We start from the raw sequence: 72089 nt of genomic DNA on the forward strand, positions 1-72089 counted from the left end.
CAGAGGAGCCCACCATCTATTCCCATGAGGGAAGATGGCCCGGGTGGTTGGGATCCAGCCAGACCGGGTTCACCTATGGGGAGGCCTCCCTCCCCTGCCCCAGCGTACAGGTTGTGGCCTCACGGGTCGGGGTCACTGAGGGGAAACACGTGTGCCTGACCTGCAGAGGACAGATTCCCCTGGGAAGGTGGTGGTGGCTCAGAAAGCTGAGCAAGGACATGGGGGACCGTACAGCTGACTGGGAACGAATGGGGACTGACACCCACCAGACAGTCAAAGGGACCCAAGGAGGGACTAGCGTATGCTGGGATAAGTGGTGGGAGTCGGAACAGGGAATTTATGTCTGTATGTGGGGGTCACAAAGGGCCTGCCCCACAGGCATACCCATCACGTTCTCCGCATCATGGCAGGGTAAGGGGAAGGGGGTGGAATGGGATTCCCACCTACACACCTGCATAGTCCCACATTACCCCACCCCAGTCAAAGCTACTGAACTAGTGGCACACGCCCGGAAGCCCCTGCCCATGACTCAGGCAGCAAGGACACACAGAGAGGGATGCCCTGCCACCACCAAAGAGACAGAGCAGCTATACCATGCTCTGTTGAAAGACATGTTTAGGAAATTCTACGAGTTCAATTTTGCCAACGTAGACAAAACCGAACTGTACACCACACAACATGAGTATTTTGGTAATGCGGGGAGACAAAGAAGGGGAGCCTGGAATGATGTTTTTACAACGTTTAACACAGGGTCCTCTGTCACCAACAGTCTGGATGACATAGAATTGCAGACGCAGATAAACGGTTTAAAAACGCAGTTGAGGAAAATCTTGATGGATGAAAACAAGGTAGTAGGCTTCGAGTTACATGAGGACCAGGCCATGATGGTCCATTTAAAAGAAATAATAGCTGAGCTGGAAAGACACGCCAAGACTGTGAATGCCCTCATAAGAGAAGACAGAAATGCTTCAGACCAGGCTGCACAGAACGAGGGGTGCGTGCTGTACGGGGCATGGTTGCTGGGCGAGGGCCGCAGTAACCTGGAGGATTTAAAGTAGGGTTTAGTCCCCTCCTGGATCAGGAACAAGCACCTCGCAGCCCTCCATCCGTTTGAGAATGCATTAAACCCATGTCAACTCCATCTATCTTCTGAGGCCTACCCAGTCCCAGTAGATTGTGGACGTTCCAACCACACCATCATGGGTATAGTAGTAAGAATGCCGATCATGGGTAGGATAGCGCGACCAGTACCGGTATACAGGGTAGAGAACATTGGAGTCATTCAAGGGGGTGCACACATTCGTTTCACTGCGGCCCCACCTTATGTCATAAAGTGGGAGCACATTATGACAGGTACTGACTAACCTCTCGGGGTGCCGGAGCCAGGGAGCACACATAATACTGTGTCCCCAGCACTTGAACGCCTATTCAAAACCACAGTGCGGGTTTAAAACTGCTGGCGCGAAACCTATAAATTGTACCATGGAGGTAATGGCACAAGACCATGTTCCCCCACAGGTAGCATATATAGGAGGTGGGACATATTGTGTCACCACAGGCACGCCTCACTACCAGCATGGACAGCATAGCTGGTGTCCGGTAAGTGACAGCAGTTTCTGCTTTAAACCCGCGGCAGAAGTTCAAGTGGCCCAGGAATGAATTGTCCCCATTCCTGAACCCTCCACTGTTCACCTCACTGTAAAAGAGAATTTCACCAACCTGCAAAAGTATGTAGCGCATTTCGGCTACGAAATCCCCCCTCTCCCAGAATATCTTACCAAAATACTCAAAGCAGTAATAGTCTCACAGAAACATTTCTACACTCTGGAGCAGAAGACAGTAGAGATAGGGGCCAAAATATTGGATATTGTGGTTCCACCCTGGTGGGACATTTTTGAAAACATAGAGGTCCCTTTGTGGATTAGACTGGCTTCCCACATCCTCGTGATTTGCCAGCTGGGAATAGTGTTGTACCTAGTATGCACTCAGTGCAAGGGAAAAGGCCAAATACTAGAATTCTGAAACCAAAGGACCTGGAAGGAACATTATGTTAAGGTGGGGGGAGATACACCTGTTTGAATTTTTTTGTGTGTTTCTGAATAAAGATTGTTTTTTTTCTGTTTTTGTTGTTTTTAATAAAGATTTTTGACGTGTTGTTTTCATAAAGATGTGTGTGTACCAAGTGGTGCAGGGGTGTTGGACCCCTCCATGCTTGGATGTGTGTAAACAACTGTAATTATTCTATGTATGCTTATGTGCACTACATTTTTACAGAATGGGAAATGCATGTGCTGTGGGATCATAGATAAGTAATTACAGGGGAAGATTGACTATGGAGGGTCGGAAATTTTGCTCACCTTGTTAGGATGATACTTAAAGCGAGTTTAGTATCAACAGGGGGGAGTGTCCCCGAGTGTTCCCGACCCGAGTGTCCCCCCGACCCGAGTATCCCTGACCCAAGTGTCCCTGACCCGAGTATTCTTAAAATTCCCACATTCCCCAAAAGTTATGGATAAAGAGACCCTGCATGGACAAGTTATTAAAAAGGGTACCCAAAATGGCTTCTGAAACCTCGTGACCAAGGCTTGCAGGATTTTAAAAGCAAGGCCCTGTAGAAGGCAGGTCCATTCAAATCCTGAAACGAAACCTAACATGCATGGCTCTGTGAAAGACTTTGTCCTTTTCTAAAGCCAGACAGCTAGGTAAACACAGAATATGCATTCTTCACCTTGGAACAGATCAAGTCAGGATGGACCTAATCTTGAGGCCATTAACCTTTTCGCATAAATAATCGGTAACAGCTCACAGGTAGCTGCCAAACCAGGAAAGACGATTACATTTCATAAATAACAAACAGCCAGGATATCGAAGCCATTAAACAAGGAGACAACTGCCTCAGAAGTCGTTAAAGTAAATGGCTGTAATCATTTTAGACGGGCCCGCCAAAAGTTAGACAAAGAACTGACCTGATTTGGCACGCAGATAAGGGGTGAAGAACCGGGTATAATTGTAGGCCCACTAGTAGCTCTCGCTCTCTTGCCTCTTGCCTCTCGCTCTCTTGCCTCATGCCCTTGCCTCTCCAGACACCGAGGACGGCCATTACAACACCGGGGGCCAAACGCGGGGAGAAGCATGGAACCGAATTGAACAAGCACAAGACACACGGGGCCGCAAACAGACGAGATGAGATGAGATGAATGGTAAAACCGATAGGCAGAGAAGGGCAGCAAGAAGAAGTGTTGGGGGACAAACGGCCTAGTTATAAGCTGGCGTTTGAAGCTTGTGTAGTAAAATCATATTAACGGTAAAAACCGCCAACCAAGCCCCAACTGCAACAAAACCGTCGGCGACCAAACCACCACCAGAAGAACAACCATTTCCTGCAAAGTGAAGTACCCAATAAAAGACTTTACTCTAATGAAGAAAAGGAAGGGTACTTCGCACAGACAACTCCATCGCCGCGCCCTGTGACCACGTGACGACGGCAGGCCCGAAAGACAACAAGAGCGAACCCCAAAACCACAACCGGCTTAATCGACAGGTTTCGAACCATAAAAGGAACCTCATTGGTGAGCATGAATTCCTGGCCCCTCGTAGCTTAATCTAGTTAGGTATTGGGGGTGGGATAAGGATAAGGGGATTTTAATGTGTTTGTTCCTTCGATGTGCCGTGTGTTCCCCATTCCCAAATAAGTGTAATTTTATATGCCTGTAATTATTCCAGTAATTCTCAGTATTGTGTTTTATTGTGCCTTTTAATAAAAATTGCAGTTTTCTTGCACCAAACCACTTGTCTACTCGATTTTCTGTATCGCCGCCTGTACCTAAGTCCGGTGTCTAGAACCCAGGGGTGTGGGAGCGATTCGAACCACTCAGAGACAGTTAGGGGCAGAGCTGACTGGTCATACGCCACCCCCTACAACACATTGAAGATATGACTTCAATAGATACACCAAGCAATTACATTGTATTTGTATTGAACTTGGAGCAGTTAGGAGACTCAACATCTGCTAAAAACCAGTTAAGCCAATATTAAGAATTGAATGGAAAACCTTCGGTAAGAATGGCATCAAACAGAAACCATTGCTGTCATATTGTTTTTATGATAGTTTTTGGAACACCTAATTATGCATGCAATAGTTGAATTGACAGTAAGATAGAAAGCATTCAAAAGAATGAATCAAGAAAGACAATTAGCTTACATCAGCAGAGAACTTCAAAGAATAAACCACTGCAAAAAGGGTATAAAAGATAGAACTTTTGAAACAGAAAGTCAGAAGTCGCTGAACGGGCCAAGTGTTTCTCAACTTTACAGGCACCATCTGTAAGTTTTTAACTTTGAGTCTCGGGTAATCAAGATAATTTGATTTTGGTGGATGTTCTGAATTTAGAGATAAATAAGAAATGTAGAAATGTAATGAAGTAAAGATTTGAGAATAAGGATCGCTGAGAAATAAGAAATGTAAGCTATTTGTATTTTGAATTGTTAATGTTGTGACTGACTCAACAGCTGTTAAATGAATGTTGGCTCTTAAATAAAACTATATATTTTTAGAATTGCCTCAAAGAGTATTTCTGTATAAACTCGCAAACCCAATTTCTGTATACTCTTTTCTAAGGAGTTGCAGAATTCTGGGGGGTATTCCGAACCTTCATAATATCCAGAAGGTTACAGTCTAGTTAAACTTATTAAAAGTGCTATCTGGAGGACAGTAACATCTTCAGTCATTCCTTTCCTTTAGGGAGAGATAGCCTGAACCTTTAGACCCATATAAGCGTCTTATAGAATTCGGCTATCTCTAACTTAAGTTGAAGGTGAACATCTGGGGAATATGCCTGATCTGGGGTAGCCCGGGAAGGGCTAGGACTTGTAATTATCCCTTCATGGGACCTCTACAGTACACAATGGGTGGATTGGGATCTCTACAGTACACAATCTGTGGATTAGGATCTCTACAACACACATTGTGTGGATTGGGATCCCTCTAGTACACATTGGGTGGATTGGGATCTCTACAGCACACATTGGGTGGATTGGGATCTCTACAACACACATTGGGTGGATTGGGATCTCTACAACACACATTGTGTGGATTGGGATCCCTCTAGTACACATTGGGTGGATTGGGATCTGTCCAGCACACATTGAGTGGATTGGGATCTCTACAGCACATATTGGGTGGATTGGGATCTCTACAATACACATTGGGTTTCTACAGCATACAGCGAGCAGTGTGGAAGGATTTGTGACAAAAATTGCTGAATTTTATTTATTAGGTGGCGCACTAGCAGAGACACTTTAACTGACATAAGGTTCACAAATGTGACCCTGATAGTTGTAGAAATGGTATTGAAGTACCGTAGGATAAGACATCGATTCACCACAACCCAGTGCATATTCCAGCAACCCTAAGCCAGCAACTGATGCTTGACACTGCAATTCAACAACAACTGTATACCACGGACAGAGTTTCAGGGCATGCTGCCGACTGGGAGAGAAATCCACAGACAGGAGGAATGTGTGGTGTTTTCTGTGTAGACTTTTTTCTTGAATGTTAAGGTTTTGTTTGGAGTCAAATGGCAGGTTATTCAAATGTATGTCTGAACAGGCACCTCCACTGTGGGTCTTCCTTACACTGACAATGACTTGAAACTAATTAATCAGCATAAATATATTGTGGTTTGGAGGTTGTATTTTGGCTGGGTTGCAGTCAAATCTGACCTCCCAATGTGTTGCAACAAAGGCATTTTACTGGAGGGATCTGATTTGATGGCGATGTTGGTGCATTTATCAAATTTCCACACACCATCATTACAAAGCGCACAGCCAGAATTTCACCATTGAGGTGATTGTGTGGTTGGGAGATAATGATGCCAAGTTTGTTCATAGTTACGGCCATACTGGGAGCAGTGTGTCAGCAACGTTGCACTGTGACCAGGATGAAGGAAATAAATTTACCAGGTTCAACTTGATATTAAAAAGCACAAATTTCACAGCAAATAGACATGGAAAATTGATTACATATATGAATAAAGAAGGACAGGGATTCACTGCAGCCTGGATTACATTGACTGTTTCTATGATAGGTTGCAAACTACATAAAAAACATACAATTTAACACAGCAATAGTCTGACAATATTAAAGTGCATTTTGAATGTACTAAACAGAGCACAAATACCAGAAATCTAAATGGTTTTCAAAGTTCCTTGAATTTGCTATTCAAAACCAAGAGGGCTGAGAGAAGAAATTTCAGCGTGTCAGTTTGTGCTATTTCAATGGAGCCACCTCATTATAATATTACTTCTGGGTTTGGCGTCGAATGCGTGACAGCGGGCGTTGTGCGGATCCACATGACGCGATCTCAACTGGAGCATTTAAAGGGCCAATCCAAGGATGGAATTTGGAGGAGTTAGGCATTGCAGCAAAGTGAGGGAGAAGTGCTGTAATGGATTCAGTATGGTCATGGGCTGTGGCAAGATTTAATGGTACATCGCTTGATGCGCTGCTGGGTGCAGTGAGGAGTTGGAGAAAGATGCAGTTCCCCAGAAATAGGAGGAAGAAACCTTTTGCTGCAATGAAGAAGGCATAGCTCGAGGTGGCCCAGGAGGTCAGCAGCAGGGACATTGTGCTGCGCTCCTGGATTCAATGCAGGAAGCGCTTTAATGACCTACCAGGAGTACAGTTGCACAATCACCTACATCCTGTTGTGCACATCACCACCCTCCTCACTCTACTCTATCACATCACTCGTCACACTCGTCACACCCACTTAACTTTCAAGCACACCCATCCTTCTCTTTCTGTGTTCTTCCTCACATCCCCATCTATCCATCCACCACTTCCACTCACCCTGATCCTTATGCAATTTAATGCCTCTCCCTGATAGTCACCCTCACCAAATGCACTGCATCCATTGGGTGAACACATGCCATTACAGTCACTCATAGGTCTGTTCTTTCCCCCATTGCAGAAGAGAGTGCAAATCACAAGGGAGAGGGAGAGGACCAGAGTAGGTCATCCACAGATTGCGCAGTTGACAACTGCAGAGGAGAAAGCACTGGAGATCAGTGGCATTTTGCCATCCCTGACCATCAGAGATGGAGAGATGAGACCTCTCAGCTACCTGGTGACTGAATTAAATATCAGCGACCCACATGTCATACAACATTCAGTCATGTTGACATGATTTCAACAGCGAGTGAAATATGATCATCTTTATAATGTTAAATTGCAACATTCTTACCTTGCCAGTATTAATTCACATCTTTTCTTTCAGCCAGGGCCTTCACACATACAACAGTTGGTAGACCTCCAGACGACGAATCCTCAGAGGAGCTAATTCCTTCTGAGGGAGCACTGTCACAGGATTCATGCTTACTATGTGCCAGCGCAGATACTCGCACTTCGGTGGGCCCAGTTAGGCAGTTAGCTGGATTTGCACATGATGACTCACATGTCACAAGTGAGCACGAGCAGACAGTGGTGGCAGGGACAGCTGTGGAGAGTCCGCGTCAGAGGGCACTGCCCTATCCAAGCTCTGCTCAGCTGGACACAGATGCTGTACCCCAGGGGCCATCGATGAAAAGGATAATCATTGAAGGGCAGCAGAAAATCTGCGCTGTACTGCCAGCCCTTCCATGCACACTGTCCACGATTGCAGAGAGAATGGAGGAGTCCTCCTCAAGTATGAATGGGAGGATATCGTCTTCCATGGATAGATTGGCCAACTCCATTGAACATCAACTGTAGGATAGGGTGTACCTGTAGGTTTTAGTAAACATTATTAAGAACTATAACATGTGAGATTGTATGTTAAAAGCCTAAAAGCCTATATAAAATGGCGAATGGCTGAGAGTAAAGCAGGATGGGAAATTATGCCAACCTGGCCAAAAAACTGCTGAAGTAACGGAATATAGTGCTAAGTTTATGGAGATGAGGAATTCAGCAATATTATGCTTAAAGAGATAAGAACTAGAGAGAGAGATAAGAGTTGGAGACATCCTTCATTGGTACAGCTATAGGATGGACAAACTGTTTAGAAAACATTTTAGGAAATGTTCTGTGAAAAGTGAACATCTAAGATAAGGGTACTTTGTTATGTGTAGAGAAAAACCTACTGGGATCAACAAGGTCATAAGATGGCTAACAAGGGAAGCAAGACTTTTACCAAGTGTCAGAGGGTTAATTACTGCCACGTAGGCAAAACAAGAGGAAAAAACATATAAAGATACAGGTTTTGAACATCGAAAGCAGCGCACCGTGTAACCAGAGATTGATAGTCAACAGAACACAGCAAGATCCCAAGGAAGCGAGCTTCAGTCAACAGAACACAGCAAGATACATCAGGAGACCGCGCCGCAGTCACTCGGAAGGAATGCCAGGGTTCGAACGAACAGACTGCGACTATCTTCTTGTTAATATTACTTCTTTGTGCTGGATGTTTAATGCTTAATAAACCTGTTTTACTGATACACACTATACCTGGACCCAGAGTGGTTTGTGTAGTCACGGACTGTTTTACTGATACACAATATACCTGGACCCAGAGTGGTTTGTGTGGTCATGGACTGTTTTACTGATACACAATATACCTGTACCCAGAGTGGTTTGTGTCGTCACGGACTGTTTTACTGATACACAATATACCTGGACCCAGAGTGGTTTGTGTAGTCACGGACTGTTTTACTGATACACAATATACCTGTACCCAGAGTGGTTTGTGTAGTCACGGACTGTTTTACTGATACACAATATACCTGGACCCAGAGTGGTTTGTGTAGTCATGGGCAAATTATTATAAGAGCTTTTAAAAGCTACACAATCACGGCAATCAAATGAGTCCATGAGGCCTTGACTACAACCGTGCAGACCCTGGATGCCAACATGTCTGCCGCCTTCAATAGGATGACAGACACCTTAACCTTGGCCTTACAGCGCGTAGGAATGAAGTGCGGCTGGGCCATGAGAGGGATAATGGCGAAAGGGGACGTGGAAGCGGGAAATCCACTCAAAGCGCTCCTCTTCTCACCCGTTTCCTCCTACCCCCCTAGCCAGTACCCAACATGCTGCCTCAGGTCCTGATGGCCGAGTCTGCCCCTGCCCAGAGATCATTGGCCAAGAACATCTCAGCATTCAGAGCAGGGATCTGAGCAGCCTGCCTCTATCTCTGCTGAAGCCACAAGGGATGCAACACATACGAATGGTAGGAAAAGGAAGAGTAATGCTTTGTAGTTCAACAAGGGTATGCACATGGGTGTTTGACAAAATGTTATGTTGTTACGTTTCTATTGTTGAGTGGAATCACTGCTCTTCCAAGAGGTGGAAGAAGCTGAGCCTCTACCTGTACATTTTGTTACACGGGTAGTGCCCCCTGCGATCTCGACCTCTCTGCTGGCCCCCTCTCTGTTGCCCACCTGCAGATCTCTCCACAGCAGGCTATTGCTGCTGCTGATGGTCATCTTGCTCCTCATCTGAGGACCAATCTAAGGCAGCCATGGTGCCATCCATCTTGACTTGAGTCTCAATACTATCAAAGTGCACAACTTAGCCTCTCAACACAAGTACCCTCAACAAACCCTTTCCCAGTGGGCAGTAAGAAAGCAGCTATGAGCATTGAGTATTTGTTAATGTCCGTATGCCTGACTTTTAATGAGCCCCATGAATTGCCTGCATTTCAATGGCGTGTTTCAAGAAGCCCAGGAAACCCATACATGTCATGCTAAATTTAAATCACATTGAAAATCTCATTTACATAGCCTCATTTAAATATTATAAGCAGTAACCCGTCTCTCCAGAGAGGGTTACGCACACACATCGAAACGCGCCTGAGTTAAACCTGGAAATCAGCACGTTGGAACTGGCTTCCGGACATGCTGACATTTTCACCGATTTGAACAACCCTCCCGAACCCAAACCCTCACCCTCATTACCATTAAAATTCTTCCCACTATGTCTCACTGAAGTGTAAAAAAAGAAAAGAAAAGAAAGGCTTGCATTTATATAGCACCTTTCACGACTTCAGGACGTCCCAAAGTGCTTTACAACCAATGAAGTACGTTTGAAGTGTAGCCACTGTTGTAATGTGGGAAACAGATCCATTCCAGGCTTCCTTTACCCCTCAGTTCAGCTTTTCTGGCTCCTGGCACACACGTTAAAATACATGCAGAGTACATAAAATAGTTTGATATTGAATGTTGACAAAAATAAATTACAACACAGCACTGCAATAATAGCCTGAAGACTGAGGGAGAGAAAAAGAAATTCCAACAGAAGTGAATAGACACAAAGAAAGCATGAAAGAGAAAGAAAAAAAGTGTCAAGGAATTAGAAAGAACAAGCTGGAGTTGCTGAGAAAAAACTGAAAGACAGCATTTGGACTGGGGTTTTCAATCAGATTCTCCAGTAAGTTCAGTGGCATAACTGCGGAATGTGGAAAGTGAAGGCTAAGTGCTTCCCACAGTGATGGAAGGTCAATCAGTAGGCAATTCACCCTGAGCCATTCTGTCTGACCCCTAGTATGAGTTTGAATAGAATACATCACATGCGTGTCCCCCTGTATACAGTACTGAGGAAGATGCATTCTGACACCCTCAGGTTAAAAAAGTTGTGCTCCATTGCCCTACTGTATCAGTGTGCCACTTAGATTTTTTACACTCACTAAACTCCTGCCCTCTCAAAACAAGACTGCCAAATTAACGTCAATAAATGTTAAGTCTGAGGGACATTTTATGCTCTGAAACATTGCCAGCTCACAGATGGGTTGACAGTACACAGATTAATTGCATCTGTAATTCTGAACAGTCATTAGAAAGTAGAACACTTCATTCCATCTGTCTAAAACCTAGGTCCCAAGGTGAAAGGATGTTGCCAGTGTTATACCCAATCCTTACACTTCAACATGTATTGAAAAGGTTCCAAATGCAATTCACTGAAGCTTAAATGCATCATTTTGATGATTTGAATAATTGGTACAGTCCAATGGTTTTACTCTTACGATAGTGGCTATTTGCTCCATTTATGTATTTATATTGGGCCAGAAATTCCAGAACGGGGCTTGCAGCGCGTGCAAGCCCCGTATTTGCACTTACCCCGCGCTCCTGCCGATCAGCTTCTGGGACGCCTGAACTTGGAGAAATAGAAAGCACATTCCCGGGCAGCGTATGACGTCACGCCGCCCAGGAGTGCAGCCAGCGCGGACCCAGGAGCGTGCAGTGTAAGTGAGACACGCCCCTTGAGGTCTCAGTTTCACTGGACACGCCCCCAATGTTTCTGTCAAGCTGCTTTGCTTTTTTACATGCAAAGCAGCAGTTTAAATAGGTTTTTGGAAGTTTTTTGAAGATTTTGGTAACTTTTATAAACTTTTTAAAATGTTTACATTATTTTGAGTAATCTGAAGTAGTTTTAAAGAGAATTAAAGCAATTTAAAGACTTTTAAAAGCCCTAAAAGAATTTTTTAAATTCCATTTATTTATTTAGCAATGTCGTCGTCATACGTGTCTTCACACTGTTCCCTTTGGGGAACTGTATGAAGTGGTGGAAGGATTTATGGCCGTGATTAACGCTCATTCCGTGACCGTAACCATCTTTGAACCAGCCATTAGGGCGGTTAGTCCTATGGCGGGAGGGTTTTACGGGCTCCCACAAGCTATACAAGGAGGGGGGGCCACCCACACCCACGGACGCAAATATCCCACTGGATGTCAACCCAGAATTTAGAGCCGGAGCTCCGACTCCACTTGCCGGGACTGTCTGGAGCGGGGTTCGAAACCCTACCCTGATCTGGCCCAGCGGCGGGGATCCTACCGCTATGACAAAGGCCCAATCCGATTAGCAACGTGAAATGGCAGCATAGGGCTCCAGTCACGGGGAGGGAAAAGGCGCAGGAAACGTATGGGTGTCACCTTTTGTGCGGAGTGGGCCTTTTGCGTAGCAGTAAGCATCCCCGCCGCTGGGCCAGAAGGAGTAGGGTTTTGAACCCCACTCCAGACAGTCCCGGCAAGTGGAGTCGGAGCTCCAACTTTAAATTCTGGGTGGACATCCAGCGGGATACTTGCGTCCGTGGGTGTTGGTGGCACCCCCCCCCTCAGATGGGTTGTGGGAGCCCGTAAAACCTTCCCGCCATAGGACTAACCACCCTAATGGCTGGTTCAAAGATGGTTACGGTCACGGAATGAGCGTTAATCACGGCCATAAATCCTTCCACCACTTCATACAGTTCCCCAAAGGGAACAGTGTGAGGATACGTACGATGATGACCTCTTGCGCAATGCACCTCCTTGGACCCTCAGTCGCAGATGCGAGGGGGCAAGTCGTGCAAGTGTTAAATTTTTTATTTTATTGACATGTAAAATGTTGGCCCAATAATTCCCTTCCAAATGCGCTAGTACGGTCGGGGTACTTACGCATCTGGCCGGATGAAATGCCGGTTTTCAGCATGCACAGTGCATGTGGGGAAAACCGGCATTTCCTGTCCTCTGAATGAAGGGGTTCAGAGGCAGAACGCGTGCGACTGCACATGCAGCGCGTGCGCAGTATAATTCGCCGCTTTCATTAATGCTTTCAGTGAGGTCCAGTCATTACAACTTACACATGAAAAAAGCATGGGTACAGTTGCTACAGAGGCTGCGGAGGAAGATATTTCTTATCGTGGAGCTTCTGAAAGTATGTATGTCTGTATATATTCCTTTGCGTGTTATGTATATATTCCTTTACTTATGTGTATGAATGTATTATTTAATTATGACTTTCAGAGAAAGTAACTTATTGGAAAATCATAATTAAAAACATACATTCATAGTAAAGGAATATAAAACATACATACATATACGTAAAGGAATATATGTGGACATACATACATAACTCATTCTCACATTCCATTCACACAGCCACAATTGCTCCTTCTACCTACCGTTCTGAAAACCCTTTAAAAAAAAATTTTTAACTTTAAAACTTACTTAAAATTTCTTAAAATAACTTCCCTCCCTTTCCCAAACAAAAATATTGCATTTCAAAAGCTCCACGATAAAATATATCTTCCTCCGCAGCCAATGAACCACTTTACACTTGCTTTTTTTCAGTGTAACTTCTAAGGACTTAACCTCACGGATTTCATGAATGAAATCCACGAAGTTCACTGCGCAAGCGCTGCCTGTGCAGTCGCACGCGCTCGAGGTCTGGAAATGCCGGCGTTCCCAGCATGCGCTGTTCATGCTGAACGCCGGCATTTCCAACGGCCAGAAGCGTGAGTAAGCCGACCGTACTCACGCTTCTGGCCTGGAATTTCTGGCCCAATGTACTATAGGGCAGAATTTTCTGCCCCCTCTCCACTCTGGTGCTAAATAAGAAGAGTGCACTTGAAGTGCTTGGCTCCTACCCAGGTGTAGGAGTGCCAGGATTTCCTGACCCAGTCATTGCCAGGAAGGTGAAGCCCAGCTAACAGCTGCGTGCTGGACTGGGAGACTGGAACCTTCCGATTGCTGATGGAAAGCAGCCAGAAGAGAAATGAAGAGAAACAGTTGCCTGCATCATCTTTGGGCTGCCCCCACCCACCACCCCCGGAATCCCTGCAGACTCTGGCTCCAGTCCATTGGAGTCCTTGTGCTAGCCTCAATTCCTGGTTTCTTCAAATCCCCCTCATATTTGGTAACCTACAGGTCGCCTGAAGTAAAGTGAAGTGGGAGGCTGGTAATGCTACCTCGGGCCTTATTCACGTCCCTGTGATGAGTCTGCACCTACTGCAGGTGCAGGCCCAGCTTTGCTCCACCCTCAGGAAGACATGGAAATCCCAGGTAATGTATAGTGGGCAGAGATGCTGTGAAACAACTCTTAGCCCCTTTTTTTTGCAGACTTGTGCCTGGTAAAAGGTTGTGTACACCAAGGTAAAGATCAGGGAAATTGGCCCCATAATTTTGACAATAATGTGGACATGGCCACATAATTTGAATCTGAAAATACCACAAACTCTCCTATAATACTTTGTAATAAAAGCACAATGTCTATTATTCAAATACCACAAATCAGCGGTCCTGATAATCCTACTGTGGGACCTTATTGTGCACAAATTGGCTGCTGCATTTCCCTCTATTACAACAGTGACTACACTTCAGAAGCACTTCATTGTAGTGAAGCTCTTTGGGGAATTCAAGTTCTTTCTGCTTTCTTTAAACAGTTTTATTGTGAATAATAATAATCACTTGGGGGTGAGGGTTCTACACAAAACTATTTTTGGAAATTACATAAAAATTAAACACCAGCAATTCTCAGTTCAAATGCCTTCAAGGAAATGGGCAGATTCAAATAAAACTCTACTGAAATTTTGATTGAAGTCAGGAGGGAGTATTGCTTTAACATTTAATGCATCAATATGCATATTAATTTTAAATAATTTCTTATAGAATTTCACTTTTTGGAATTTAATGTCAGTAATACAATTACACCATATTATTTCATTGTACTCATTGAGATTCCCTAGCTATCAGCTTTTATTGCCATTATTCAAAGAGGACAGATGTTAATATTCTCTCCAATGATTCTGGGGTTTCTTCATGTTAACCAAAGCCTACATTTGAATAGTAATTTTCTAATTATACAGGAGCTTTTGGCAGTTTCATAATTCTATGGATTTTGAAAATGACTATGTCTATCAAAGCATTATGTGCGGAGGATAGCACTTATGTTCAGTAACACCAGTAGAGCAAGTTTCTCGGTCATCTATAGACAAGGATCATTTAATTTTATCTTCAGAAATCAGGTTTATAATAAGGCCAATACTGCAGCTCTGCTGACCTCACACTGAGCAGCTTGGGAGGGCAGTTATGGGGTACTGAGTTAACCAAATATTGTGGGACTGGAGTCATGTGTAGGCCAGACCAAGTGGAGTGGCAGGTTGCCTTGACTGAAGGACATTAGTGAACTAGTTGGGTTTTATGACCATCCAGCAGTTTTCATGATCATTTGGTTTTTCAGGTGCCGGGCAACAAATTACCAGCTTTATTGAATTTAATTCCAAAACCTGTTATGATGAGATTTGAACTCATCACCTCTGAGTTACTAGTCTAATACCAGAACCACTGCACTACTAGTTTCCAATTTTAAGAAAAGGACAAAAGACAGTTACAGAGGCAGAAGAACATGATTCCAAAATACTGCTTTGGAGGTGCTTCTGCAAGAGGTGTTACAGAGAAGGGTGGATCTTTCTGGTGAGCAGGGACACCCTTCAGTCAAGAGTAGCATCACATCAGCCTGGAAACATAGAAACATAGAAACATAGAAGATAGGAGCAGGAGTAGGCCATTCGGCCCCTCGAGCCTGCTCCGCCATTCAATGCGATCATGGCTGATCATCCAAGTTCAGTACTCGGCCCCTGCTTTCTCCCCAAAGAGTTGGGATAAATGGTTCGTTCTCGGGCTGGCAATCAGTAACTAGTGGTGTTCCGCAGGGGTCAGTGCTGGGACCCCAACTCTTTACAATCTATATTAATGATTTGGAGGATGGGACCGAGTGCAACATATCCAAGTTTGCCGACGATACAAAGATGGGAGGGAAAGCAGTGAGTGAGGAGGACATAAAAAAACCTGCAAAAGGACATAGACAGGCTAAGTGAGTGGGCAGAGATTTGGCAGATGGAATATAATATTGGAAAGTGTGAGGTTATGCACTTTGGCAGAAAAAATCAAAGAGAAAGTTATTATCTAAATGGAGAGAAACTGCAAAGTGCTACAGTACAAAGGGATCTGGGGGTCCTGGTGCATGAAACACAGAAGGTTAGTATGCAGGTACAGCAGGTGATCAGGAAGGCCAATGGAATCTTGGCTTTTATTGCAAGGGGGATGGAGTATAAAAACAGGGAAGTCTTGCTGCAGTTATACAGGGTATTGGTGAGGCCACACCTGGAATACTGCGTGCAGTTTTGGTTTCCATATTTAAGAAAATATATATTTGCTCTCGAGGCGGTTCAGAGACGGTTCACTCGGTTGATTCCGGAGATGAGGGGGTTGACGTATGAGGAAAGGTTGAGTAGGTTGGGCCTCTACTCATTGGAGTTCAGAAGAATGGGAGGCGATCTTATCAAAACATATAAGATTGTGAGGGGGATTGATCGGGTGGATGCGGTGAGGATGTTTCCACTGATGGGTGAGACTAGAACTAGAGGGCATAATCTTAGAATAAGGGGCTGCCCTTTCAAAACTGAGATGAGGAGAAACTTCTTTACTCAGAGGGTAGTAAATCTATGGAATTTGCTACCCCAGAGAGCTGTGGAAGCTGCAACATTAAATAGATTTAAAACGGAGATAGACAGTTTCCTAGCAGATAAGGGAATTAGGGGTTACGGGGAGAGGGCAGGGAGGTGGACGTGAGTCTAGGTTCGGATCAGCCATGATCCTATTGAATGGCGGAGCAGGCCCGAGGGGCCGTATGGCCTACTCCTGCTCCTACTTCTTATGATCTTATGATCCCTATACCCCTTGATCCCTTTAGCCTTAAGAAATATATCCAACTCCTTCTTGAATATATTTAATGAATTGGCCTCTACTGCCTTCTGTGGTAGATAATTCCACAGGTTCACCACTCTCTGGGTGAGGAAATTCCTCCTCATTTCTGTCCTAAAAGGCCTACCCCTTATCCTTAGACTGTGACCCCTGGTTCTGCATTCCCCGACCATCGGGAACATCCTCCCTGCATCTAGTCTGTCCAGTCCTGCCAGAATTTTATAAGTTTCAATGAGATCCCCTCTCATTCTTCTAAACTCCAGCGAGTACAAGCCCAATCGACCCAATCTCTCCTCATACGTCATTCCTGCCATCCCAGATATCAGCCTAGTGAATCTTCGCTGAACTCCTTCCATGGCAAGAATATCCTTCCTCAGATAAGGCGACCAAAACTGCACACAATACTCAAGATGTGGTCTCACCAAGGCCCTGTACAACTGCAGCAAGACATCCTTGTTCCTGTACTCAAACCCTCTCACTATGAAGGCCAACATACCGTTTGCCTTCTTAACCGCCTGCTGCACCTGCATGCTTACCTTCAGCGACTGGTGCACAAGGACACCCAGGTCTCGTTGCAGTTCCTCTTCTCCCAATCTATTGCCATTCAGATAATAATCTGCCTTCCTGTTTTTGACACCAAAGTGGATAACCTCACATTTATCCACGTTATATTGCATCTGCCATGCTTCTGCCCAATCACCCAACCTGTCCAAATCATCCTGTAGTTTCTCGGCATCCTCCTCACAGCACACACGCCCACCCAGCTTTGTGTCATCTGCAAATTTGGAGATATTACATCTAGTTCCCTTGTCTAGATCATTAATATATATTGTGAATAGCTGGGGTCCAAGGACCGATCCCTGCGGTACCCCACTAGTCACTGCCTGCCACTCGGAAAAAGACCCATTTATTCCAACTCTTTGCTTTCTATCTGCCAACCAGTTCTCTATCCAAGTCAATACCTTGCCCCCAATCCCATGTGCCTTAACTTTACATACTAATCTCTTATGTGGGACCTTATCGAAAGCCTTCTGAAAGTCCAAATACACCACATCCACTGGTTCTCCCTTATCTATTTTACTAGCTACATCCTCAAAAAATTCCAGTAGATTAGTCAAGCACGATTTACCTTTTGTAAATCCATGTTGACTTTGTCCGATCCTGTCACTGTTTTCCAAGTGCTCTGCTATTACATCTTTTATAACGGACTTTTTCCCCACTACCGATGTCAGGCTTACCGGTCTGTAATTCCCCGTTTTCTCTCTACCACCTTTTTTGAATAGTGGGGTAACCTTAGCTACCCTCCAATCCATGGGTACTGTTCCAGATTCCATCGAATGTTGGAAGATTATCAGCAATGCATCTACTATTTCTAGGGCCACTTCCTTAAGTACCCTAGGATGTAGATTATCAGGCCCTGGGGATTTATCGGCCTTCAATCCCATCAATTTCCCTAACACCATTTCCCTACAAATATTGATTTCTTTCAGTTCTGTTGTGTATGTACCTTTAAGAGAAGAACTGATTTTATACTGCAGTATCGGCAGTGACCACCCCTGTATAAAAGGCCCTAGCAGGCTTCTGTACGTCAGTTCTCAGCATTGCTGGCTGTGCAGCTGCCTCAGTCAGCAGGAGGAGAAGGAGCAGCCAAACCAGGAGAGTGGAGAGTGGAAAGTGGTGGTCTCCTGACCAGGAAGAGGAGGACAACGATAGGCCACCACCACCACCACCACCACCACCTCCACCATCATCATCACATCAACAGAGGTGCCTGGAGGGAGAGGACAGAGGAGGAGAAGGAGAAAGGAGGCCAGCAACAACATCAACCAGGGGAGAGGCCTTTCCTATCACTGCCTCCCCAAATTGGCCTCCACTTCAGGAGAGGGAGAGAGGGGAGAGAAACCACCATCAACAGAAAACAACCAACTGTTTGGAAGGAGGGAAGGAGAACATCTTTCTGAACATCTACAGGTGGGTGTTATTTGGGGCACTCTCCCAAAGAATTTGTATTTTAGGTTGGGGGAGAAAAGAAGAAACAAGGCCGGATCATCAAGGGGTGTTTGTGTGTGTGTGTGGCTCTTGTTAAAAACTAGGCCACGCACACCACTAATAAGCACCCCTTCTATTGCCTGACCTGGGACAGCTGGTGTTGCCGAGGTGAAGTCCAATTTCATTTATTACATCGTTAAGACCTGGTGTGGGACTGAGCCTGGGGCATCTCCAGCTTTCCCAGGTGAAGACATCTTCTCCCCCTGCCAGAAGACCACCACCATCAAAGACATTAAATTTTCCATCGGAGAGTGCACCCCTGCCAACACCCACCCACCCACCATCCTGAGTGGCAACCCTGTCCTTGCGGCCTCCCTCCTTCCCACCACCCCCCCCTCTCTCTCCCTCTTTGTCTCTCTCTGCCTCTTTCTCAAGGCACTTCAATTTCATTTCATCTTTATTGATTAATTGCCTATTGAGCAGAGGGGAGAAGGCCCCTCTCCCAATTTCAATCAATAAGGGGAGAGGTGTGCCTTCATTTTAAACAGCTCGTTCTGCTCAATAGAGGACCAAAAAATACCTGAGGCCATTAACACCTTCAGGCCTGTGACTTGGGGTGAGTGTAGCCCTTATAAAAACACCCCATAATGGCGAATGCATCTTTGCCCGCGGCGGGGCCAGCCAGGACTTATGCGGGAGTGGCAGCCACAGCCACAGCTGCTCCCGCTGCTTCTGCTGCCCCGTCACCTTTTAAACTGATAACCAAAAAGCTTGGGGTGAAGAGCTACACTCACCCCACTATGACGATTGAGGCCTGCGTAAAAGCCATGGCTGGGGTTGTCGGCCCCTCAGCCATTGTAGCGGCCTCAAAAATGTACAGGAAGGCTGTGCTCTTCCTGGGGTCGGGGCGGGCGGTGTCCCTGGCCGTCGCCAAGGGGCTCACCGTGGGCGGGACCTTCCTGCCGGTGGACCCCCTCGAGGCCACCGCGCACAGGGTGGTTATTTCCAACGTCCCGCCCTTTGTTCCTGGTGAGCTCCTCCTCCCCCACTTACGCCAACTCAGGGAGGTGAGGTCGGGGATTACACCCATCCCACTCGGCTTCCGGGAGGCCAGCCTTCGCCACGTCTTCTCCTTCCGGCGCCAGCTGTTTATCCAGCTGGCGCGGGAGGAGGACACCGACGGGGCGTTCGTCGTACTCCACGAGGGGACCGCCTATCGCGTCTTTTGGATGTCGGACGGTGTGCGGTGCTACGCCTGCAAGGAGGTGGGGCACATCAGGAAAAACTGCCCCGCCGCCAAGGCCACCGGATCATCTCGTGCGGCCGAGGCTGGCGCCGCCGCCGCTCCTCCCCCCGGATCTGCCCGCGCATCGGGAACATCTGATGCGCGGTCAACGTCGGGGGCCGATGCCACCAAGGCCTCTGGCGGGGGGGAGAGAGCGCGTCCGGCCGGAAAGAAGGCGCGGAAAAAACTAAACAGCTTGGGGCGGGACCCCCCGCGGAGGGCCAGCCCTTTCCCCTTGCGCCCCTTACACCCGCGCTCCTCGCGGAGTTGATCAGGGCAGACGCGAGTGGGAGGGGCCTAGTGCCCAAGCCTGTGGCCGCAGCTGCCGTAGCGGTAATGCCAATACCTGCGGCCGGGCTCGGGCCCAAGGAACCCGACAAACCTGCTCCGCCGGAGGGAGCAGAGGAGGAGGCCTCTGCAGACATGGAGGTCCCCCTCACTCCCCCCGTGCTAAAAAGAAGGCGCGACCCCCTGGAAGAGGAGGAGGAGGAGGAAGGTCCCTCCGAGCAGGGGGAGTCGTCGCCCACCGTGGGTACTGCGCCCCCCGCCCCCGCTGTCATCATCACCAGCAATCAGCAGGGGTCGCCTGTCCCTCGGGAGGCTGAGGCAGATGTGTCTGTCCGGCACGTGCCTCCCGGGGATGGGGATGAGACCCTGCCCGTGGGGGGGGTCGCGGATCAACCCGCGGAAATTGACATTTTATCTGTGCCGTTAAACCTCGCCGGGTCGGGCGACCTGGGGTCCGGGTCGGGCGAGTTTGAAGAAAATGAGCTCGCCCAATGCGACCCGGACATCTGGTCGAGGTTTTAATTCAAGACACCCCACCCGCTGGGTCGGAGGTTGGTGGCGGGGAGGAGGATGGCCCCCTGGCTGCGTCTCTGGTGCCGGACGGACTGGAGGAGCTGGGAATTGTTCTCTCCCCAGTTTCTCCGGTCGCTCCGGCGTCTGGGGCGGAGGGGAGCTCTGAACCGCCACCGTCTTCTGGCCCGGCGCCCCTAGAGGAGCCCAGGGAGGAATCCTCTGCCACCGATCCTGGGGGTGGGATCCGGGCGGAGGCGGGGCTGGCTGGTGCGGCCGAGCCGTTCGCTGCGTACAGCGCGACGGACAGGTCGGCCGCTGGTGACGACCCCCTGGAGGAGGATGGGGACTTGGTGATGGGCACGGAGGACGATTTGGACTCCAGCACCGACGAGGCGATGGATGACCTCGTGCCCCTCGCCAAGTCGCCCCTCATTCCCGTAAGGGAACTCCGGGACTTTATGGCCACGTGCCTGGGTCGGCACAATAAGATTCGGCTGGCCCTCGACAGTTGGTCGGAGCTGGCGCTGCTCATCGTGTCCGTCCGCGCCGCCGTTAAGATCATGGGCGCGGACGAGGGCGTGAACCCGCTCGAGCTGCGTCAGCTCAGACCGTTTCTCACTGGGCTGCTGAGGAAGTGGCGGCTGACCAGCGGCTGCGCTCCCTCCCCCCATTAGGTGTAGGTAGAGGTTGCACCATGCTTCTGACATGAAGATAACCATAGCCAGCCTCAACATCAACAGCAGCAGGGAGGTGCGCCGCAGATTCAATAACTTCTCGGTCCTTCGGGACAGGAAGTATGTGGTGTGCTTCCTGCAAGAAACCCACACCGTTCCGGGAGACGAAGCCACGTGGCTCCTGGAGTGGCAAGGAGGGGTCAGCATGAGTCACCTCTCCAACAATTCCAGCGGGGTGGCTATCTTGCTGGCCCCGCATTTTCAGCCGGAGATCTTGGGGGTCAAGGAGCACGTGCCGGCCAGCTTGCTCCAGGTCACTGTTCACCTGGGGGGCGCACCGCTCCATCTAGTGAACGTGTACGCCCCTCAGACCGGTGCGCAGCAAGTGCGCTTCTTCGAAGAAGTGTCTGCTCTTTTGGGCTCCGTCGACGTGGGCGAGTGCGTCATCCTCGGGGGGGATTTTAACTGCACCCTCGAGGCGAGGGACCGTTCGGGTCCCCCCCCGAAGCCCGGCGGCGATGCAGAAGTTGAGGGATCTGGTCGGGTCCTTCGACTTGGTGGACGTCTGACGAAATCTCCACCCCGACTCCAGCGCCTTCACTAGCGTGAGGTCTGGGGGAGGAAGGTCCAGAATCGACCGCCCCTACATTTCCCGGGCGTACGTCTCCTGCGTTCCGGCGGCTTCCATGCGGCCGGTGCCGTGCACGGACCACCACCTGGTGTGGGCGGAGCTCGCTCCGCTGCGCGCGTGGGGGGGGTTCCGCATACTGGCATTTTAACAACCTGCTGCTGGAGGACGCGCGGTTCCGGGATTCGTTTCGTCGGTTCTGGGCCGACTGGAGAAGGAAGCCGGGGGGCTTCCCCTCCTTGAGGCTATGGTGGGACGTGGGCAAGGCTCACGTCCGTCTCTTCTGTCAGGTGTACGCGAAGGGGTCGAAAAGAGGAGGGAGGCCCGGGTCGGGCGGTTGGAGAAGGAGGTGCTCGACCTGGAGTCCCGTCTCGGTCAGGTCGTCGAGGACCCGGTCCTGCGGAAGGTGTACGAAGAGAAGAAGGGCGCGCTGAAGGACCTGCAGCTCGTCGGGTCCCGAGGCGCGTACGTGAGGTCGCGGATCCAGCTCCTGCGGGACCTGGACCGCGGCTCCCCCTTCTTCTACTCGCTGGATAAAAGACGGGGGGTCCGTAAGCAGCTCTTAGGGCTGCTGGCCGACGACGGATCTCCGGTCTCGGATCCGGAGGGAATCAGCGTGGAGACCCGCGCCTATTACGGGGCTCTGTTCTCTCCGGATCCGTCCAGCGAGGATGCGCGCAGAGTTTTGTGAGAGGACCTGCCGAAGGTCAGCCCGGAGGGTGCCGAAAAATTGGATGCTCCGCTAAGCCTGGCGGAGCTGACCGGCGCCCTCCGCCAGCTCTCCAGGGGAAAGTCCCCGGGGCTGGACGGGCTGACCGTGGAGTTCCACAGGGCATTCTGGGACGTCTTGGGGGGCGACTACGCGCGGGTCCTGGGGGAAAGTTTGGTGACCGGGCAGATGCCCCTCTCTTGGCGCAGGGCGGTCATTGTCCTGCTGCCTAAGAAGGGCGATCTCCGCCTCCTTAAGAACTGGCGCCCGGTCTCCCTCCTCTGCACGGACTATAAAATCTTTGCCAGGGCCATGTCTGCTCGCCTTGGCACCGTGCTGGCCCACATGATCCACCCCAACCAGTCTTACACGGTCCCGGGCCGGACCATCCACGATAACATCCATCTGGTCCGGGACCTGGTCCACCACTCCCAGAGGGCTGGTCTGTCGGTCGCCTTCCTTTCCCTGGATCAGGAGAAGGCGTTCGACAGGGTGGATCACGAGTATCTCTTCGGGACTCTGCGCGCATTCGGGTTCGGGACGCATTTCGTCGCCCGTATCCGACTTCTGTACGCCGCCGCGGAGTGTCTGATTAAAGTTAACGGGTCCTTGACGGCGCCCCTTCGCTTCGGGAGGGGGGTGCATCAGGGATGCCCCATGTCCGGTCAGTTATACGCCGTTTGCGTGGAGCCTTTCCTGCGCCTCTTGCGGAAGAGGTTGACGGGACTGGCTCTGCAAGGGCCAGGCGTGGAGGTGGTCCTCTCAGCTTATGCCGATGACGTGCTCCTCACGGTCACGGATCCCGCTGACTTGCGGAGGATGCGGGAATGCCAGCAGATTTACTCGGACGCATCCTCCGCCAAGATCAACTGGGAGAAATGTTCCGGACTCCTGGTGGGTCAGTGGCGGGTGGACTCCCTGCCGGAGGAGTTCAGGCCTTTCGCCTGGAGCATCACGCACCTCCTCTATTTGGGAGTCTACCTTAGCCCTGCCGAGGACGCCTGGCCGGCGAACTGGCAAGACCTGGAGTCCAAAGTCACCGCTCGCCTAGGACGCTGGACAGGACTGCTCCGAGTGTTGTCCTACAGGGGTCCAGCGCTGGTCATAAACCAGCTGGTGGCCGCCATGTTGTGGTACCGGTTGGTCACTTTGATCCCTCCCCCTGCGTTTGTCGCCAAGATGCAGAAGAAGCTCATCGACTTCTTCTGGGACAAAAGGAAGCACTGGGTCTCTGCCGCGGTTCTGAGTCTCCCGCTTAGGGAGGGCGGTCAGGCGCTGGTGTGCCTTCGCACCCAGGCTGCGACTTTCCGTCTTCAGATGCTGCAGAGATACCTGTATGTCGAGAATCCTCCGAGATGGTGGGCGCTGGCGACGTATTTCTTCCGCCAGCTGCACGGCCTCAATTACAACACGCAGCTCCTGTTTGTGAAAGTGGGCGGTAGGCGTGCCGACCTGCAGGAGTTGCCTCTCTTCTACCAGGAACTGCTATGGGTTTGGAACTACGTCGCTTCCAGGCGGAGCTCTCCCCCGTCAGGAGCGGTGGCTCTCCTTCGGGAGCCGCTGCTCAGGAATCCGCACCTCCACAACCACGGGTTCGGGCGGCTGGCGGAGGGCAGGGCTGTGCCTGGCAAGGTGGCCAGAGTCAGGGACCTGCTCAATGGCGGAGGAGTGGGCTGAATGGCGCCGGAGGAGCTGGCGCGGCGCCTGTCCTGGGCTAACGTCCGGCTCGCGGTCGAAGCCATCGAGTCGGTGAGAGTGGCAATGGGCCCCGACTCCACTAGGTGTATCGAGGCGGCTCAAGCACGTGGGGCGATCCCGTCCAAGCTTAACCCCGTTCGGATGGAATTCCTCATCGGCGCACGGACCCGAAACTCCCCTCGGGAACCGGCGCCTCACAACTTGAGCCATCTCGAGGAAATACCCTCCGTGCCTTTTCATTCCGCGCGGAGGGGTTTCCTGTACGGGCTGCTCCTGCACACTCTCCACTTTGCCATCTTTGTCTGCCGTCCGGACATGCCTTGGCGTGGCGTCTTGCCAACCGGCGGAGGTGGAGGTCCCCAATTGAGGGCTCTCTACGCGGGAGACCTCCCTTGTTCCATCGGGGACTTGGCCTGGAGGGTATTGCACGGAGCGGTCCCGTGCAATATGGTTTTAAGTAGGTTCACAGACTCCCAGGCCGCCTGCATTTTTTGCGGCCTGGAGGAGTCCGTGTTTCACGTTTACGTCGTGTGTGAGAGGTTGCAGCCCCTCTTTCACTACTTGAAGGGGCTGCTCCTCGATTTTTGGTTGCACTTCAGTCCCATGCTCTTGATCTACGGTCACCCGGTGCGGAGGGGAGTGGGCAGGTTGGAGGACCTCCTTGTAGGCCTGCTCCTGGGCCTGGCTAAAAGAGCCATCAATTGGTCCAGGCAGCGGGCGGTCGAGGGGGTCGTCCGGCCGGATTGCCTGCCTCTCTTCCGTGGCCATGTTCGCGCCCGGGTGGCCCTGGAGATGGAGCACGCGGTGTCCGCCGGCACGCTTGAGTATTTCCGCGACCGGTGGGCGCTGCGGGGACTGGAGTGCATCATCAACCCGGAAAACCGAATTTTAAGTTGATTTGTTAAGTTTTAGTTGAACTTTTGTTAATTTACAGTCCAATTTGTTTTGGGGTTTTTTTGGGTCCAAACAAAAGAGTACCCTCTGTTCAGTAAAATACCTGTTTAATTGTTCTCCCGAAGTCCGTGTATTATTGAGGCGCGGACTTTACAGTGGCGACTAGCAGGTTCGAACTCACCTGCGGTACTGCATCACCTCACCCTGAGAAGAAGTTTCTTGGAGGTCGAAGTCTGAGCAACGGGTGTCGACCGCGGGCAACCGCCCAAGGATCCATTGGTGTTCGGAGAATTGCGGGAGAGGCTGTGGAGAGCTGAGCTTGGCTCCCCAGTTAAGGTGTTCCAACAAATCGTGCTGGTAGCAGGTAGTGCGCTGACACTTCCGGACTGCGGCAGGCTCGAGCTCGATCGAGCGGCTATGCAAAAGGGGCCGCGCAGCGTCGCCGGGAGGAAAGAGAGAGAGAGAGGGTGGAGCGCACAGGGCGCCGTCGGTGCTCAAGAACCGGGCAGCGGAGAGAAAATAAACGAGGGGAAGGAAAAGTGAGATGCGCCGAAGCCGCGGGTCGCTGCTATTACCCTGTAGAACGCTTGGAGCAGCGTGGCAGCAAAGGGAAGAAGGAAAAGCGCGGGAGGCACCATTTTATTCCATTGGGGAAGAAGGAAAAGTGCGGGAGGCGCCATTTTATTCCATTGGGGGAAGAAGAAAAAGTGCGGGAGGCGCCATTTTAAATCACCCAAGATGCCGAAAAGTGGCAGTATCACTGCTTTCGACAACGAGGTAGAAGACTGGACCACGTATCTGGAAAGAATTGAAGTGTACTGCAAGGCAAATGAGGTGGCCGATGGAAAGAAGGCGTCGGTATTATTAAATTTGATGGGCGCGAGAACGTACGGCCTATTGCGGAATTTAATTACCCCAGCTAAACCAATGGAGAAAAGTTTTGAGGAGATTGTTAATATCTTACAGGAACACCTAAACCCTACACTGCTGCTGATAGCAGAAAGATTCAAGTTCCATAAAAGAAACCAGCACAAAGATGAGAGCAATGCTGACTATCTTACGGAACTACGCAAGTTATCGAAGCACTGCCAGTTCGGAGCAGGACTGGCAGACACCTTACGGGATAAGTTTGTCTGCGGGCTCCAGAGTGAAGGAACCCAGAAACGACTACTTTCGGAAAAGGACTTGACGCTAGTACAGGCTTTCAGCGTGGCAGTATCCTATGAAGCAGCAGCACGGGGAGCTGCGGAAATACAACAGAAACCACAAGAATACAGCGCTAACGAAATGGCGTATGGAGCAGAAAAGTGCTATCGCTGCGGCAGAACAACCCATGATCAGAAGGACTGCTGGTTTAAGGACAAAGTATGCAGGCAATGCGGGAAAATGGGACATATAGCAAGAGTCTGCAGGTCGGGAAAGAAAACCAACACTACAAGAACTACTAAGGAAAAGTACAAGAAAGTAAAAAAAATGACAGACAGTAGTTCGGAAGATCAGGAGAGTGATAACGACTCCGGGAGCAGGAGACTAAGTTGTCTAAAGTTACACAACGTGATCGCAAAGGAGGATCACCGAACCATTTGGGTCACCCTCATGATAGCAGGGTCCCAAGTAAAGATGGAATTGGATACAGGATCAGCCCTAACTGTCATGAATCGACGAGACTATGAGCGGCTATTCTCACACATACACTTAAAGGACACGTCCATTGTATTGAAGACATACACGGGGCAAAAAGTCTACCCCAGAGAAAAAATAAGGGTGCCAGTTAAATATAACAGCAAGGAAACACAGAAACTGTATCTATATATACTACAAGATGGAGGACCACCATTATTGGGACGTGAATGGATCCAAAACATACAATTGGATTGGCATTCCATTCAGGCGCTAACTGTGACTGACAAAAAGGATGATGACGTCGCACCTGGACGTCTGTCACAAATTCTAACTGATGCGAAAGAGGTGTTCCAACAAGGACTTGGGACTCTAAAAGGAGTAAAGGCAACGATAAAAATCGAAGATAACGCAAACCCAAAATTTTTTACGGCCAGACCGGTGCTGTACGCGATCCGCCCAGCTGTTGAAGCAGAGCTGGAGAGTCTGGAGCATTCGGGTGTGCTGTCCAAGGTGGACTGGAGCGAGTGGGCCACACCCATCGTTCCTGTAATGAAGAAATCATTGAGCAGCACACCTGGGGAGCCGAAGAAGGTTCGCATCTGTGGGGACTTCAAGGTAACTGTGAACCCAGTCCTGCACACAGTACAATATCCACTTCCACGGATAGAAGATATTTTCGCCTCACTATCTGGAGGGAAACGTTTTACGAAGATTGATCTGGCCCAAGCGTATCTACAAATGGAGGTGGAAGAAGCATCTAGGAAATACCTCACGATAAACACTCACAAAGGCCTTTACCAGTACAATCGACTGGTATTCGGGGTAGCATCAGTCCCGGCTATTTGGCAGAGGGCAATGGAACAAGTCCTGCAAGGGATCCCAGGGACCCAGTGTTATTTGGATGACATCCTGGTGACGGGTGAAAATGACAGTGAACACCTTGCCAACCTGAAGCAGGTGCTCACTAGATTGCAGGAATATGGGCTACGAGCCAACCGTCCCAAATGCGAGTTCTTCAGGAGACAAATCTCGGATTGTGGCCACATGATTGATGAGGAAGGGTTGCATAAGTCGCCAGACAAGATTGAGGTTGTAGTCAAGGCTCCAGCACCGGAAAATGTGTCGCAACTGAGGTCGTTTCTTGGGCTGGTGAACTACTACCATAAGTTCTTGCCAAATTTATCTACAATTCTGCACCCACTGCATGCCCTGCTGCAAACTGGAGTAACATGGAAATGGAGTGATGAGTGTAAGCGTGCCTTTCAGAAATGTAAATGCCTAATCACTTCAAAGGAAGTATTGGCCCACTACAACCCAACACTACCGATTCGGTTGGCATGTGATGCGTCTCCCTACGGCATTGGAGCGGTGCTGCCACACAAATTCCTTGACGGTTCAGAGAAGCAAACAGCCTTTGCGTCGCGCTCCTTAACCTCAGCTGAGCGTAATTACGCCCAGATTGACAGGGAGGCCCTCAGCCTGGTGTGGGGGGTGAAGAAGTTCAATCACTATCTGCACGGGCAGAAATTCACCCTACTGACTGATCATCAGCCCCTGGTCTCCATTTTTAACCCAAAGAAGGGCGTTCCGGCTATGACGGCGCAACGGCTGCAAAGATGGTCCCTTTTTCTAGGGGCACATCAGTACGACATAGAATACAAGGGTACGAAGCAGCATGGAAACGCTGATAGGCTGTCGCGCCTACCATTGCCTACGGTAGAGGAAGCACCTGCAGTGGACCCTGTTGAGATATTCCATGCGACCATAGTCGAATGTCTACCTGTTACAAACTCAAGTATAGAGAAGGAAACCCGAAATGACCCAACACTCTCTCGGGTCTATGATTTGACGGTGAAGGGATGGCCAGCACATGGCGACTCACTGTTGCCAGCATTCGCGCCAAGGAGAGAACAGCTGTCAGTGTGCCGGGGGACCTTGATGTGTGGATCCCGAGTGGTAATTCCACCCAAGTTGAGAGGCAGAGTGCTCAATGAGCTTCATGAAGGTCATCTGGGAGGGGTAAAAATGAAAAGCCTAGCCAGGGCTTATGTGTGGTGGCCAGGAATCGATAAACAAATCGAGGACCTGACCAAGAGCTGCTCAGGATGCCAGAAAGTCCAAAATGCACCACCACAGGCCCCTCTACACCCATGGGAGTGGCCCACATCTCCATGGCAACGGGTACACATTGATTTTGCTGGTCCATTTATGGACTCAATGTTTCTAATCGCCGTGGACGCCCATTTGAAATGGCCAGAGGTCATCAAAATGTCCTCCACCACCACGGAGAAAACTATTGCAGTCCTACGGACCATCTTCGCCAGGAATGGCTTGCCAGAACAGATTTGCTCCGACAATGGGCCACAGTTTGTGTCCGAGGATTTCCGGAGGTTTCTGAGGAATAATGGGGTGAAACATTACACATCTGCCCCATATCATCCAGCCACAAATGGATTGGCTGAAAGGTTTGTTCAGACCTTTAAAAAGGCAATAAAGGCGATGTATAACGACGACATACCACTACAACACAAGGTAGATAATTTCTTGTTTGCTTACCGGAATGCGACACATGCAGTCACCGACCAAGCTTCAGCCATAATGTTCTTCAACCGAAGGCTAAGATGTCGCCTGGATTTGCTCAAACCAAACATAAGACAAGATGTTGAGGATAAGCAATTCCAGCACATCAACGAGAAGCCAACCAGGAGCTTCAAGATAGGACAACCAGTCTTGGCCCGCGACTACCGAACAGAAAAATGGCAGCCAGGAACGATATGCACACAGCAAGGACCACTAATGTACACAGTGGATGTTGGAGAGAGCATCGTGAGACGCCATGCTGACCAGATTCTAGAGTCACAGGAACAACCCAAACCTATACCACGAGCATATGCACCTGGTAATGAGCCCGAAGTACAGATTGCGTCTACCTCAGAAGCAGTGGTATTGGAAGCTGACGAACCAACCAATGACAATGAGCCAGAATCGACTCCACCGCAAGAACAGGATACTCAAGAAAAGCACTATCCAGTCAGGATTAGGAAGCCTCCTCAAAGACTGAACTTATAGATGATTATTTCAGTTGATGTATATAGTACCGAGAAAATTGTAATTGCAATTAGTTATTATTTAGTTGTTAAATGAATGTTATGTACTGTTTAGCTAAAAGGGGAGGAATTGTTGTGTATGTACCTTTAAGAGAAGAACTGACTTTATACTGCAGTACCGGCAGTGACCACCCCTGTATAAAAGGCCCTAGCAGGCTTCTGTACTTCAATCTGACGTTACCCTCTGTTTCAGCATTTCTGGCTGTGCAGCTGCCTCAGTCAGCAGGAGGAGAAGGAGCAGCCAAACCAGGAGAGTGGAGAGTGGAAAGTGGTGGTCTCCTGACCAGGAAGAGGAGGAGAACGAAAGACCACCACCACCACCACCTCCACCATCATCACAGCAACTGGGGTGCCTGGAGAGAGAGGACAGAGGAGGAGAAGGAGAAAGGAGGCCAGCAACAACACCAGCCAGGGGAGAGGCCTTTCCTATCACTGCCTCCCCAAATTGGCCTCCACTTCAGGAGAGGGAGAGAGGGGAGAGAAACCACCTTCACCATCAACCACCAACCATTTGGAAGGAGGGAAGGAGAACATCTTTCAGATCATCTACAGGTGGGTGTTATTTGGGGCACCCTCCCAAAGAATTTGTTTTGCAGGTGGGGGGAGAAAAGAAGAAACAAGGCCGGAACATCAAGGGGTGTCTGTGTGTGTGTGTGGCTCTCGTTAAAAACTAGGCCACACACACCACTAATAAGCAACCCTTCTATTGCCTGACCTGGGACAGCTGGAGCTGCCTAGGTGAAGTCCAATTTCATTAACTACATCGTTAAGACCTGGTGTGGGACTGAGCCTGTGGGATCTCCAGCTTTCCCAAGTGAAGACATCTTCTCCCCCTGCCAGAAGACCACCACCATCAAAGACTTTTAATTTTCCAACGGAGAGTGCACCCCTGCTAACACCCACCCACCCACCATCCTGAGTGGCAACCCTGCCCTTGCGGCCTCCCTCCTTCCCACCACTCCTCTCTCCCTCTCTTTGTCTCTCTCTGCCTCTTTCTCTAGGCACTTCAATTTCATTTCATCTTTATTGATTAATTGCCTATTGAGCAGAGGGGAGAAGGCCCCTCTCCCAATTTCAATCAATAAGGGGAGAGGAGTGCCTTCATTTTAAACAGCTCCCTCTGCTCAATAGAGGACCAAAAAAAATACCTGAGGCCATTAATACCTTCAGGCCTGTGACTTGGGGTGAGTGTAGCCCTTATAAAAACACCCCATAATGGCGACTGCATCTTCGCCGGTGGCGGGGTCAGCCAGGACTTATGCGGGAGTGGCAGCCACAGCCACAGCTGCTCCCGCTGCTTCTGCTGCCCCGTCACCTTTTAAACTGATAACCAAAAAGCTTGGGGTGAAGAGCTACACTCACCCCACTATGACCATTGAGGCCTGCGTTAAAGCCATGGCTGGGGTTGTTGGCCCCTCAGCCATCGTCGTGGCCTCAAAAATGTATGGGAAGGCTGTGTTCTTCCTGGGGTCAGAGCGGGCGGTGTCCCTGGCTGTCGCCAAGGGGCTCACCATGGGCGGGACCTTCCTGCCGGTGGATCCTCTCGAGGCCACCGCGCAGAGGATCGTCATTTCTAACGTCCCGCCCTATGTTCCTGGTGAGCTCCTCCTCCCCCATTTACGCCAACTTGGGGAGGTGAGGTCGGGGATCACACCCATCCTGCTCGGCTTCCGGGAGGCCAGCATTCGCCACGTCTTATCCTTCCGGCGCCAGCTGTTTATCCAGCTGGCGCGGGAGGAGGACACCGACGGGGCGTTCGTCGTCCTCCACGAGGGGACCGCCTATCGCGCCTTCTGGACGTCGGACGGTGTGCGGTGCCACGCCTGCAAGGAGGTGGGGCACATCAGGAAAAACTGCCCTGCCTCCAAGGCCACCAGATCGTCTAGTGCGGCCGAGGCTGGCGCCGCCGCCGCTCCTCCCCCCAGGTCTGCCCGCGCATCCCGAGTAACCGATGCGCGGTCGACGCCGGAGGCCGATGCCACCAAGGTCTCTGGCGGGGGGGAGGGAGCGCGTCCGGCCGGAAAGAAGGCGCGGAATAAAACTAAACACCTTGGGGCGGGTCCCCCCGTGGAGGGCCACCCCTTGCCCCTTGCGCACCTTACACCCGCGCTCCTCGCGGAGTTGATCGGGGCAGACGTGAGTGGGAGGGGCCTCGTGCCCGAGCCTGTGGCCGCAACCGCTGTAGCGGTAACGCCAATACCTGCGGCCGGGCTCGGGCCCGAGGAACCCGACAAACCTGCTCCGCCGGAGGGAGCAGAGGAGGAGGCCTCTGCAGACATGGAGGTCTCTCTCGCTCCCTCCGTGCTAAAAAGAAGGTGCGACCCCCTGGAAGAAGAGGAAGGTCCCTCCGAGCAGGGGGCGTCGTCGCCCGCCGCGGGTACTGCGCCCCCCCCCCCCGCTGTCATCATCACCAGCGATCGGCAGGGGTCGCCTGTCTCTCGGGAGGCTGAGGCAGATGGGTCTGTCCAGCACGTGCCTCCCGGGGATGGGGATGAGACCCTGCCCGTGGGGGGGGTCGCGGATCAACCCGCGGAAATTGACATTTTATATGTACCGTTACCCCTCGCCGGGTCGGGCGGCCTGGGGTCCGGATCGGGCGAGCTCTAGGAAAATGAGCTCGCCCAATGCAACCCGGACATCTCCCAGGGGCTGCTCGTCCCGGTCGAGGTTTTAATTCAAGACACCCCACCCGCGGGGTCGGAGGTTGGTGGCGGGGAGGAGGATGGCTCCCTGGCTGCGTCTCTGGTGCCGGACGTACTGGAGGAGCTGGGAATTGTTCTCTCCCCGGTTTCTCCGGTCGTTCTGGCGTCTGGGGCGGGGGGGCACTCCGAACCACCGCCGTCTTCTGGCCCGGCGCCCCTAGAGGAGCCCAGCGAGGAATCCTCTGCCGCCGATCCTGGGGGTGGGATCCGGGCGGAGGCGGGGCCGGCTGGTGCAGCCGAGCCGTTCGCTGTGCACTGCGCGATGGATGGGTCGGCCGCTGGTGACGACACCCTGGAGGAGGATGGGGACTCGGTGATGGGCACGGAGGTCGATTTGGACTCCACCGTCAATGAAGCGCTGGATGACCTCGTGCCCCTCGCCGAGTCTCTCCTCATTCCCGTAAGGGAACTCCGGGACTTTATGGCCACGTGCCAGGGTCGGCACAATAAGATCCGGCTGGCCCTTGACAGGTGGTCGGAGCTGGCGCTGCTCATCGTGTCCGTCCGCGCCGCCGTTAAAATCATGGGCGCGGACGAGGGCGTGGACCCGCTCGAGCTACGTCGGCTCAGAACGTTTCTCACTGGGCTGCTGAGGAAGTGGTGGCTGACCAGCGGCTGCGCTCCCTCCCCCCGTTAGATGTAGTTAGAGGTTGCACTATGCTTCCGACATGAAGATAACCATAGCCAGCCTCAACATCAACGGCAGCAGGGAGGCGCGCCGCAGATTCAATAACTTCTCGGTCCTTCGGGATGGGAAGTATGCGGTGTGCTTCCTGCAAGAAACCCACACCGTTCCGGGAGACGAGGCCACGTGGCTCCTGGAGTGGCAAGGAGGGGTCAGCATGTGTCACCTCTCCAACAATTCCAGCGGGGTGGCTATCTTGCTGGCCCGCATTTTCAGCCGGAGATCTTGGGGGTCAAGGCGCACGTGCCGGGCCGCTTGCTCCAGGTCACTGTTCGCCTGGGGGGCGTGCCGCTCCATCTAGTGAACATGTACACTCCTCAGACCGGTGCGCAGCAAGTGCGCTTCTTCGAAGAAGTGTCCGCTCTTTTGGGCTCCGTCGACGCGGGCGAGTGCATCATCCTCGGGGGGGGATTTTAACTGCACCCTCGAGGCGAGGGACCGTTCGGGTCCCCCGCGAAGCCCGGCGGCGATGGAGAAGTTGAGGGACCTGGTCGGGTCCTTCGACTTGGTGGATGTCTGGCGAAATCTCCACCCCGACTCCAGCGCCTTCACTAGTGTGAGGTCTGGGGGAGGAAGGTCCAGAATCGACCGCCTCTACATTTCCCGGGCGTACGTCTCCTGCATTCCGGCGGCTTCCATGCGGCTGGTGCCATGCACGGACCACCACCTGGTGTGGGCGGAGCTCGCTCCACTGCGCGCGCGGGGGGTCCGCGTACTGGCAATTTAACAACCTGCTGCTGGAGGACGCGCGGTTCCGGGATTCGTTTCCTTGGTTCTGGGCCGACTGGAGAAGGAAGCGGGGGGGCTTCCCCTCCTTGAGGCTATGGTGGGACGTGGGCAAGGCTCACGTCCGTCTCTTCTGTCAGGAGTACGTGAAGGGGTCGACCAAGAGGCGGGAGGCCCGGATCGGGCGGTTGGAGAAGGAGGTGCTCGACCTGGAGTCCCGTCTCGGTCAGGTCGTCGAGGGCCCGGCCCTGCGGAAGGTGTACGAAGAGAAGAAGGGCGCGCTGAAGGACCTGCAGCTCGTCGGGTCCCGAGGCGCGTACGTGAGGTCGCGGATCCAGCTCCTGCGGGACCTGGACCGCGGCTCCCCCTTCTTCTACTCGCTGGAAAAAAGACGGGGGTCCGTAAGCAGCTCTTGGGGCTGCTGGCCGACGACGGATATCTGGTCTCGGATCTGGAGGGAATCAGCGCGGAGACCCACGCCTATTACGAGGCTCTGTTCTCTCCGGATCCGTCCAGCGAGGATGCGCGCAGAGTTTTTGGGAGGACCTGCCGAAGGTCAGCCCGGAGGACGCCGAAAAATTGGACGATCCACTAAGCCTGGCGGAGCTGACAGGCGCCCTCCACCAGCTCTCCAAGAGAAAGACCCCGGGGCTGGACGGGCTGACCGTGGAGTTCCAGAGGGCGTTCTGGGACGTCTTGGGGGGCGACTACACGCGGGTCCTGGGGGAAAGTTTGGCGACCGGGGAGATGCCCCTCTCTTGGCGCAGGGCAGTCATTGTCCTGCTGCCTACGAAGGGCGCTCTCCGTCTCCTTAAGAACTGGCGCCCGGTCTCCCTCCTCAGCACAGACTATAAAATCTTTGCCAGGGCCATGTCTGCTCGCCTTGGCACCGTGCTGGCCCACATGATCCACCCCGACCAATCCTACACGGTCCCGGGCCGGACCATCCACGATAACATCCATCTGGTCCGGGACCTGGTCCACCACTCCCAGAGGGCTGGTCTGTCGGTCGCCTTCCTTTCCCTGGATCAGGAGAAGGCGTTCGACAGGGTGGATCACGAGTATCTCTTCGGGACTCTGCGCGCATTCGGGTTCGGGACGCATTTCGTCACCCGGATCCAACTTCTGTACGCCGCCGCGGAGTGTCTGATTAAAGTTAACGGGTCCTTGACGGCGCCCCTTCGCTTCGGGAGTGGGGTGCGTCAGGGATGCCCCATGTCCGGTCAGTTATACACCATTTGCGTGGAGCCTTTCCTGCGCCTCTTGCGGAAGAGGTTGACGGGACTGGCTCTGCAAGGGCCGGGCGTGGAGGTGGTCCTCTCGGCTTATGCCGATGACGTGCTCCTCACGGTCACAGATCCCGCTGACTTGCGGAGGATGTGGGAATGCCAGCAGGTTTATTCGGACGCATCCTCCGCCAAGATCAACTGGGAGAAATGTTCCGGACTCCTGGTGGGTCAGTGGCGGGTGGACTCCCTGCCGGAGGAGTTCAGGCCTTTCGCCTGGAGCACCACGCACCTCCTCTATTTGGGAGTCTACCTTAGCCCTGCCGAGGATGCCTGGCCGGCGAACTGGCAAGAGCTGGAGGCCAAGGTCACCGCTCGCCTAGGATGCTGGACAGGACTGCTCCGAGTGTTGTCCTACAGGGGTTGAGCGCTGGTCATAAACCAGCTGGTGGCCGCCATGTTGTGGTACCGGTTGGTCACTTTGACCCCTCCCCCTGCGTTTGTCGCCAAGATGCAGAAGAAGCTCATCGACTTCTTCTGGGACAAAAGGAAGCACTGGGTCTCTGCCGCAGTTCTGAGTCTCCCGCTTAGGGAGGGTGGTCAGGCGCTGGTGTGCCTTCGCACCCAGGCTGCGACTTTCCGTCTTCAGATGCTGCAGAGATACCTGTACGTCGAGAATCCTCCGAGATGGTGTGCGCTGGCGATGTTTTTCTTCCGCCAGCTGCACGGCCTCAATTACGACATGCAGCTCCTGTTTGTGAAAGTGGGCTGCAGGCGTGCCGGCCTGCGGGAGCTGCCTGTCTTCTACCAGGAACTGCTATGGGTTTAGAACTACGTCGCTTCCAGGCGGAGCTCTCCCCCGTCAGGAGCGGCGGCTCTCCTTCGGGAGCCGCTGCTCAGGAGTCCGCACCTCCACGACCGCGGGTTTGGGCGGCTGGCGGAGGGCAGGGCTGTGCCTGGCAAGGTGACCAGAGTCGGGGACCTGCTCGATGGCAGAGGAGCGGGCTGGATGGCGCCAGAGGAGCTGGCGCGGCGCCTGTCCTGGGCTAACATCCGGCTCGCGGTTGAAGCCATCGAGTCGGTGAAAGTGGCACTGGGCCCCGACTCCACTAGGTGTATCGAGGTGGCTCAAGCACGTGGGGCAATCCCGTCCGAGCTTACCCCCATTCGGACAGAATTCCTCATCGGCGCCCGGCCCCGAAACTCCCCTCGGGAACCGGCGCCTCACAACTTGAGCCGTCTCGAGGAAATACCCTCCGTGCCTTTTCATTCCGCGCGGAGGGGTTTCCTGTACGGGCTGCTCCTGCACACTCTCCACTTTGCCATCTTCGTCTGCCGTCCGGACACGCCTTGGCGTGGCGCCTTGCCGACCGGTGGAGGCGGAGGTCCCCAATGGAGGGCTCTCTATGCGGGAGTCCTCCCTTGTTCCATCGGGGACTTCGCCTGGAGGGTGTTGCACGGAGCGGTCCCGTGCAATATGGTTTTAAGTAGGTTCACGGACTCCCAGGCCGCTTGCATTTTTTGCGGCCTGGAGGAGTCCGTGTTTCACGTTTCCGTCGAGTGTGAGAGGTTGCAGCCCCTCTTTCACTACTTGAAGGGGCTGCTCCTCGATTTTTGGTTGCACTTCAGTCCCACGCTCTTGATCTACGGTCACCCGGTGTGGAGGGGAGTGGGCAGGTTGGAGGACCTCCTTGTAGGCCTGCTCCTGGGCCTGGCTAAAAGAGCCATCAATTGGTCCAGGCAGCGGGCGGTCGAGGGGGTCGTCCGGCCGGATTGCCTGCCTCTCTTCCGCGGCCATGTTCGCGCCCGGGTGGCCCTGGAGATGGAGCACGCGGTGTCCGCCGGCACGCTTGAGTATTTCCGCGACCGGTGGGTGCCGCGGGGACTGGAGTGCATCATCAACCCGGAAAACCAAATTTTTATTTGATTTGTTAAGTTTTAGTTGAACTTTTGTTAATTTACAGTCCAATTTGTTTTGGGGTTTTTTTTTTGGGTCCAAACAAAAGAGTACCCTCTGTTCAGTAAAATACCTGTTTAATTGTTCTCCCGAAGCCCGTGTATTATTGAGGCGCGGACTTTACAAGTTCCTCCCTTTTATCAGACCCTATGTTCCTAGGAGGTGGCAGAGAGAGGTAATGTTATCACGCCTGAGGATGGAACTTGGGAACAGGCAAGGAACATTTCTTTTGAGCAATGCAAGGTTGCCAAGATAAATGTGCCCACATTTCACATTGTTAAATTATGTATTGTCATAGTATTGCAATATAAGCTTTCTACAGCATACAGAACGAGAATGCACAGCATTGCGGTTTATCTACTTTCCAAATACACAACAGCCCATGTTTTCTCAGGACACTTGCATTGCTGTAATCACAATGTGGCTGTCCTGAGGTCCATGAACATCAAGAACATTGCCCCTACAAGGTACCTACATGCTGTATGTCTGCATGCCCACGTAAGGTGGCTGCTGGTCTAGCTACTTGGGTGATGCGATTTCTTTCATATTTGTTATTCCAACAAGGGGCAGGAGAGAGGACTCATCCAAGTTGTGACCATTGACTCCTCAAGGAGAGAGCACCCCGGAGACCCTGGGAATGGGGGCAATAGAGAGAGTGGGGATGGGGGAGGTTGGAGGCCTCCTCCAAGCTCAAGCTGATTATAATCCTTTTCTTTTCATTCTTTATCTCATTCCCTGCCTCACACACAGGTATAGGCTACAGGGCTCAGCAGAACACACATTGCGTGTGAAATTTGGTCTTCAGTGATAGCGTGAAACAGGGGACAGCGAATCGACAGTCCTTGTTACACCACACCCAATTTCTTCTACATCGAAATCTATGGAAATAAAAATTGGGCTGCGTTGATACCGGGTGACTGATTTGCAATATCAGTTTTTCACCCGAGTGCCAAGTTCAAAATCTACCACATACAATCTCCAGGTCAACCCAACAGTTTTATTCTCCAGTCTGAAAAAAGGGTTGGTGAATTCTCTCAAACATCTAATTAGTAAAGAAAATCGTCAGACTTTCCCCCACCCCCTGTTTCTTTCTCCCACATAGAGTTGCTATCACAGCAAATGCTGATCCAGGAGGTTTAGCTTTTATCGTAGCTCTGCAGCAGGCTGCCCTTCATATTGTATATCTCACTGTGTCATCCCCCATAGCATCAGACTCCAAAAATATCTTACAGTTTTTCCACTGACCTTTCCTGGCCAAACAGATTTCAAACAGTCTTTTGCTGAACTATTTCTCTTACACAAGGGGTGTTCTGGCATTAGGATCTGGGTCTACGACTGGTGTGATGGATTCGTTAGATTGACAATGTCCACAATCACTAAACTGATGTTGTAAAGGCTAAATAACATTCTGAGCTATCATTTGAATTTCTCTTTGCTTTAGAAAACTGCCCAACATCTTTGTGCAGCATTATGACATTTTTGAGGGTATGTATGCTCTGTATTATCATCTTCTCTGCAGTTTTTTCTCTTTCCTTGTTCTTCCCAGACCATGTACTTTCTGTGACATAGAGGGCAGTGACCACAGGTCACTACTAAGGTTGCTGTTTGCCTGTAAGCTGGAGAGAGTTGAGAATGACACAGAACCACCTCTCCTTGGCACATTCCTTCCCCTGCAAGGTTGTGATCAGAAACAATGGAGTGACTGGATTGATTCTTTATCCCAGCTTTCTGAAAGGAGGGGACCAAACACAGGCCTAGAAATTGGAACCTTTAGTGTCGGCCGTTAAGGCCAGTTTTGAAGAAAAAGTGGCGGCCACCTCTCTTCCACCTGCTTCCGGCTGCCACTTTGAGCAGGTCGGTAGCGCTGCCATTGCCTGCGCCCGCTTCAAATATTTTAATGATCAAGAGCGCGATGTCAATTGGCGCACAATGCCGAATTGGCGCATGCTGAGCGATTTGGCGTCACCGCTTCTTTTACCACCCATCCAAAGCACACCCGTGCATGCAGCTGCTGCCAGCGCGTAACCCAGGAGAAAGCGGCGGAGATCTATAGATCTCTGAGAAGTCTTCTATGCAGAGTATGTGCTGCCCCACCAAACCCAGGCTCTGTGACAGGTTTTGCATTCCTCACTGATCACTATTTCAAATAATTTTGACATTGTTTGCACTAGATGGTGTAATCAGGAATTTGATGACACATGTAGCATGTGTTTTCATAACTTCAAACTGCTAGAATGATTCCACCCAAACTGCAGTCATTTAATAAGTTAATGATTACTTTTTTGATTAATAATTGTACTTGACAAATTAACCGGCTAAATATTTGAGAGTGTCAGCAGTTGAATTAAACATAGATTTCAGCTAAACTGCAGCTGGCATTCTTTAAAATCTGACAGGTTAGTGTATTTTTAGGCTTTGATTTATCTTGCATACCCTTTCTGTCAATCTACAAAACACCAGAAACATAACCGGAATTTTGAACTTCACTTTCATAATTCGGAATTTCCTGATAATGCCGCACAGATACTTTAGACGCAACCTTCGGCCTCCTGCTGATCTTACCGCCTGAAAGAGCGCGTTGCACGGGAGGTCCTGCGCTGCACTCATTTAAATCGCTCGTTTTAGGGGCTGGTGTCAACCTTGGCCCACGGTGGCACCTCCCCTTTTCGGGCTTTACTGAATTTCTAAGTCACAGTGTTACTGTCACAATATCTGTGTTTGGAGACTCCTGGCTATTTGGTAATTGAATCGGCATGGCATCCAAACTGACCAGATGTGTGCCTAAAGTAGCTTAAGCTTCATGGATTGATCTCTCTGTCTTTCAGAACTCTGTAGTGCTTTGATACATTGTGCCAGCACAACTCGACCCATGCTGAGACATTTTAATTTTGGACGAGCCTTTCCTGTAGTATCTCCGAATAACAGAATGAGAATTTATCTTTTTTAATAATCACTTACAATTTACATTTTTGATTTACAGTGACATCTTGATGCATGAAGTGTGATGTCACTCCATCTGTCAAAGTCAAGCATTTGTGAGTGCATCAAGGAAAATACTGACAAATGTTGGATTCCTTAAACAATGCTTTAAGGAATAATTAGTTTTATTGGCTACTAGATTTTCAAAAAAGGAATAAGATAATTATAAAGACAAATGATTTTGAATTACACATGCATGACTGTTCACATGCTGTGTAATTATTTATTTCAAAATCAAAATGTTTCTCAATGATATTCCTTTACAGTCAAACAAAGCACAAAATCATAATAATAAGAGGCCAGCAATCAACTGTCATTGATGAATTCTCCTGTGCTGACTGATTGCCAGCTATTGGGAATGCTTCATAAATGATTAAGATTGTCAAGGTGTTTTACCATTGGACTAAAGCAAATCGAATACTGGAACAGAATTACATCACAAATAGCACAAGGAATCAACTGGCTGCAACACTTACATTCCTACTTTTAATCACTGACTACAAGTTGACCAAAGCCAACTCACAAATCTCAAATAATAACAGAAAATGCTGGAAACTCTCAGCAGGTCAGGCAGCATCCGTGAAGAGAGAAACAGAGTTAACGTTTCAGGTCTGTGACCCGTCGTCAGAACTGGAAAAAGTTAGAGATGTAACAGATTTTAAGCAGGTGCAGAGGCAGGGAAAGGGGGGAGGGGAGGAAAGAACAAAAGGGACGGTCTGTGATAGGGTGGGAGGCAGGAGTGATTAAATGCTGCAAATGGGGATAGTAGAATCATCAACAGCTGCCGCCTGAAAAAATAGGGGCAGAGGCTATGGTCTGAAATTGTTGAACTCAATATTGAGTCCAGAAGGCTGTAAAGTGCCTAATAGAAAGATGAGGTGCTGTCCCTCGAGCTTACGTTGAGCTTCATTGGAACAGTGTAAGAGGCCGAGGATGGAGAGGTCAGTGTGGGAGTGGAGCGGAGAATTAAAGTGACAAGTTCGGGGTCACCCTTATGGACTGAACAGAGGTGTTCCACAGAGCGGTCACCCAATCTGCGTTTGGTCTCCCCAATATAGAGGAGACCGCATCGTGAGCAGCGAATACAGTATACTAATTTGCAAGAAGTACAAGTAAATCGTTGTTTCACCTGGAAGGAGTGTTTGGGGCCCTGGATAGTGGGAAGGGAGGAGGTAAAAGGGCAGGTGTTGCATCTCCTGCGCTTGCACGGGAAGGTGCTGTGGGGAGGGGTGGGCTGTTGGGGGTGATTTAGGAGTGGACCAGGGTGTTACAGAGGGAGTGGTCCCTTCAGAAACCTGAAAGGGGAGGGAAGGGGAAGATGTGTTTGGTGGTGGGATCACGCTGGAGGTGGCGGAAATGGCGGAGGATGATCTGTTGAATGTGGAGGCTGGTGGGGTGAAAGGTGAGGACAAAGGGGTACCCTATCGTGGTTCTGGGAGGGAGGGGAAGGGGTGCGAGCAGATCACAAATCTCATGCATTTTAATTTTCTATTTCACTATTGTAAGAAGCTTTTGATCTAGATTTTTCTCCTATTTCAGAAGGAATATGTTTATGATTTAATTCTCTGATTAAATGAGAATTTAAATTCCAGAAATGCCATTTCATTTCAATGATTTAATTTTAGCTATCTCAAGGTGTATGTGTTTTATAAAACATAGTCAGAAATGTGACTTAAATGAAACATTTACAATCATTATTTAAATAAAATGATCCTTTATTTTGGGTTTGCTTCCATTATGTGCTTGGATGTGTTGAAGTTTTCGGTATGTTCCAGGAATTATTTGTGTTCTGGACCGATGGACATTATGTGACATTCTGGACATTTTACATGCAATAGCACCCTCTAGTGGTGGTTATTGTGTTAACAGTTTGTATGCTGGAAAGGTCATCTGTTCCTTTCTTCCTGTGTGAGGTCATTTGACCTTTGTTCCTTTCTTCCTGTGAGAGGTAATTTGACCTTCCTACCTTTCTTCCTGTTGACCCCAGGAAGCAGTTTTGCCAGGAAGAACCTGACTTGAGTAATGGAGAATTTGCTGTGAGAGGTTCCATTACAATCCAGTGTAATCTGACTTCATATGTTAGGCCAAGCGCAATATCTGTGAGTATCTTTAGTTCTTAGCATAATAGCAATGTTGTCAGAGTAATATTTTGATAATACTATGTTTATAAAAGGTTAATATTTAATAGTTACAGAAGTTAGTTCAAATGTTAGTTAGTTATACAATTAGTCTATTCTACTGTTGTAAATATGTTTATATCTTGTGTAATATCGAATGTGTAGTACTCAGTTTATGTACAAAACATACTTTGTCTTTGTTTACAGTTTCACAAATTTGTTCAAGTAAAGCTTCAAAACAGCAACCGCTTCAGGAAGAATTATTTTGAATGAGTGTTTAACTTGCTGGATAGCTAGATAGGAGCACGTCTAGCGCGGCCAGTACAATTTGTGTAATGGCCCCGAAGGCAATAATTTTGTCTTCTTTATGTTTTTAGTGCTTATTTTGAAATGATTGGATTTATTGACTTTGGAGACTAAATCCAAAACACATTCCTAGAAATTGGGTTGAGGCGCCAAAGTGGCGCCAAGTTCACCTGGGCGCTGATTTTTGCGCAGCGTTCGGAGCATTAACGAACGTCAGAAATTCAGTTTCAGCGCCCCTAGAGGGAGACGGGACGAGGCTCGAGGCGCTCCACGTCCCTCTTAGGGCGCTGAAACTGAATATCGCAGCGCAATGTGCCGCAGCGCCACACGCTGCGGCATGGCATGCTGCGGTACTGCAGGCCTTCCTGCCATTGTTAAGGGGGAGGGGCCTGCAACACCACGATCCCCGATCGCGAGTACCGGCAAAAGAGCCCGGCACCGAGGAGAAGTGCCAGGCTCTTGGGGAAACAGCTGGCAATGCCACGGGGGGGGGGCGGTCAGGAGGCCGGGGACGGAGGTGCTGGCATGCAGCCACCGAAAAAGGCGGCCGCCCCACACCTCCACCTTAACTTGCGTCACTGCCGGCACAGCAAGGCCCCGTGAACTGGGCACGGGTAGCGAACGGCGCTACAGCGGCGATCGCTACCAAATATCGTGATCGGGGCGCTAATGGGGCGCTGCGCACACCGATGACGTCATCGGTGGCGGTGCAGCACAACAGGCTAATGCCACCATTAGCGCCCCCACTGAATATCGCGGGAGGCGCGGCCAGTGGCGCTACAGCCACTGACTGCCCTCTTTAGGCGCTAATAGGTGGCGCTACATATCCAATTTCTCCCCCATTGATTACTATTTTGAAATGAATTATTTAGGCAATGTGTTTTTGTATTTTTCCACCATGAATTTTGAGTCTTATGAACAACAGGCATAAACTAGTAATCTCCACCACATGTTGATAATCGGTTCTGAACATCCCTGACCTTTATTCTGATAGCTTTGATTAGTGGAGTAATGTGGTGATTATTCTTTATGTTTAGTAAGAAGTATTGTGATTGGTTGTTTGTTTCCTGCCTTGGGATATATGCTGTAATCTCATTGGTAGTTGATGTCATGTGATTTGTGGTGGCCATCTTAAATTCAGTTCTTTCCAGCCTTTAGTTGGGACTGGGTGTTGAAGATGTGCTACAGGATTTTTAAGTTAATAAAGCCTAGATTAGAAAGGCAAATCTATTCTTCATTTCAATTTATTAACTTAAAAATCCTGCAGCACATCTTCAACACCAATTGCTACCAAGTCAAGAAGGTATAGCAGTCAGGATAGAGAATTTATTAATTTTGAAGTTCAACGTCTCTTATTGGAAGGAATCATTGAACCTAGTTGTTCGCCTTGGCGGGCACAGGTAGTTGTCACGACTAACGAGAGACATAAGAAACGAATGGTGATAGACTATTCCCAAACTATTAATAGGTATACTCAATTAGATGCGTACCCTTTGCCTAAGATTGATGAGCTTATCAATAAAGTATCTCAGTATAAGGTTTTTAGCACTATTGACCTAAAGAGTGCTTATCATCAGATTCCTATTGTTAAGAAGGATCAACCATATACGGCCTTTGAGGCTGGTGGAAAGCTGTATCAGTTTTGCCGAATACTATTTGGTGTTACTAATGGTGTTGCTTGTTTTCAACGGGCAATGGATGCTTTTATAAGTGATAACTCTCTCTCTGACACCTTTTCATACTTAGATGACATCACGGTGTGTGGCAAATCAAGGGTGGAGCATGATTCTAATTTAGAAAGATTCCTTCAAGCTGCGGAAAAAGTTGGTTTAACTTTCAATAAAGAGAAGTGTACCTTTTTGACCACTGAGGTAAATCTACTGGGTACATTATCTCGGGAAACAAGGTTAAACCAGACCCAGAAAGTCTGCGACCATTGATTGATTTACCTTGTCCTACTAATTCTAAGGCTTTGCAACGAGTTGTTGGACTGTTTTCTTACTATTCTAATTGGATTGCAAATTTTTCACAGAAGATCCGCCTCTTATTCGGGTTACGACATATCCTCTATCATGGGAGGCCAGGACGTGTTTTGATAATTTTAAAAAGGATATCCTTGGAGCAGTTGTGCATTCTATCGATGAGCAGGTTCCTTTTGTGATTGAGACGGACGCTTCTGATTTTGCAATTGGGGCTACTCTGAACCAAAATGGAAGACCTGTGGCCTTTTTCTCACGTACCTTGAACAATAGTGAAAAAAGGCATTCTTCAATAGAGAAAGAGGCGTATGCAATAGTAGAAGCACTGCGTAAATGGAGACATTATTTATCGGGGCGACATTTTACGTTGGTAACTGATCAAAAGTCTGTGTCCTTTATGTTTGATGTCAAACATTTTGGAAAGATTAAGAATGATAAAATAATGAGGTGGAGGATTGAGTTGGCATGTTACCATTTTGATATAGTTTATTGTCCGGGGAAGGATAATGTTGCTGCTGATGCGCTTTCGAGGGCTTATTGTTCTGTGATTCACGGAGATACGCTTATTAATCTTCACAATGCCTTATGCCATCCTGGGGTTACGAGGATGATACACTTCGTACGCAGTAAGAATTTGCCCTTTTCAGTTGAAGACGTCAAGCGGATGACTTCATCATGTTCTATCTGTGCTCGGTGTAAACCGAATTTCTTTAAGCCTCAATGAGCTCATCTTATAAAGGCTACTTCTCCTTTTGAACGTTTGAGCGTCGATTTTAAGGGGCCTCTTCCTTCAACTACTCAAAACCGATATATATTTACTGTTGTGGATGAGTTTTCAAGGTTCCCTTTTGCTTTTCCTTGCGCAGATGTATCAGCTGCTACAGTTATCAAATGTCTGACTCAACTTTTTGTCATCTTTGGGATGCCTGTGTATATCCATTCGGATCAGGGAAGTTCTTTTATGTCTTCCCAGTTGAAGGAATACCTTCAGAGTCGGGGAATTTCTACTAGCAGAACTACCCCGTATAATCCCCAGGGTAATGGACAGTGCGAACGATACAATGGGGTGATCTGGAAGGCAGTTATGTTGGCTTTGACATCCCGGAACCTTAAGAATACACAGTGGGAAATGGTACTGCCTGATGCCCTGCATTCCATTAGATCATTGCTTTCAACGGCTACTAATGTGACCCCCCATGAAAGGCTCTTTAACTATCCGCGGAGATCTACTACGGGATATTCGGTACCTTCATGGCTTACTATGCAGGGACCTGTGCTGCTTCGACGCCATGTTAGATTGTCAAAATATGATCCTTTAGTGGAGGAGGTGGAGCTGTTGGAGGCAAATTCCCAATATGCTCATATTCGATTCCAAGATGGGAAAGAAAGTACCGTTTCAATTAAAGACTTGGCTCCTTGTGGTGGCCAGCCCTCTTCTGAGGATATTAACAATAGTCATGATTCAGATAATGTGGATGCTGTTACAGATACTACGAGTATTTCCACTCCGACTGCAGATAATTATACTTCTATTAGTCAGCCCTCGATGGATGTTCATGACCGTCCCAGTTTACCTCCTCATGGGGTTTCTAATCCGGAAACCGTTGAAAATCGGGATATGGATAGCCTTCCTGCAAAAGATACTTCTGTGTCTCCTGGTGTGGGAGGGCAAGGAATTTCACCAAGGTTAAGAAGGTCGACACGAACAAGATATCCGGTCGACCGATTGAAAATGGACTTTTAAATTGATAGTAATGTTTTAAAATTGTTGAAATATTATATTATATTGTTTTAGTTGAGAGATACTTAATACTTATGTGCAATGTTACTATTTGTTGTTGCTCACTTAGTATTGTGTCATGTTGAATAGTTTTATTTTGTCTGTGCATAGTTTTAGTTGTAAATAATTAATTATAAATTGTAAAGGTTATTTAGGTTGGAGTATATTTTAAAAGGAGGGGTGAATGTGGTGATTATTCTTAATGTTTAGTAAGAAGTATTGTGATTGGTTGTTTGTTTCCTGCCTTGGGATATATGCTGTAATCTCATTGGTAGTTGATGTCATGTGATTTGTGGTGGCCATCTTAAATTCAGTTCTTGCCAGCCTTTAGTTGGGACTGGGTGTTGAAGATGTGCTACAGGATTTTTAAGTTAATAAAGCCTAGATTAGAAAGGCAAATCTATTCTTCATTTCAAGTAACAATGCCAATAATGTTATGTGCTTTACATTACTTAGCTCTGGTTTGGAATTCTATGATCACCCATCACTCCAACCTGTCAGCTATGATGTGTGCGGTCACTTTTCAATTGAGTCAGTCGTTCAGGATCACTAGCCTCCAGCTTTACTGTATTATGCGATATATACTATTTTATACAACTCACATTTTATGTTGGTTATTTTGCCACAAGTGTGATCCCTCCTTTTTTTAAATGTTATTTTATTTTAAATGGGTTAGCAACTTTATTAAATTAACAACAGAGGAACTTCACCTGGATGTATTAATCAATTCATTAAAATAGCACACTGAAAAATGTCTATGCTTAAATGTGTTAAACATGTAAATCATTGCAAATCTTAGTTCATTTTGAATTTCCCCCTTTTGGGGTGAATTTTACACTCATCAAGGCGAGGGATATTTACGTTAGGAAATGGAACACTCATCCAGTTTGGACACAGTATGAGCATCGGGGACACTCAGATCAACTGTAGCATGGTTTGATGCAAAGTATTGGTCTTGCTCATCTGCCACACGATATGCCTCAGCCTCGACTTCAAACAAGCACCTGCTGCTGCACCAGGTAACATTTCTTGAACTGTCATCTTTCAGTCTCTCTGAAATTTAAAGATGAATTTCATACCTCAGACTTCAATACAATGTGCCTCCAGATTTCTTGAGCTCACTTTGATTCAGCCAAGACATACTTGGTGAAGATTGTCACTCTTTGACAACTAGTAAGTGAAAGGAATTCTGAAATTCTCAACGCTGTTCCCACTGGACACAGGGCTTCTATATGAACTGGCTTCGAATTTGACTCTCATTATCTCATTCAAGAAAGAAAATAATGGTTATGACTGCAAAAAATGACTCTCTCCTCTGAATTCACCAGCCTCCTGTCCTTCCTAAACCTCTGTCCATTTAAACTCTCTTACCGGTATACATGTCCACTCCTTCAGCCTAGCCATCTCCTGTCGTCTGACATAGCCTATGTTCTTGATCACCAACAGGCCAGCTCCAACCACTTCCTTGCATTCCTCACCACCCACATTCCCCTACCCACTTCCAAATTCACTTCCTTCTGCATCAATCTTGGGAAAAAATTCTCCCTGAGATGTCACGGTTGTGAGCAGTCTCATTCAGCTTGAGACAGTCACCAGGGAGGGGGATGGAATTGGTTGCAAGGATGTGAAGTTTTGGCTTCACATCAACACTAAACTTGTGGAGTATGAATGCACTGTGAAATGCTTCAACTGAGCACAGGCATGTTGTACTGGTTGCTATACACTGTACTGTTTGCCATCTTTTAAATAGTATTTAGCTTGTGACTTAATTTATAGTTATGTCTCATGGCTCTACACAAAATACCTCTCTGCAACTATGAAATGAAATCCATGATTTTAAAAATTTGAGCCCTGCAACCCCAAGGCCTAGAAATTCAGTTGTTTGCGCCAGCCGCTAGCACCTTAGGAGGAGGAGAAGTGGGGCACTAAGCGGCTTGCGCCCGGGTGCAGCGCGATCTGCGCCTCTCGCGAACTTCAGTTAAGATTTAGCAGCGGCGCAAAACCTTTGCACGCGCTCAGCTGCGCGCACAGATCCTGACGTCATTTCATGGTGCAACGCCTTGTGCGCCCCGAACCGGAAATTCAGTGGCGCCGGCCTATTGTGCGCCTGGCGCCCCTAGCGACTGGTAGAGGGGAACGGTTCCCAGTCGCTGCGGGGCGCGGGGGGCGTTAATTAAAGGGGACTCCTCCTGCAGTATAAATGGCAGCCATTTTGCACCACTCCTTCTTTGTGAGAGACGGATCTTTGGAGAGAGACAAAGGTAGAGAGCTTTCTGGTTTGGCTCAACACTCGCACAGGTACTTGTGGCTTCAGGCCACAGCTTTGCACTTGTTTTTAACTTCAGTGTCATAGCATTGATTGGAAACATATAATGGGGGCTGCAATGGGTGGAAACGTTGGGCTTCTCCATTGCATTCAAAGGGCTCAGAGACGCCGTGAGAGAGTGCCAGTCATGGCCAGACAGAGAAGGGCCAACAGGTGTCGGCAAAGGAGGCCTTATCCACCCAGGGTATACCGCCAGCAGTTCTCATATCTGAACATGTCTGAGGAGCAGTGTGTTCGGAGGCTGCGATTCAGAAGGGTGGTGGTCACTGAGATCTGCCACCTGCTTCGCGGAGATCTGCAGCCACAGCTGAGGAGCAGAACGTCTCTGTCGGTGGCAGTAAAGGTGACGGTGGCTCTCAACTTCTATGCCACCGGCTCCGTCCAATCCGCTACTGGGGACATTTTCAACATCTCCCAGCTTGCGGTACATTGCTGCATCCGCCAGGTGACCAATGCCCTTTTCAGAAGGAGACGTCAGTTCATCTCCTTCCCCATGACCGTTGACAAGCAGCAAGAGCGTGCAATGGGCTTTGCAGCATTAGCGGGCTTCCCAATGGTGCAGGGCGCCATTGACTGCACGCATGTGGCTTTGCGGGTTTTGTGTCGGTACCTTTCTACCTAGACACAATTTAAGACTCAGAACTCAGAGATTCAAACATGAAGTGCTTTATTGGAAGGAAAGGAAGTTCTGGCAAGTTCCGAACAAAGAGAGCTAAACTTAACCAAGAGAATACCCAACCATTTATCTCCTGTGACAGCGCCACCACAGGTGGGAGGAGAACACATAATAGAACACACAATACATAACATTTCCTCCCCTCTTAAATGGAAGGTCCACATTATTCCTCAATAGGTAAGTTACTTTCAATACACTCAACTAACCTAGGGTAGAGGTAGACTGCCTCAAACCCTGACTTTACCCTGGGGTTTATTCTGCCCCAGTCTTGTGGGTAAGTCACTAAGCCTACAGATCCAAGCGTCTTGGAGGCTGCCGCTCTCTGACAGGATACCGGCGGTCATCACTGGCTTCCACAGCAGTAGGCATTGACACAGGCCTGGATGGAGAAGGTGCCTGTGTCAGTTGAAAGTCAGGAGTTTGCACAGGTGGAACAGTCTCTTTGACTTCCTGTGTTGGAGAAGAGCACTGTGGCAAAGGATGCTGGTTTGTGGTATCATTCGGAAACAGTTCAGGCCAACCAGCTGTTGGAGCCTCTGTGGCTGTCTCTGCTCCTAGCAACAGTTGATCTGTGTGTCTTCTCCAGACGACATCCTCAGCAGTCTCAACCGTGTAAGACACAGGGCCCGTCTGCGCAATCACCGTAGCAGGAACCCATTTCGGTCCAGTGTTGTAGTTTCGAGCTAGGACGTGCTCTCCCGGATGAAACCGTCTCTCCTTGGCTCTTTTCTCTCTCTTTTCAACTTGAGCTTGTTGTTGATGATGGACAACCTGCTCTGCCCTTGGAGGTTTGAGTAAGTCAAAACTTGTCCGCAACTGCCTCTTCATCATGAGCGAAGCGGGGGAAGTTTTGGTTGTGGCATGCGGCTCGTTTCTGTAGGACAACAGGAAGCTGTTCAGACGTTGGTGGATTGAGCCCTGACCTTGCGATGCCTTCAAGGCGTGCTTCAAAGTTTGCACGAACCTTTCTGCCTGGCCGTTAGTAGAGGGATGATAGGGCGCAGACCTGATGTGTTGGACACCATTCACATGCAGGAAGGTTGCAAACTCCTGTGATACAAATTGTGGACCATTGTCACTTACAAGTTGTTCCGGTGAGCCATAACGGCTGAACATCTCACCAAGTTTCTCAATTGTTTTCTCTGCCATGGTAGGCCTCATCACAGCGACCTCCGGCCACTTGCTACGAGCGTCCACAACCACCATAAACATCTTCCCTTCGAAAGGACCGGCGAAATCCACATGTACTCGCTGCCACACTTCTGCAGGCCAATCCCAGGGGTGTAGGGTTGCCAGCTGTGGAACATTCCGGACCCTTTGACATGAGGAACATGTTTTGGCTTTCTCCTCAATATTCCCATCAAGACCTGGCCACCAGAAGTAGCTTCTTGCCATTTCCTTCATCCGAACCATCCCACTGTGGCCTGTATGAAGTTGTTGCAGTATAGGTTCCCTCAGAGGTGGCAGAATGATGACACGGCGTCCCCAAAGAAGACAACCTGCCTGGACGGAGAGCTCATTTCTTTTTGAAATGTAAGGTTTCAAACTAGGAGAATCTCCTATCGCTCTCCCTCGAATGACATCGTCCATTACCTCAGACAGGACTGGATCATTGCGGGTGCACCTTCGCACCTGAACTGCAATGATAGGTGCTCCCTCCACTTGTCTAAAGTAGAAGATGTCTATCTGACGAGGCTCTGGGGGAGTAACAGGCAAGGGTAGCCTCGAGAGACTGTCTGCGTTGCCGTGCAAGTCTGATTTGCGATATTTGATGTCGTATGTGTGTCCTGACAACAGTAAAGCCCACCTTTGCATCCTGCTTGCAGTGAGAGACGGAATTCCGGTGTGGGGCCCGAAGATTGAAGTCAGTGGACGGTGGTCTGTCAGGAGTGTGAACCTTCTCCCAAACAGGTACTGATGAAATTTTCGAATTTCAAAAACGATTCCCAAGGCCTCGTGCTCGATCTGCGCATAGTTACTCTCGGCCTTGTTCAAGGTGCGTGATGTGAAGGCGATAGGTTTCTCTTCACCCGAAGGCATGATGTGGGATATGATTGCTCCCACACCATATGGTGATGCATCACATGCTAGCTGCACGGGTAGCTTTGGGTTGAAGTGTGTCAGGACCTCCGAATTCAGCAATGCTTTCTTTGCTTGGGCGAAAGCTTCGTTGCACATTTCAGTCCATTTCCATGTTTTGCCTTGACATAGCAACTGATGTAACGGCTTCAGCAATGCTGCTAAGTCTGGAATAAACTTCCCATAGTAGTTAAGTAGCCCCAGAAATGAACGTAACTGGCTCACATTCTGGGGTGCTGGGGCCTCCACGATCGCCTTGACCTTTGGCGGCGTCTTATGCAGGCCAGTAGCGTCAATCACATGCCCCAGGTACTCAACTGAAGACTGAAAGAATTCACATTTGTCTTTACGAACTCTGAGTCCGTACTCTTTCAGTCGTTGTAGTGTCGCATCCAAGTTCAGAAGATGAGCCTCCTCATTTGTCCCAGTGACAAGGATGTTGTCCAGGTAGCACTGGACTCCTGGCAGTCCACTCAAAATCTGATCCATTGCCCTTTGGAATAGAGCAGGGGCCGACGTAATTCCAAACGGAAGGCGGCAGTATCTGTATAGCCCCTTGTGTGTCACAATTGTCAGCAGCTCCTTTGATTTGTCATCGACATGCATTTGTAGATAAGCCTGGCATAAGTCTATTTTGCTGAACTTTTGCCCTCCGGCCAGGCCCGTAAAAAGATCATCAATGAGGGGAAGAGGGTACTGTTCCACAGACAGCACCGGGTTAATAGTCACTTTAAAATCCCCGCAGATTCGAACAGATCCATCCTTTTTCAGGACAGGAACAATGGGTGTGGCCCATTTGCTCACGCTCACAGGCTCCGGGAGTCCATTCTCGACTAAGGCCTCCAAGTTAGCCTCAACTTTTGGTCTAATTGCATAGGGTACAGGTCGGGCTTTGTGAAACTTCGGCTTGCTGTCAGGTTTAATGTCCAGTCTCACGCTGATCTTTTTCATGCTCCCAAGTTCCCCATTGAAGAGTTCTGCATGTTTGTTTAACACTGCAGTCAGACCTGACTCCCCTTTTGACATCATGCGGACTGCAGGCCATTCCAGCATGATTTTCTCTAGCCACGCACGTCCCAGTAGCGATGGGTAATTTCCCTTTACCACATATAGTGGCAGTTTTGCAGTCTGTCCGTTCAATTTAACTGTCACCTCAATGGCGCCTCTCATGGCCACAGGTTCGCCGGTATACATCTTTAGCACAATGTTTGTTGGCTGACGGGTAAGATGCTTTAGCATTTTGTTGTAGACAGTGTCTGAAACAAGGAGCACAGCCGCGCCTGTGTCCACCTCCATCCGCACTGATTATCCCTCCACCAGTGGTGACACCCAGTAGCCATTTGAACCACCTGCAACCGTCAGTATATGCACCTCTTCCTCCTCAGAGGTGTCGCTCCCCTCTGTTTTGCTTGTTCCATCATACTGCACTGAATGAACACTCTTTTTCCTCTCTTGTCCAAATACAGACATTTTGCTTCCATGCTTCCCAGCTCTGTCTGTTCTTTTTTTACCTCTACAGGCGCGTTCAATGTGACCCTTTTTGCCACAATTTCGGCATTCCAGCTCCGTACACCAGCAGTCATTAGCGTGATGGCCCGTTTTCCCACAACGGTTACATGTGCCGTTCCGCGCACCTTTAGGCTCAGACGACACCTTGTGAACTCTCCCTGTTGAACTCAACTGGTGAGCCTCCTTTTCCGCCATCTCCATGGAGACACTAACTTCAATGGCCTTTTCAAGAGTAAGGTTGTCCTCAGTAAGAAGGCGCTTCAGTGTGGCTGCATTTTGCAGACCACACACAAGTCTGTCTCTAATGGTGTCATTCAGCACCTCCTTGAACTGGCAGTGTTCCGACAACCTTTTTAAAGCAGCAATAAACATCGTCAGTGATTCCCCCTCCTCTTGATTCCATTTGTGAAATCTAAATCTCTCAGCAATAACCAGAGGTTTTGGTGAAAAATGTGCTCCAAGAATTTCCACTAGTTGCTTATATGTTTTAGTTCCTGGCTTATCTGGCTGCATGAGGCTGTGAAGTAAATTGAAAGTCTTCAGCCCGATTACACTCAAAAAGGTAGGCACGACCTTTTCATTTGCCACCGCATTCGCCAATACAAAATAGTCAAAACGTTCCATATATGCGCTCCATTGCTCCACATTTTCATCAAAATCACCGATGTTTCCTAATATAGTAGCCATCTCACGTTTCAAATTAAATTTTCTGTTTACTCACTGCACCCGTAACATACGCAGATTCATCCGCTCCTCGTCGCCACTTGTTGTGTCGGTACCTTTCTACCTAGACACAATTTAGGACTCAGAACTCAGAGATTCAAACATGAAGTACTTTATTGGAAGGAAAGGAAGTTCTGGCAAGTTCCGAACAAAGAGAGCTAAACTTAACCGAGAGAATACCCAACCATTTATCTCCTGTGACAGCGCCACCACAGGTGGGAGGAGAACACATAATAGAACACACAATACATAACAGCGGGCACCTCTAGAGAATGCCGAGGATTACTGCAACCGGAAGGGCTACCATTCGCTCAACGTGCAGTTGGTGTGTGACCACAGGCAGCTCATCCTAGCTGTCAATGCCCGCTTTCCAGGCAGCAGCCATGATGCCTTCATCCTGCGCCAGACTTCTGTGGCAGACATGTTCGAGGCCCAGCCTCACCCACGAGGATGGCTTCTCGGGGACAAAGGCTATCCTTTGTGCACCTGGCTGATGACCCCGCTCCGTGCGCCCAGCACCCCTGTTGAAGAGGGATACAATGACAGTCATCAAGCAACCAGGAACATCATTGAGCAAACAATCGGCGTGCTGAAGCAACGGTTCCGCTGTCTGGATCGTTCCAGGGAAGCCCTACAGTACTCGCCTGAGCGAGTCTCCCATTTCATTGTCGTGTGCTGCACGCTGCACAACCTGGCTATCCGCAGGACTCAGCCACTGCCAGCAGACATTGGAGGACCACCAGAGGAGGAGGAGGAGGAGGAGGACCAGCACAGGAGGGAGGCAGAAAGTGCAAGGGCTGCCCGTCGGCGGCTTATTGCAAGTCGGTTCTAGGCCCCCTCTCAGGGAATGGCTTGTGCCAATGGCAGACGATGAATGTAGCCGCTCCACAAGCCCTCAGCCGAGCAGGGCAACCAGGACTTCCAAAAGAAAGCATGGACAGTGCGATTTAAGAACATTTTTTACTGTGATACCTCTGTGCCCTTCCCACATGACAAACTAATGGAGAGAAACCCCCCCCAAAAACACAAATACACCAGTCTCGGCCTTTACAAGTAAAACAAATATACCAGTCTCGGCCTTTAAATATGAAACAAATACAGCAGTCTCGGCCTTTAAATATGAAACAAATACACCAGTCTCAGCCTTTATATATAAAACAAATACACCAGTCTCGGCCTTTATAAGTAAAACAAATATACCAGTCTTGGCCTTTAAATATGAAACAAATACACCAGTCTCGGCCTTTATATATAAAACAAAACATTTGGCCACACCTTCTACTTTTTCCCCTGCGAGGGTGATCCGTTTTGCTTCCGTGACTGGCCCCTACCCGCCCTGCAGCTCCTCCTCAGTGGGACCCCAGTGGCTGCAGCAAGGCTGGGGGAAGGATGCTGAGGGTCAGATGGTGAGACGGCAGATGCCCTTGGGGGTCGGCCTGGACCAGCTCTGGGCCTGGAGAGACCGGCTGCTGACTGCTCCAACTCTGCTTGGGCAGCAGCAGTCTGTCCAACAGCTGGTGGCAGCTGCAATGGAGGAGTGACAGTGTTGGCTGCAGGAATGCTGCCAACCTGACAGATCACAGGCACTCCCTGGTCAGCTGATACATTGGCACGCACACGGGCCAGCACTGCAGCACGCGCAGCAATCTGCTGAGGCACAGACTGCTGGGCTGCTGCGGCACGGCGAGTGCCCCGGCGATGCCTGGCCGATCCAGCAAGTGTGGCAGCAGTTAGTGCCCGTGTGGCCCTGGTCTGTGTCTGCATGATAGCAGCCAGTGAATGCACGGCACGACTGAGCACTTGGTTAGAAGCCGCCTGTGAAGCAGCGAAGTCCTGCTGACTCCTAGCCTGTGCTGCCGCGACGTCATGCAGACTCCTGGCCTGTGCTGCACTGAATTGTTGCAGACTCCTGGCCTGTGCTGCATTGAATTGTTGCAGACTCCTGGCCTGTGCTGCTGCGACGTCCTGCAGACTCCTGGCCTGTGCTGCCCCAAATTCCTGCACACTCCTTGCCAGTGACTCTATGGAGTCAGGCATCCTTGTCACTGCAGCCATGAGCTCAGTGTGCCTGCGTTCAGCCTGGGCGCCCATTTCCGCTAGGAGCCGCACCTCCTCTGCGCTCACCGTAGCAGGACTGGAGGCCGCACTCACCCTCCGGGGAGAAGGCCGCCGAGCTTCCCCACCCCTCCCGCGTTGCTGCAGCCCGCTGGTCCCCGGAGCTTCACTATCCCCCGACCCTTCCCCCCTGCTCCCCTCCAGGGAAGACGTGTCACCATCATGGCCATGGGCTGCCTCGGCTGAGGGTGTCCCTGATGGGCTGGCTTCCTCTTCCTCCTCCTCTATGTCTGACTCGGACACAGTGCCAGCTTCAGGGGCCGCCTCCTCACCTGGCAAGTCACCATCTGAAAGCAGGGAGGCACAAGAGTTGCTTTAGAGTGAGGACAGGGCAGCAGCGAAGGAGGCATGAGTGCTGCTGTGCACTGCATTGGTTCGATAGTGGCAAAGGATGCTGGTGTGAGGCGCAAGTGGAAAGGGAGAGGTCAAAAAGGTGATGACCTTACCATTGGTGCCCAGACAGGGTCAGCATCTCCAGTGGCGACGGGGCCACTCAGCCGGCCTGCCATGATCCGCTCCACTCACTGCTCGAGGTCGCTCAGCTGTTTCAGGTCAGGACGGCCTCCCCCAGTCTGTCGCTGCTGTCTTCTGTTATGCGCCAGCTTGGCCTGCAAGAGAAAGGACCGCCTCTAAGTACAGTGTCAAGCCCTGATCTTGCCCGCACTGCCTCCCATGGTCGAATAGCCCTGACAGTATCTAAAGTCCTGAATGCGCAAGTGCTTTTCATGACAGTCCCATAGCTGCTGGATGAGGGCTGGCCATTAGGGCTTTCAGACCCGTTTGGCCATAAAGTGAGGTGCACATGCAGGGATGAGGAGGATACGGGAAAGGGTACTCACCCTGACAACCTGAGTGAGGTCGTTGAATTTTTTCCGGCACTGGGTTGGTGTCCTGCCAACCACGCTGTTGGATGTGACCCTGTTTGCCACATCGCTCCATGCTTTCCGATATTCGGCGGGCAGCGGCCTCCTTCCACCCTCAGGGAAGAGGATATGGCGCCTGCGGTCCACTGCGCCAACCAGCAGCCTCAGGTCACCCTCGCCGAAGCGCTGCGCTCTCTCCCAGGCCTTCTCCATTCTCCTGGGCGTGGAGCTGTTCCAGAAGCAGTGTTCAGGCCTTGCCTTAGGGCTGCAGTGTGCAGGGCGTGGCAGCCAAGCAATTCCACCCTCCCCCTTTAAGTGCTGACCAGCGCCTGACTGTCTGCCCTCAATGAGCAACTCGCCGCACCTGCGCTGCGCCCGCCTTCGGTGTTTGCGCCCTGGATCGCTGGCTTAGCGCCTAATGATAGTCGTGCATCGCCTGCTTTAGCACAGCAGCAACCTCTTGGGGCGATGCAACTGAATATCGGCGAAGGTGGCGCTAAGTTGCACCGGGCGCAAAAGTTAGCGAACGCCATGCTGTAGTGCCCCAAATGTGGCTATACTGAATTTCATCTCCCCAGTTTTTGTTCCCCACTAGCAGAACAGATTGAACTTCCTTCACTTCCTTGCATAACCCAGTGTCCTTAAACCTGGGATGAATTTTGGTACACTGCCTATTTGTAAATATTTTGGCTAAATTTTCATCTTCATCACTCTCCTGTTGTAGAACCTGCCCGGTTTTCATTGCACAATGGAATGACAATCGGGCAGGTTCTCCAATGGGTGGATGATCCACTCCGCCAGATGACTACCCAGGGGGTGAAGATGAAAATTTAGCCTATGGTGTCTAAAATTAGTCTCATCAAAACTTTAGAGAGAGTCCTAAGATTTATATTCTACTAGCCGATGTTCCATGATATTGTTCACAATTAGTCACAGGTTTTAGAATAACAAGGTGGTTATGGCAAGTATTATCAGGACACTGATATATCAGCATTGGGGACAGCCCTGGGACTTGGGAGCAAATGGAAAGGGTAGCAGCCTCTGGCAGAACAGGCATAGGGTCTTAAGAGTCCAGCAGTATATTGAGGGGATCTGAAGGGGGATGGGGTTACCAGGTATTGGAAGCACTGTGGAGAAGCGTCCTGGTATCTGGGAGCACTGGGAGGGCAGTCTACGGGTTGTGTGCATGGTGTAAGTGGACGTGATGTGGAAATAGAGGGGACATTTTATTGATGGGATTTAGGGAGAGGGATCTGGGAACATTGGGACTGGTTACTGGTGGCATTGGGGGCTTGCCTGGATCTGGAAGTACTGGGAGGCACAGTGTAGCAGCCTTGTGGGGATAGATCCCAGGAGAATAGATTCCGAATTTCTCTTTGCCCCTTTCTCACCATCAGGTGCATTCCTGTCTCAAAACCTATTCCCCCAACTCATCTGTGACCTCTTTTGGGAAATGAGGCAATCTTTCCCCACTATTTTCCTTGCTGTCAGCTGGTTCATGCCTTTGTGTTACTGCCATAAAGCACTAAAAACTGTTTCTCAGAAGAAAAAGGCTTTTTGACTAAATACGGAGCCAAAGTGAAGGGGGGAGGAGCTTGATATGATTAACATGGACACCAGCAGTAAATTCAGAGGAAGCTAATAATTCTAATTAATTTTCAGCTAGATTGAAATCACTTGGAAATTGGAAGAACAAACTGAAATAGTCTTCAAATTTCTATTGAGTAATGGCAATCCATATTCAATTAGGAATCTGTCTTCCTTTCTAAATTTCAATACCCGTGTTTAACATCAATTATGGCTGATTTGTTACTTAACTGTTAGCAGCTCATAATAGAGCAGTGGTTAATATTTTAAATAAGAAACTTGCCTGAAATAAAGCTTTGAGAATTCAATATCCAGCTTGTTTGGAAGTCTATTATAACCCTGTCCCTCAATGTTCCATGGGACCTTTTGTGTCCTTCTGGAGAAGCAGATGGGGCCTTGGTTTAACATGGATAGGATGAACATAACATAAGAAATAGGAGCAGGAGTAGGCCATTTGGCCCTTCGAGCCTGCTCCGCCATTCAATAAGATCATGGCTGATCTTCACACAGAAACCCCACAGTGCAGATAGAGGCCATTTCGGCCCATCGAGCCTGCACCGACACATATCCCACCCGATCCCCGTAACCCCATGTATTTAATCCCCCTAACACTAAGGGTCAATTTATCATAGCCAATCAACCTAACCTGCACATCTTTGGACTGTGGGAGGAAACCGGAGCACCCGGAGGAAACCCACGCAAACACGGGGAGAATGTGCAAACTCCACACAGTCACCCGAGGCCGGATTCGAACCCGGATCCCTGGCGCTGTGAGGCAACAGTGCTAACCACTATGCCACCGTGCTGCTCTACCTCATCTCCACTTTCCCACACTATCCCTATATCCCTTGATTCCTTTAATATTCAAAAATCTATTGATCTCTATCTTGAATATACTCAACGACTGAGCCTCCACAGCCCTCTGGTGGTAGAGAATTCCAAAGATTCACCACCCTCTGAGTGAAGAAATTTCTCCTTATCTCAGTCCTAAATGGTCGACCCCTTATTCTGAGACTGTGACCCCTGGTTGTAGACTCCACAGCCAGGGGAATCATCCTACCTGCACCTACCCTGTCAAGCCCTGTAAGAATTTTGTATGTTTGAATGAGATCACCTCTCATTCTTCTAAACTCTAGAGAATATAGGCCTAGTCTACTCAATCTCTCCTCGTAGGACAATCCCCCCATCCCAGGAACCAGTCTGGTGAACCTTCATTGCACTCCCTCTATGAGATGAAGAAGGGTGTGAGGAGGCTCGTGTGGAACATAAACACTGGCATAGACCAGTTGGGCTAAATGGCCTGTTTCTGTGCTGTAGACTCTATGTAAGAGCAAAGAAACTCACAGGATGAAGGGATACACCCTTCTTCTTCAACTGATACATGTTGCTAAATTCTTCAAACTGCACCTGCTCTGAATGAAAGATTGCATGCTGGGACATTCTGCAAACTACACATGCTCAGAGTCAACAGAGCTACCTGGTAATTCCATTCAGCTGTTCTGGGGGAAAAGTTATTAATTCAAAGCCTTGGCTTTTGAGACAGACAGAGACCTTGAAATAAGAAAGTTAATGATGGCATTGTAAGACACAAAATACAATTCAATGGGTAAGTTTAGCAATGTTATTGTTAACAATGTAATTTTTTAATGTTTTTATTTTAAGATTTTATTTTAGACATTAAAAATGTCAATCACTGCGGAAAAATGGTGAATTAACTTTTTATTTTCAAAAGCACTTTGAATGATTTGATTGGTTCACCTTTTTTGTTGTCATTTTTTGGATTGTTGCGACTGGCCATTCATGATTGGTTGTTTTTATAAGTTCTTAGTCAGTTTTGATTGGTAGTTTTCTAGCTGCTCTCCTTTTGATTCATAAATTCCATCCCTCTTTAATTCAGAATTCCTGCTGGTTATTTTTGATGGGGTGGGGGGACTCACTCGCTCATCAGTGTAATATATCGATCGATAGATTTACTCACACCTTAACATTCTAGTCACCTTAGGAACTGCTGAGATGCACCATGATGATACTGACTTTGCCACTGATTTGTTTTATGACCACAATTCTCACCCCATAATTGGCCAAAAATATTTGTTTTGATCACTATATTGGATGGACAGGATGCAATTGTGGCCTTATGCCAAGATCATATTTTCTTGTCTTGTATTGAACGCACTTGTTAGTTTTGCAGTTCAGCGCAGAAAGTATAGCATGTTAGACCCATCATGTTGGACACATACAGCAATGCAATGAGAGACACATCGCACCTTTGCGGATGCATGAGTAATCCTCTTGAAGAAAAAGCTTTATTCGGCTTGGGGCAGTCAGATGTGCACAGAGATATAGCAGAATAAAACTAACACACAAAGGAGCCTTATTTATGTTTGTGTGCAGATAATAAATTTGAAGACAATGTGTACATTATAAAAGCCTGGCACCAGATACATCATTTTATTTTTGCCGGTAAGGATGTTTAACTGAGGTGAACGTCTGGCTTTATTGATCAGAGATTTTATTTGTGTTTGTTCATCTGTTTTAAGCAAGGATGGTGCATGATTTTAAAACCAGGTTTTATGCAGCAAGGAAAGGCACATCTACTAAACAATCACACTTTCCTAAATGTAAATACAGTGAGTCATTTAGATTTGCATCTCAGATCAAATAGCTCTGTATAGACTTTTAATAAAGGGCAGAGGAAATCACCAAAATTATCTCTCAAAATTGAAATCTGAAACTGTACAACCCAGTGATGTTTTCACACAATCCTACCCTGCTTCTTAATCTTTTTTAATGTTTGGATTGTAAGTAGCCAGTTTCCAATTTAATGCAGGAAAGCCCCTTATACTTAAGGTGATTTGAGAAATTTCTTCACGGCACTCATAAACTCTACCTTCTGGTTCTGATCTGAGAGTTTAGTTCTCATGGGGCTAAATGCTGCCCCCATTGGCACCAATGACAATGATCCATAGATTATAACTGGGTGTGTGTAGGGTTGCTACTGCATATCTCAAAATGGTAAACCCAAAGTGGAAGAATTACCACATAAGAGGTGTTCCACAAACTTCAAGCCAGGCCATATAGAGCTAGTTGCCAGGGTGATTTCGGCCAAAGGGATTGCTTTCAGCACAATTGCTCCAAAGAATGATATGCCATTTTACTAAAATCTCTGCTGAGTATTGAAGTGTCAACCTTTGGCATAGTGGCAGCTGAGTTAAAACATTGTGGGTTCAAGCTCCACTTCGAAGACTTGAGCACATAATCTAGGCTGATACTTTAGTGCAGTACTGAGGGAGTACTGCAATGTCGGAGGTGCCATCTTTCAAATAAGATGTAAGGCCCTGTCTGCCCTCTCAGATGCATGTATAAGATCGCATGGCACCAACTGAAGAACAGGGGAATTCTCCTGGTGTACTGGCCAACATTTATCCCTCAACCAATATCACTAAAACAGACTATGTGATTACTTATCTCATTGTTGTTTGTGGGATCTTGCTGCGTGCAATTTGGCTGCTGCATTTCCCTTGGCAGAGGCAAAAAGTAAAAATTGCGCGTTGATACATTCTACTCACAAAGGGGAATTGCTTGGATATAGAAAAGAGGCCCTCTTAGTTGACATCACCTCAGGACACTTATTTACCTGAGATGGAGATTTGCAGGGCTGCAGAGGAAAGTGTGGCCAAGACTAAATTCTAGCTTTATATTTTTAACTGAAATGGAAGAACTGTACTGATTAGTACTTATCTGTCTTAACACTTACCTGTTGAACCATCTTCCACTTCAATCAAACCAGTTATAAATAATAGAGTACACAATGTACTGGTGCTCAATCAAAGATAACGGGAACAGTGAGATATTACTGAACAGTATGATGTTTTGTTGTTTTGAAATGAGTCTTGGATAGATTATAGGCACATGGAAGAAATTGATTTACAGAGAAAGTCTGTGCATTAAAATTACATCTAAATAATGCTATTACATTGGGACCATTTTCTATTAGATGAAGTAATTCACTTGTAAGCTTTACTGGCATAGGCAAATTTAATTCATATATATATATATGATAGGCATATCCAAACTTTGGGAGCTGTGAGCCGTTTATATGTGTCTAAGCCAGTGAGTGGGCTGTGCATGGTTATGCAAGCCCCCAGATACATAAAAAGCAAGATCCTGTAGCCACGCAATAAAATAAAATGTGTGAGCCCTATATAGAAAAAAGAGAGACCCTTATAAAAAAAAACAAGATCCCCAAAACACACAAAAACTGAGGCCCCTCTATACACTAAAATGTGATCCCCACCCCATATTCTCTCCAAATTCTAAAAAGTTGGAAGCTTTAGTTCTTTAACATTTCCAGAGCTGGAGGCATGATAAAGGCTACACCCCAAAAAGTCAGAATCCACAAACAGGGAGCAATCTTTTCCAGTTTTCCTGACCCAGGAACTTTAAAGAGCTGATGTCCAGAACTGCTGAAGATGTGGAACCAGCAGGGCTTTCATCAGCTGGATCAAGGGAGCTTGTGGTCAACACCCCTGTTGCATGAGATATAGGCCTGGATTTTGCAGTTGTAATAACGGCGAAACTGTTAGCATTTGCCGTCATTACTCTGTGAAATTGACAACAACTTCTGGCGTCCGCACATGTGCAAATGTGGAAATCCAGGAGCTGCTGTCAGTGATTCCCTGCTCCTCCACAGGGCGCGCTGTTGAGGTCGCTGCAGACGGAAATCTTACAAATCACTGAATTGGCGTGAACTTCCACTTTTTACACTCTAATCTCGCTGTAAAAGCCCTCGGAAAAGTTAAGCCTTGTTGAATGAGGTGTAACTGGGTTTTTAATATTGTACTAAGTTGATTGTTGCAGTGTGTACCATATACAAGACGCAATGCAGCAACTCACCAAGGCTTCTTCGGCAGCACCTCCCAAACACGCGACCTCTTCCACCTAGAAGGACAAGGGCAGCAGGCGTATGGGAACACCACCACCTCCAGGTACCCCTCCAAGTCACATACCATCCTAACTTAGAAGTATATCGCCGATCCTTCATCGTCGCTGGGTCAAAATCCTGGAACTCCCTCCCTAACAGCACTGTGAGAGTACCTTCACCACACAGACTGCAGCGGTTCAGGAAGGTGGCTCACCACCATCTTCTCAAGGGCAATTAGGGATGCGCAATAAATGCTGACCTTGCCAGTGACACACACATCACATAAACAAATTTTAAAAAATTACTGCTGAACAACCTCTCTGGTCCTGAAAAACTAATTTTATATTTGTGGAATGTCAAATTTTTCCATTCCATGATAAATGTGCCATAGTTTTTAAAAATTCTAAGTTTTTTTAAAGTTTGTTTATGATATTTCAGCTTCTACCTTAATCCTATGTGTATGCCTCAATTCTTATTTCGCTTTCTGTAAAATGATTATAAAGTGAATGATAAAACCTGCTTGTTAATTCCTGGTTTGCTGTCTGTGAGAATTCTTCAATGTGATTGGCTGCATGGCCTGCTTGTTGACATCATTGTTGCTGGATGCCAGAGATCCCCTATAGATTGCACCAGAATGAAATTAATTATTGGCCCAGAAATTCGGGTCTCCACGGGTGAGTACGCATGGGGTACTCACCCGTAAGCCCAATGGAAGTGCCGGTTTTGTGCATGCACTGCGCATGCGTGGGAAACCGGCACTTCCGTTCCCCTGAAAGAAGGGGTTGAGAGGTGGAATGCGTGAGCAGGAGGGGCAGCGCGTGCGCATCGAACTTAGGTTTTTTTTCCTGGTTTTTCCGGGTGGGTAAGTCTCCAGGAGTTACACTTTTAAAAAGCAGGTGCAAGGCCTGCTTTTTACAAGGTAAGTGGTGAATTAATTAAAATTAAAACATTTTTTCCACAGATTTATTATTTTTAAATACTTTAAAGAAAGGTAAGTTTATTTTTAGCCCCGTTAGAAAATGTAATTAATTTTTTCAAAAATTTAAATTATTGTTTAAAATACTTATTTCATGTAATTTATAGTTATTTTAAAAATGTGATTTTTAAAAAATTTATTTGAAGATTTAGTGATGTTTTGGGGCTTATAGTATTTATAGGTTTGACAGGTCTTCCTGTCAAACTTATGAATGAAGCATTCCCTGCTACCATTGGCTCTTCATGGCCCATGTGATCCCAGGGGACGCATCGAACGAACTGCGCCCCTGGGATACGCAAGCACTGCGCGCCGGCAGTTGGAGGAGGCCCAGGATCGCAATCCCATGCGGGCCCACAGCTCAACGGCCGGCGCGCTAGGTAAGTGCAGGTCGGGGGCTTGCACCCGCGGGATCCCCGACCCGAATTTCTGGGCCAATGTTGGGAAAGGTGAAATCCACGCCACAGAGATCGCTAGATCTTTGTGGGCAACTTTCTTTGAGGTCAGCGACGAGTGCCGTCACTTCAATGTTAGGGGCACATTTAGCACTTATCGCAGTAATCGAAGTAAGTGAAGAGAGCCCATGTTTTCCATGTAATATTACCTCAGGTTATAATGGAATATTGCAGATTCACTAAAACAAACTAATTAAAGCAATTATTAGAGAGCAGATCTGATCAAGAGAAGGAAAATGATACATTCTGTGTTAAGTAAACATGAGATCATGGACAATAGTTAGTCACAGTACAATATTGTATAACAGTGACTACACTTCAAAAATAATTCATTGGCTGTAAAGCGCTTTGGGACGTCCTGAGGTTGTGAAAGGCGCTATATAAATGCAAGTCTTTCTTTCACAGCGAGGTAAGGTTAAATAATGCTTCCAAGGTAGTCACTATCCGTGCCACATTTCTGAGTTTAGAAGTGTCTCCTGTTAATTATGTATTTACTTTTGGTCAATTATATTTTGCAGCAGCAGAGAGCAGATAGAGAGGTGAATTTGAATTTCCAGGACAAAAACAAATGATTATTCTTGGTTGGACTGCAGTGTGTTCATCGATTTCATCTCACTGGGAATGGATTCACTGAGATCTGTCACATACTGAAAGGCTACCAACAATCACCTTCCTCGGTGGTGACAGCACCACCCATCACTGTGAAGGCAACTGCAGCTACCCGCTTTTAAGCTGAGTAAAATTCTGTGACTTGTGATGCTCGGTTCAACAACCATTGAATGGCTTGCTTATGAGCATTGCATCAATAAGATCCTTCTCCTGTTCTATGAATTGAGGCTTCCATTGCTTTTTTTTAGTAGTTTATCTCTTTTTCATATCAGTAGGACAGCAATACTCGTGCATGGTAACTTATAGGAGATTGTCAAACTGGTTAGAAGAGTTAATGAAACGTGTACTAATTTGAAGGCTTACAATTCTGTCACTGGCTCAATTGTAAATATGTGTTGTTTATACCTATTTACCACCAAAGATGTCTAAATATCATCATGCCAGACAGTTCCCGGTGCCTTTCTTGGAATTACAGGTTGTCAGATTAACAGTATTGTTACCAGAAGCAGTCAATCAAACTGAATTCAAGATATAAAATAATTAAGTGGTTTATTTGACAGCATTTGTTGTTGCAATTTAGTTGCCCTGAATAAGATGTCATAGAGCACCAGGTCGATTTTTCAACGAGTATCTCACTGCATAGTAAACAGTGGAATTGATCAGGGAAGAGAATGAAAAACATTTTATTCACAGATGACGAAATTCCATTTTTAAAAGACCATTATTCGAATGTTTAAGCCTGTTGCCTTTGCAGTCCAACTGCTTAGAATATGACATAAATTCAATCAGAATCGATAATATTAGCTGAGGGCTAGGAGTAAAAGAATTGCCTCAATAGCTAACTAATAGTCTTGAGTATAGCTGCAATAAGAAAATAAAGTATATTCCCCTAAAAGCACCATCATCAACAGTAATAGAGTTTATTGCTGCTCTTGGTTCAAATACAAAGCTAAATAATCTTCCCTGTCTAATTCAAATTTCTTGTAAAATTGAAAAACAACTTCCAATCCAACCCTGCCTAACCTAACATAACCTTGGACTCAATTATCTAATGATTCCATTTTACCCTTAATTCCAGTTAAATTAAATATCAAGATACATATCTGCAGAGGCCGAGGAACATCTACACCACAAAGGTATAAATATAAGGGCCCGTATTTTCCGACCCCCATGGGTGTGTACGAGGTGTGTACGCATCTGCAGGCGCCTCGCAAGTGCCAGTTTCAGGCATGTGAAGCGCATGCGCTGGAAACCGGCACTTCTGATCTGTCAAGAATCCTCTTGACAGATCATCCACCTGCCCGGGAGAAGGGCCTCCGTGGGCGGAGAGTTCCGCTTTCTGCACAACCTCTGCCCGCTGAAAACCTTTAAAAATCTTACACCTGATAAAAGCAGGGGCGTAAGGCCTGCTTTTACCAGCAAAAGAGTTTAAAAAAGTAAAAAAATAATTGTTTTCACTCATTTATAATTTAAAAATACATTTAAAAAACGTAAGTTTATTTTTAGCCTCGTAAAAAACTTATTTTTTCAAAAAATTTAATTTTTGTTTAAAATATTTAATTTAATGTAATTTTAACTAATTTTAAATACGTGATTTTAATTTTTTTTTTTAATTTTTTAGTGTGTTTTTTGAGTGATCCCCATTCATGCTTTTGACATGTCTACAGGGAGAGACCTGTCAAAAGTGTGCAGGGGGATTCCCAAGAAGGTTGGTTTCCCATGGCCCACGTGATCCCAGGGACACTTGCGAACCGCCTGCGCCCCAGGATACCTGGGCCTCTGCACGCGCAGACCAGGAGAGGCCCAGTATCGGAAGTCTCGGGACCTATGGAGCCAGCAGATAAGTGCGTAGATTTTTCCAGATCAGAGGCATCCGCACACAGGAAGCCTCCAATCGGAAAATCCAGCCCAAGGTTTTTTTTCTGATTTTGCACTTCCAGCAGGGAGCCTTGCCCATTGGGAGCACAAGTTGGAAATTCAGGTGCGCACTACATGTGAATTTATGGCTGTTAATATAAATAGTTGGAAAATCATGTTCTGCTGGTAGGTGATGCTCCCCCCTACCTCCCCCCTCACCCCCCTTGGATGCAAAGTCAGAAAATTACCTCTATACTTCAAAATTAATCCAACTCATTCATATGTTGGGCACGTGTATATTTTAAAGACTGAGGCCGCGATTTTACGAACCTCAACGGGTCCGTGGTGTGTGATGTCGGTGGCGGTCGCGGCCCCACTGATGGTTCCATCCCGTTGTGTAAAATTACTTTCAGTTGATTGAGCTTGTTGAGCCCGCCCAGCACGTTACCCGGCCCAATTAGAGGAAGCAGGTCTGGTGACGTCATTTGACGACGTTGTTATGTCTGACATTGGTGATAGGTGCTCGATTGCCTTGGCCTGAGCACATGGAGTTTGATAGTGCTATTATCGTTGTATTGTGTCAGACATTGGATATAGGTATTCGATTGCTTTTGCCCGTAGAGTGTGTTTGGATCAGCCATTAAAAGCAACATGAACTGAGCTCTGCTTACAGCCTCTGGATTATCTTTGCAAACGCAACATTTGGCGACGAGGATGGGATGAAATCTCTCTTCCACCACCTCCTCCCTTCCTTGCACTACCCAGCCGGGCCAGCGTGTTCTTGGGACACTATGCACAGCAGACTCAATTCAAACATATGATGAGGCTGTGGCTCTGTTAAGCACACACTTCTCTGCCCCACAAAGTGCCCTCCTGTGGTGATTCATTTTTAGACAGCGTCACCAACTCCCCGGCGAGTCGGTGCATCAATACATGGCTAATTTGAGGGGGTTAGCTAGCTCGTGCAAGTTTGGTGCACTACAAGATGAGATGGTGCGTGATCAACTAATAGAGCACACCAACAACGTAAGAGTGCGTGAAAGACTGTTACTCGAGTCCGACGATCAGTCATCTGTCATTGTCACAAGCAGTCAACATTGCCTTTCAAGTGGAGTCTGCAGCCGAATGTGCAGTGAAACTAGCACACACACCCAGTGACAGCGCCCTCGGCCCCAACAGCTCTGACACGGTAATGCTCGCGCGACAGCAGCAACGCGCGCTACCGCGGCAACAGTGTGGAAACTGCGGATCTCGTTCACATGCTACCAGAGCGCAGAATTGCCCCACGCGCGGCCAAGCCTGTCGCAATTGTGGAAAACAAAATCACTTTGCCAAGGTCTGCCGCTCTACCCCGGTTGCTACAAATGAACACTCTCAGTCCTCAAGCACTATAATTCACAACGTGAGCTCTGGGCCAGTAGTGGCTTTCAAGTCATGCACAATTAACCTGAATGATGTGTGCATCCCGCTGTTGTTGGATACCGGTGCCAGCGTCTCACTTCTGAATGTGCACACATTCAAACGCTTTTTCAGCTCCCTGCCACTCTCTGCGCCCTCCACTGCCCTTTGCGGGTATGGTAATTCGAAAATTGGACTAGTGGGCTCAGTCAACCTCACTGTACGCTATGGAACAAAAGTTTTACCAGATTTTTGTTTTCATGTGGCACGCCAAGGAGCTAACCTGATGGGACTGGATCTTTTCACTGACCTGGGTTTTTCTCTCTTGGACACCAGCGGGTCTGCGATTCTGCACGTCGCCTCACCGTGGTGCCAAACATGGCCAGCACTCTTCAAGGGTCTGGGCTGCCTGACTGCCTTCACCCACCAGCCCATGGTTGACTCCACTGTTACCTCTATCATTCAGACACTGCGCCGCATCCCGCTTGCTCTCCGTGACGGGGTCACAGCTGAACTAAAGCAGCTACTGGACGCTGGCATCATTGAACCAGTTGATGCCTCCCCATGGGTCTCCAACCTGGTGGTCGCAACGCAAAAGTCAGGTGGTCTACGCGTCTGTGTCGATCTTCGAGCAGTGAATAAGGCCATAATCCCTGACAAATATCCACTGCCCACATCAGAGGAACTCACAGCGCAGTTCTATGGTTCCATCCTGTTCTCGAAACTGGACCTTCGACGGGGCTATCTACAGGTTCCCCTCCACCCCAGCAGCAGGGACCTCACTGCTTTTGTGACACATGCTGGCGTCTTTCGGTACATCAGGATGCCATTTGGACTTAGCTCTGCACCCAGCTGCTTCCAAAAGGTGATGTCCTCTGTGCTCGCGGGCATTCCTGGGGTGGCCATCCACCTGGATGACATCGTTGTGCATGGGCCCTCGACCTCCACTCATGACGAACGCCTTCACAGAGTTTTCATGGCTCTAGCAAAACACAAGCTCACACTGAATGGCGAAAAGTGTGTCTTTGCTGTTTCAGAGATCGAATTTGTGGGGTTTCGGTTGTCAGCTGATGGTATATCCTCACTCGAGTCAAACGTGGATGCCATTCACAGCATCCCAGAACCCAGCTCTGCAGCACAGGTTGCCTCCTTCCTTGGCATGACTGGGTACTACCTGAAGTTTTTGCCCCAGTACTCAGCCACCACAGCCCCACTGTGCCAGCTCCTGTGAAAGGATGAGCCCTGGGTGTGGTCACAAGCCTGTACGGAAGCTGTTCGCCTCCTCAAATCGCAGCTCACGTCGCCTCCAGTGTTGGCTCACTTTGACGTCGCCAGCCCCAGCCTCGTCACCTGCAACGCGTCCGCTGCAGCTGTGGGGGCGGTGTTATCGCAGATACAGAATGGAGTGGAGAAACCAATCGCCTTTGCCTCCCGAGCCCTTAGCCCCACTGAACAGAAGTACTCAGTAGGCGAGCGTGAGGCGCTGGCGTGCATCTGGGCATGTGAGCAGTGGCACCTGTACACGTATGGCCGTGCCTTCACCCTGCGACCCGATCACCAGGCTCTCACTGCCCTGCTGTCAACATCCGGCATGGGCCACAGACCACTGCGTCTACACCGCTGGTCTGACCGCCTCCACCAATACAATTTCAGTCTCCAGTTCACACCAGGACGTGACAATGTTGTTGCAGATCTGCTCTCCCGCACTGTCTCTGCCCCAGCCCCACTCGTCGGGTCTGAACATGTGGAACAGGATATCGTCCAGATGCTGCACATGCCTCTCCAAACCACAGTCTCTCTCCAGGAGCTCAAAGAGGCCTCTGAACAGGATCCGGCTCTCTCCCAGCTGTGCACCTTCATCAGAGATGGCTGGCCTCGCAAGGTGCCTGAGGAACTGTCTGCCTACTCCAGAGTTAAATAGGAACTCTCCTGCTGGAATGACTCCTGTGGTCCCAAGTGCCCTTCGTGCGTGTGTTTTATCCATGGCGCATGAGGGCCACTTGGGCATAGTGAAGCTCAAACAACGATGCCGAGACCTAGTGTGGTAGCCGGGTATCGACAGGCCCTGGTCAAGGACTGTGCAGCCTGCCTTGTAAGTGGCAAGACTGGCCACCAAGCTCCTCCACCCCTGCAACCCCTTGCCTGGCCCTCTCAGCCCTGGGAGCACCTGCAGCTGGACATCTGCGGGGAGATCCATGGTGTCCCCCACCATCAACGGTTCCTAGTGGTGACCTATGACCTGCACTCAAAATGGCCAGAGGTCACTGCCGTGGGCTCCGTCACCTCTCGGTCATCATTGATATCCTTGAGTCCCTCTTCTCCCGCTGGGGGCATCCAAAGGCCATCACCACAGACAATGGCCCCCAAATGGTCTCTTCGGAACTCTCCTCTTACCTTGAGAGCAAGGGCATCCATCACATATGCACACGTACTACCACCCCAAGTCAAATGGGGGGGTGGAGCGTTTTAACCAGACACTGAAAAATGGCCTCAGAGCACACCTATCCCAGGGGTGTGCATTTGACAAGGCCCTCCTCCACACACTGCTGCACTACAGAGCCTCCCAGCATTCCACTACAGGGGTCTCACCCGCATCCCTCATGCTAGGCCGTGAGCTCATGCTGCCCCTTGGCAGGCTCCGCCCCTCGCTAGCTCAGAGCCCTGCTCCACCGGCTCAAGCCACAGTCGCTAGACAGCAGGAGAAGATGAAACTCCGCTTCGACCAGTCGAAGAGGGCCAAGGCGCCCAACATCTCAGTCTCCGGTTGGGTCAGAGTCCGCAGGCCTAACCGCAACAATAAGATGGCCTCATTCTGGTCCTCCCCTCTCCAAATCAGCCGCCAACTTGGACCAGCCACTTTCTGCCTCACTGACGGCTCTCGGTGGCATGCCAGCCACCTTCGGAAGGTGCCAGCACCCCCTGATGCGGGATTATATGGACCTAATCCCCAAGCCTTACCCCCAGAGTGGCGGGATGCACATGTGGCTCAGCCAGCCAACCCTCAAGCAGATGTTGTGCCTCAGCCTGCTCCTCACCAGTCCCCACTTCGGCCTGCTCTTCACCAGTCCACACCTCGGCCTGTTCGTACACGTTCTCGCCCTGGCCACCTACAGGACTTTGTCACTACATTTCATGTTTGAAGTTCTGTGAGGGGGGAGGAAATGTTATGTCTGACATTGGTGAAACGTACTCGATTGCCTTGGCCTGAGCACATGGAGTTTGATAGTGCTATTATCATTGTATTGTGTCTGACATTGGATATAGGTATTCGATTGCTTTTGCCTGTAGAGTGTGTTTGGATCAGCCATTAAAAGCAACATGAACTGAGCTCTGCTTACGGCCTCTGGATTATCTTTGCAAACGCAACAGGCGTGTCACGAGCCGGTTTCCTTAAAGGGACAATGGCCACATTTGTCTTGACATTTGTGCTGTCAGTGTCCTACAGCACTGAGGTGCTGCAAACACTGACAATCACAGCAGAAAAGCACAGGGCTGCACCCAGGTTCTCCAATGACTCCCTCCATATGCTTATGGAGGGAGTCAGAGCAGGCAGGGAGGTCCTCTTCCCCTCCCATGGGCGGAATAGACCTCCCCAGGAGATCAACACAGCCTGGTTGCACATTGCAGAGGAGGTCACAAGCA

This window comes from Somniosus microcephalus, chromosome 6, assembly GCF_052327205.1.
Source record: "Somniosus microcephalus isolate GS21.2 chromosome 6, FLI_Smic_1.0, whole genome shotgun sequence".
Classification (NCBI taxonomy): domain Eukaryota; kingdom Metazoa; phylum Chordata; class Chondrichthyes; order Squaliformes; family Somniosidae; genus Somniosus; species Somniosus microcephalus.